The sequence below is a fragment of the Electrophorus electricus genome, chromosome 17, assembly GCF_013358815.1.
Source record: "Electrophorus electricus isolate fEleEle1 chromosome 17, fEleEle1.pri, whole genome shotgun sequence".
NCBI lineage: Eukaryota > Metazoa > Chordata > Actinopteri > Gymnotiformes > Gymnotidae > Electrophorus > Electrophorus electricus.
Window position 1 is genome coordinate 11310094 of NC_049551.1, and position 64749 is coordinate 11374842.

General features: G+C 41.6%; 6 protein-coding genes across 12 annotated transcripts in view; 2 read left to right on the forward strand and 4 right to left on the reverse strand.

Moving 5' to 3' along the window:
- Positions 1 to 7762: 7762 nt before the first annotated feature.
- On the reverse strand, positions 7763 to 9450 carry inip (ints3 and nabp interacting protein). Of its 2 annotated transcripts, none has more exons than XM_027007953.2 (4): positions 9311 to 9450; positions 8981 to 9077; positions 8381 to 8471; positions 7763 to 8060 (listed from the first exon to the last, which is right to left on the reverse strand). In XM_027007953.2, the coding sequence occupies exons 1-4, from the start codon at positions 9333 to 9335 to the stop codon at positions 7932 to 7934; spliced, it is 342 nt and encodes a 113-aa protein (XP_026863754.1). In that variant the 5' UTR covers positions 9336 to 9450; the 3' UTR covers positions 7763 to 7931. The 2 variants fall into 2 exon arrangements, with proteins under 2 accessions (XP_026863754.1, XP_026863763.1); XM_027007962.2 differs by having other exon boundaries at positions 7763 to 8082.
- A 999-nt stretch (positions 9451 to 10449) lies between these two features.
- On the reverse strand, positions 10450 to 24721 carry lin54 (lin-54 DREAM MuvB core complex component). 5 transcript variants are annotated; one of them, XM_027008049.2, is made up of 14 exons: positions 24574 to 24721; positions 21200 to 21943; positions 18557 to 18674; positions 17857 to 17996; positions 17170 to 17325; positions 16692 to 16902; positions 16460 to 16533; positions 16034 to 16231; positions 15772 to 15863; positions 15359 to 15430; positions 15147 to 15249; positions 14843 to 14980; positions 14395 to 14597; positions 10450 to 13974 (listed from the first exon to the last, which is right to left on the reverse strand). In XM_027008049.2, exons 2-14 carry the CDS (start codon positions 21920 to 21922, stop codon positions 13776 to 13778), a joined length of 2427 nt encoding a protein of 808 aa, XP_026863850.2. In that variant the 5' UTR covers positions 21923 to 21943; positions 24574 to 24721; the 3' UTR covers positions 10450 to 13775. The 5 variants fall into 5 exon arrangements, with proteins under 5 accessions (XP_026863850.2, XP_026863876.2, XP_026863868.2 ...); XM_027008075.2 differs by lacking the exon at positions 24574 to 24721 and adding an exon at positions 24542 to 24560; XM_027008067.2 differs by lacking the exon at positions 24574 to 24721 and adding an exon at positions 23448 to 23683.
- Positions 24722 to 32578: 7857 nt separating this feature from the next.
- Positions 32579 to 37829, forward strand: cops4 (COP9 constitutive photomorphogenic homolog subunit 4 (Arabidopsis)). 2 transcript variants are annotated; one of them, XM_027008578.2, is made up of 10 exons: positions 32579 to 32687; positions 33237 to 33316; positions 33420 to 33571; positions 33709 to 33812; positions 33926 to 34079; positions 34300 to 34450; positions 34566 to 34736; positions 34904 to 35019; positions 37173 to 37257; positions 37350 to 37829. In XM_027008578.2, the coding sequence occupies exons 1-10, from the start codon at positions 32614 to 32616 to the stop codon at positions 37481 to 37483; spliced, it is 1221 nt and encodes a 406-aa protein (XP_026864379.1). In that variant the 5' UTR covers positions 32579 to 32613; the 3' UTR covers positions 37484 to 37829. The 2 variants fall into 2 exon arrangements, with proteins under 2 accessions (XP_026864379.1, XP_026864386.1); XM_027008585.2 differs by having other exon boundaries at positions 32679 to 32768.
- Positions 37830 to 38697: 868 nt separating this feature from the next.
- On the reverse strand, positions 38698 to 39460 carry plac8.2 (placenta associated 8, tandem duplicate 2). Its single transcript, XM_027008640.2, has 3 exons — positions 39376 to 39460; positions 39032 to 39156; positions 38698 to 38802 (listed from the first exon to the last, which is right to left on the reverse strand). Exons 1-3 carry the CDS (start codon positions 39458 to 39460, stop codon positions 38698 to 38700), a joined length of 315 nt encoding a protein of 104 aa, XP_026864441.2.
- Positions 39461 to 43036: 3576 nt separating this feature from the next.
- On the reverse strand, positions 43037 to 46360 carry srek1ip1 (SREK1-interacting protein 1). The gene is made up of 5 exons (XM_027008155.2): positions 46250 to 46360; positions 45376 to 45423; positions 45123 to 45278; positions 44769 to 44844; positions 43037 to 43564 (listed from the first exon to the last, which is right to left on the reverse strand). The coding sequence occupies exons 1-5, from the start codon at positions 46260 to 46262 to the stop codon at positions 43366 to 43368; spliced, it is 492 nt and encodes a 163-aa protein (XP_026863956.2). The 5' UTR covers positions 46263 to 46360; the 3' UTR covers positions 43037 to 43365.
- Positions 46361 to 46449: 89 nt separating this feature from the next.
- The window catches only part of cwc27 (CWC27 spliceosome associated cyclophilin), a 36393-nt gene continuing 18093 nt past the window's right edge, over positions 46450 to 64749 (forward strand). Inside the window, exons 1-10 of the mRNA XM_035535828.1 lie at positions 46450 to 46852; positions 47142 to 47238; positions 47382 to 47494; positions 48978 to 49121; positions 49280 to 49378; positions 49469 to 49569; positions 49796 to 49865; positions 50101 to 50180; positions 50320 to 50347; positions 50819 to 50964. Of these exons, the coding sequence (XP_035391721.1) occupies positions 46811 to 46852; positions 47142 to 47238; positions 47382 to 47494; positions 48978 to 49121; positions 49280 to 49378; positions 49469 to 49569; positions 49796 to 49865; positions 50101 to 50180; positions 50320 to 50347; positions 50819 to 50964 (920 nt within the window). The 5' untranslated portion in view covers positions 46450 to 46810. The remainder of the gene's footprint in view (positions 46853 to 47141; positions 47239 to 47381; positions 47495 to 48977; positions 49122 to 49279; positions 49379 to 49468; positions 49570 to 49795; positions 49866 to 50100; positions 50181 to 50319; positions 50348 to 50818; positions 50965 to 64749) is intronic.

Here is a 64749-nt window from a genome sequence, read left to right on the forward strand (position 1 = left end):
TTGTTTTACTGTTTGTGATTTTACTATAACATTTCATTTATTTTAACGTGGGGGAAATTGAGACCAATCCCGGAAAGAGTTTTAAGTCACCAGTGTTGTATTTTTAGTCATTAAGGAACATGCATATTTTCTTCTAGACAATGAATGACAGGAGGAATAGAACTGACATGCATTTCCTTGACACCTCAGAATGCAGGTCCTTTTTCAAAAATAAACATCATTGATTACCCATTAAAGAACTACAGATAAATTGTCTTATCGAGAACGTCCCCGTTTCTAAAGAATCCTCATCTCAAAGCATCCCCAAGACCTGTCTTGCTTCAACACCACCTGAAAGTCAGTCAGTAGATGTCCGCTTGCTACCAGTTTTGGCCTGAGGTACCAACCTGGGGCCTGGGGTTGACAAACCAGAACTCCAAAGAGATAAAAAGCCAACTCAGAAGGATGTCAGCAGATGGACAGAGGTCCAGAAGTGCATAAAGACCAAAGAAGCAGCCTGCCCACAGACATACACTGAAGGCCCATAGTTGAGGCTCTAGAGTATACTAAACAAAGGTTAACAGCACTAGCCTCCAGACTGCAAACACGCACGAAAGAGTGACCAAAAGAGTAAAAGGTCTCGTCATCAATGAGCCAACCAAAGTATACCTTCAGTTACAATACAGAATCATGACTGTGGATCTGTGATGGAGCTACCCTTCACCACACTGTTCATATGGACTCTGATGCACATATGCTGTTTATGTATATATATTTATATATGTATGCATATAAATTAACACACAGGAATTGTTTCATCAAATTTTATCGATGTGAATAACATGCATGGAAAAAGTGCTATGTAGTGAGGACCTGCAGGGAAAAAGAAACTTATTGTAAGCATGTGAGATTAAATATTGTTCTTTAATATGTTACTAGAGTTTAAGTTTAATGTTTATCTGGCCAGAAAAGTTGGCATATTTTAACTTAGTAGGTAAAACAAGAGTAGGTTAAGAGAAAAGGGAATTTACAGGTGATTGCTTTTGTAGAAAGACTTCCATGTTGTTTTGCAGGTAAAAGAAACTGGACCCTGTGTTGATGGAGACTTTTATGGCAATTTTCCCCACTCAAAGACAGGAAGTAATGTCACCTAATTTCCTGTTGTTTTTTTCTATATAAGCTTCTGAGGGAACATTCAAGAGGAGGAAGGTTTTTGGAGTTGGTGGACTGTGGACATGTTGATTTCCAGTAAGGACATGTGCTGTTGCTTCTGTCTACTAGTGAGAGCAAGCTGCTAGCAAAATGGCATATGGGCCTTATGAAATCACCAGAAGGGTGGGGCCCATCACCTATGAGCTGGTGCTCCCTAGAGGCCAAACGGCATCGCTGTAAACTGGAACATGCCATATGGTGTTCTCAAAACAGTTTGTTTGATTCTCATGCTAAAGGAACCTGCCAGTAATCCTTGCTCAGATCAGTCGTGGTGATATACCTGGCCCTGCCCAGTGTTTCAATCATATCATCTGCTCTAAGCATTTGGTATGGGTCAAACTTGGACAGAGTCAGAACCGGGGACTGTGTGCGGTGGATGGAGGAGTGTGGTAGGTCATTTGAAGAACTGAAAGGGGCACTGTGTGAGGACACAGTGTTACGGAGTCCTGATTTTACAAAGCCTTTTATCCTGCAAACAGATGCCTCAGGTGTGGACTGGGGGTTGTGCTGTTCAGGAGGATGGGGACAGACGGAGACCGGTGGGATTAATCAGTCAGAAACTCTGCCCTCCAAAGACTCAGTACTCCACAATTGAGAAGGAGTGTTTGGCTGTGAAATGGGTTTTTGACTCTTTTAGATATTACCTGCTAGGCAGACTTTTAAACTGGAGGCAGCCCACTGGACTCTTGTGTGGGTAAACAAAATGAAACTTCAGCGCAAGGATCACAAGATGGTATCTGTCTCTACAAACTTTTAGATATTCCAAAACAGTAACAGACACACTGTCAAGAGCTGCTGAGGAAGTGTCTTCACAGCCCTTCCATCAGCTGGAGATGGGGGAGGATATGTGATGGAGCTCCACTACAGTGTGTTCATATGGACTCTGTGTTGGAGATGCACATATGTTGTTTATGGATATTTATTTATATATGTGTGCATATAAATTCACACAAATTGTTTGGTCAAAATGTATTGATGTGATTTAACATGCATGGAAAAAGTGTTATGTTAGTGAGGACCTGCAGGGGAAGAGAAATTAATTCTAAGTATGTGAGATTAAATATTGTACATATGTTACTAGAGTTTAAGTTTAATGTTTTTCTGGCCAGCAAAGTTTGTATATTTTAACTACATGGGTAAAACAAAAGTAGGTTAAGAGAAAAATTAACTATTTTTGTGGAGAGGCTTCCATGTTTTGAGTGAAAAACGAAACAAAACTGTAACCTGTGTTGAAGGGGACTTTTATGGTGAATTTTCCCACCCAAATATAGGAAGTGATGTTACCCAAGTTCCTATTTTTTCTATATAGGGTTCTGAGGAAAAATTCAAGAGGGGGAAGGTTTTGAAGTTGAATCATAGTGGAGAAGTTGTTTGCTGGACTTTTCCCTTGAACTTTTAAATACTAAATTTTCTCTTTTTTTTTAAATGTTTTTGTTTGTTTTTGATTGGATATGTCTTTTCTTTTGCACTGGAGCACTGGGAGCCAATAAACACCTTTTCTTTGTATCCCACTTGGAGTGTACCCATGTGGCTTTTCTGCTGGATCATTACAGGATCCAACCAGAGCTGAAGCAGAACAGTACTGGAAGGGTATATGGAAGAATGAATGATCACACAAAACCAGGGCTCCCAACCTCCCAGAGAAGGAACATGTCCAAGAGTGGGTAAGAAACATGAAGTACTGGGCGGTCCCTAGCCTTGACATGATCCATGCCTACTGGCTAAAGAGACTATCTTCATGGTTGACCATAAGAACAAATGAACAAGCTGATAAATACTAGTTAATAGACGGCAGGAGAGTACTTGTTATAAAGTACCCCAACAAAGGCCAAACACCATTCAACTACAGGCCAATAGCTTGCCTGTCCACAACATGGATGCTCCTGTCAGGAACAATAGCCCCCAAGCTGAATGAGCAAATTGTGCAAGTACATGAGTACTGCTCAGTAGAAGATTGGTAACACCAGAGGCTCAAAGCACTGCATACTTAATGGAAACTCAGACAACTGGTCAGGTCACTTAAAGTTTGGTACATACCAAGAAGATGCACTGTCTCAACTGCTATTCTATAGGCTTGAATCCTTACAGCCAGATATTAAGAGTAGGTACAGGTACAGATTCAGAAGCAGGAACTACCATCAGCCTCCGGTAAATGGATAACATCAGGTTGTACACCATGATGGAAAGTGACAGTGACTCACTGATCTACCTGACCAGGATCTATAGGACACTGAAATATCATTCTGACTGTAGAAGTGTTGTCTGCTAACAATAAAAATAGGAAAAGTGATCAGGACTGAAGGTACTTAACTTGCACAAGTTCATATTAGAGTCATACGGGACAGCTATGAATACCTGGGGATTCTATCTCCATGGGGTAAGGCAGGTCCTCAAGAGTGAACAGGAACAATAAGATCAAAGTAATAACCATGTGCCCTGCCAGTCATCTGATACCCAGCAGGCACAATAAGCTGGCTAGGAGAAGAACTGGAAGCTGCTGAGGTCAAGACCAGAACTACTCACAGTGCAAGAGGCACTGCACCCAAGATCCAAAATCCAAACATTGCATGTGAGCTGGAAAAGCGTCTACAAGACAGTAAAGGGTCTACAAAATGTAAGATCAACTGTCAAAGGTGAGACATGAGACATCCATTAATATATCCAAGCAATGGTCCTCAAGTATGAGCTCATGAGCCTGGAGGGATGTGGTCACCATGGAAGCAGAGGAAGTGGTATGGCAGGATAAGCCCCTCCATGGAATGTGCTGCCAACTGATAGCAGAGGTGCTTGACTTAAATCAATCCTACAAATGGCTGAAAAATGCAGGATGAAGGATAGCACAGAAGAACTACCCATGGCAGCACAAGATCACCTGGGTTTGGAGGCCAAGTCAACAACTTTAACTCTTTGTCATGTTTCTCAGACCATTCCTGAAGAATTTGTGCAGTGTGGCATGGTGCATTAACCTGCTGAAAGAGGCTACTGCTATTTTGAAATACCATTGACATGAAGGGATGTACTTGATATGTTTAAGTATGCGGTACCTACTTCAAGTAACATCCATGGTCAAGTAACATGAATACCCAGACCCAAGGTTTGGCAACAGAACATTGCCCAAAGCATCACACTTCCTCCACTAGCTTGCCTTCATCCCATAGTGCATCCTGGTGCCATCATTCCCCAGGTAAGCAATGCATGCACACACACACACACATTTGTCCACCTGCTGTACAAGACCACATGATTCATAAGTCCAGGCCACTTTCTTCCATTGCTCTCTGGTCCAGTTCATATGCTCACGTGCCCATTGTAGATACGTCAGTAGTGAACAGGGCTCAGCATGGGCACTCAACTGCAAGTGGCAACTGCTGTCACAACTTGAGATTGACCAGGTACAACATGGATGCTATGGCAAAGGGGAGCCAGGACAACAGGTCAGAAGGGGGATATCACCATCCCCACTGGGAACGAAGACCAAATGTACCCAGAGCTATTGACCTGATATTGAAGATCTTGGCTAAGCTGGGTACCAGTCCTAGAATACTACAGTTGTGGCCAAAAGGTTTGAGACCGACACAAATTTTGTTTTTGACAAAGTTTACTGCCTCAGTTTTTGGTTGTTTTTTTTTTTTGTTTTTTTTTGTTAAATGTTTATACGGTATAGTGAAGTGCAATTATAAGCATAAGTTTCATACGTTTTTTTTTGTTGTTGTTGTTTTTTTACTTTTTATTGACAAATACATCCAGTTTAAGCAAAGCCTTACAGTATTTACAGTGTTGACCCTTCTTTTTTAAGATTTCTGCAATTTGCCTTGGCATGCTGGATATCAGCTTCTGGGGAAAACTTTGACTGATGGTAACCCATTCGTGCCTGATCAGTGCTTAAAGTTGATCACAGTTTCTGTGTTTTTGTTTGTCCTCCCTCTTTTTGAGGATTGACTACGGGTTCTCAATGGGATTGAGATCTGGGAAGTTTCCTGGACATGGACCCAAAATTTCAATGTTTTGTTCACTGAGCTACTTGGTTATCACTTTTGCCTTGTCACATAGTGCTCTGTCATGCTGGAAAAAGCATTGTTCATCACCAAATTGCTCCTGGATCGTTGGGAGAAGTTGCCTTGGAGGATGTTTTGATACCATTCCTTATTCATGGCAGTGTTCTTAGGAAACATTTTGAGCAAACCCACTCAATTTTGAATATATAAATATCCAAAATTGTAGTAAAGTACACAGAGTTTCCAGAGAAACAGAACTCTTTAGACAGAGGTCCTTCATCAGCTGTGCAAACAAAGCGCTTCTGAATTAGAAGGAGCTAGTTTATATATGAAAAAGTAGATGTTTTAATCATAACATTCATTCCATGGGGTTCTCAAGTTCCAAGAGTGTAGATGAGTTATTTTTCTTTGAATTTCCTAATTTCATTGCTGCCATAGCAACAACTGGCATTGTAAACAGATATGTGATTAATGCATTAGTGTCCATTAGCATAAAACGCCTTGCCACTGGAAATTACAGATCTTTACTTCTGATGGTCCAAAGATGTTCAACAAATCGATCAGCAAGCCTTCTCTTGGTTTCTACAATATAAAGGTGATCACGTCTCTTACAGGTTATACAGTACGCAACTCCCACAGCGATGCATGCAGTGGAATGGGAGATGTGTCAGTTATTTTAGTGGCTTTGTAGATAAATGTACATGTGGCACATCTAGAGTGGTAGCAGGCCACAGTGCTACAGCCATTATCTGAACGCTTATTTATCTCACTCTTGACAAGCATGTTTTGTCTCTGTACGAAACATTGTTTCCCTGGAAACTCTGTGTAATTTACTACATTTTGACATTGCGGGTGTGTGTGTGTATACATATGTTGGAGGGTGGGTGAGAGTTGTCATACACAGAATAAACCTTCTGCTGGGACCTATAGCACCTTTCGGATGGTAGGAGGGTGAACAGTCCATGGACAGGTTGAGAAATGTTTTAGATATGTAGCACACTGACTTCAGGCTGTGCCCACACTGGAACTCCAGTGTTGAAGGAAAATGTGTAGCGATGATACATTGTCACTTTTCACCACCAGCTGCAGGGCCTTCTGATTGGACACTGAAGCAGCCACAATACCACATGATCACACAGTGGCCAGTGTGCCTCTGATGACTACAGTAGAGGATGCTCTGAATCTGCTTTTTTCAATCTCCTTAAGAAATAGATACTGTCGTGGCAAAGTGCGCTACATAGCATATGATGTGTATTGCTGTATTTAGTTTTATTGGGGGGGGGGGGGTTTCATAACATTTTGTATATTGTAACCTTATGAATATGTAAATGCTCTGTTTATCGTTCCCGTTTGCTTGATTAGGAAATACTGCAGTTATGGATGTAAGTGCCAGATCTAATAATAAACCAGACCATGTGACTGTGGTGGCTCACATGGTCTACCCAAACTGCCTGCCAGGATAGTCCAGCTTTGTCCTTTTGTCTTTCATTTCCCCAGCTGCCGTAAACCTTTATGCTGTCATGGCTTTTTTTTTTAGAAAAACAAAGATTCATTTGTCTTTATATAAACAGATTTCCATATAAATAATATAGTGAACACACAGACACAGAATAATTGGGAGTGTGAAATGAGGTAATATCATCTTGAGATGTAATCAACAAGATTAAGTAACAGTTCTGCAGAATGGAACAATGTGAATAAAGATTTTAAAAAAGTACAATCAGAAAATTCTTAAGGGTCAGAGTCCTTTGTCAAAGCATATCACTCCAGTCTTATTCAGTTTATAATGGTGGAATGTTAGGTTATATATTGACTGTATATTCCTGCCTTTGATATTTAAAGCCTTTACTATTCTGGCTCCATCGGGCTGCTGTTTTGAACTATTACAGCCCATCACAACCTTTTCAGATGATGCATTCCTACCGCCAATCCCCAGGGTCAGCTGTAAATCAGTGAAAGACACAAGCTCAATTCATATTTTAATGTAGATTAAAGCATATTTGTTTAGGGCAGTTTAGTTATCTTTACTGGTATTAACGAATAATTGTTATATTTTGCTTTTTCCTTATTTTAATAGAACAGAAATTAGGTAAAGCCATCATGGGTGTAAAAAACATTTTCAATTTCACCAAATGCTGAAATCAAGAGCTGTGTTACTATTGAAGACATCACTTAACATATTATGTGAAGCCCTCATATCACAGCAAAAACCAAAAAATTATTATAAAACTACCTAAAATAAATGACTGGACATGGATGAAATGTTACCTCTGTAAAACTTTTTGAAAAAGCATATTAGTATGAAATTTAATATTAGCACACCAAAGTCCCCAAAACAAATTGTATCTTAACATACGTTTCAGTTTATGATGAAAAAGTGGGGGAAAGGGCTTTATAAATTAGCAGTGGTATCTCAGTAGTTAAGGTATGCAAATTATAACCAGAAGGTTGCTGGTTCAAGCCCCACTGTAGGGCCCCTGAGCAAGGCCCTTACCTCTCAAGTGCTTGAGAGTCATAATTGTAAGTTGCTTTGGGGAAAAAAAAGTGTCAGGTAAATGAAATTAGCAAATCAGGAATGGTTTAGGAAATCATGTATTGTTGCAGCCTATGAAAATAATAATACACTACAGCAATTATAATCACTATTTTACAAGAAATACAAAAAAGTACAATTAGTATACACCATAATCTGTGGTCATTAATTTAGGTGAAATTATTTGCTCTTAAGAGTCTCAGGTGTGATGTTCAAAGGCCTGAGTTGAGCACACAGTGTCCTTTTAAGTTCTGTTTGCTTCCTTCATCACTCCGGCTCAAGCCGGGGCAGCACAGGGAGTATAAGGTTTCCGAAGGAGGAATCCTGAGTGATGAAAAAGCCTGAAGAATGCGCATGCGCATGCTGAAAGAACATTCATACCACACAATCTTTGTAAGACAGACCTGTATGCATATGAACCAAGAGTTCTCAGTACAGTTCTAAAATTTGATCAGCTTCTCTTATAACTGTCTACATACCATAGTTAAATAATCAGTAGAACTCTGCATTACCATAGACTAAAGCAAATTTTAGTACTGGAGTATGGGCATACCTGTAAGGCTGTTTCAGTACTGGAATGTGGGCATACCTGTAAGGCTGTTTCAGTACTGGAATGTGGGCATACCTGTAAGGCTGTTTCAGTACTGGAGTGTGGGCATACCTGTAAGGCTGCTTTTTGCTGAGCTGCAATGTGCTGCTGCTCTGCATGGTCCCGGAAATCCTTGTTTACAGCTGGTCTTGACAGTGGGATACTGAGTGACGGAAAGCGTAATTCTACACTTTAAAATCTGAGAATTATAAATGAATAGAAATAAAAGGGGGTGGGGAAGCTGAATTTATACTCTGATTACTAACTTCATGTATAAGTGCATTTCATTTAAACTGCACTGGATGATTTCAATTTCTCTGCTGTAACATTGTCTCTCAGGGCTGGATAATCACCTGAAAGTTCGAATTAGCTGTGTTAAGAGAAGTCCAACTGTGAAGCACTCATGTATGTTTTGGGCTACACTGTGCATACATTTGAATTAAGTATGATCCGAGAGGGCCACAGCACATCTGAAATCTGTCTGCTCAAATATACCAGCAACTCCTTGGATATTTATGAAGGTGATCATATATTAAATCACGTGTAAAGGTTTACGAGAATGCCTAAACACTCAACATTGAGCTGTGCTTCATTATGTCCACGTAGAAATAATGGTAGCTATGTATATACAGTCGCGCATACAAATAAGCAGAACGTGAGGTAATAATTTACCTTGCCCCAGGACTGTTCATGGACTGGCTTTGTATGAGGCGTCTCTTTTCCTTGTCTAGTTCAGCTAAAATAGCGACCCTGTTTTTATTCTGAAAACCTGTATGGGTAATAAGATACATTTCTTCTTATTAATTGTTCATAATATTATTCTGTAGCTTTGATGGTAAACTCCATTAGCCGTGGCTTTAAAACCGATAGCACAGCAACGTCCACCCATCATGCGATTTGCAGCTTAGTCTGATAGCTAGCTCCAAAAGCTAGTTAGATAGCCAAATGCTATTTATCCTTTACCAATTGCGTTTCAATGAAAAACTCAATATTCAGATTTACCTTGTCCAGACGTATTTGAAGCCATCTTATGAGTTTTAATTCTGAGTAATAACTAACCTATTTTCAGGTGAATTAATTAACTAGATATCAGCAACATGCTTTATCGCCAAGTCGATAGTTGGTTTTCATCTTCCTCGGTGGGTTTCTCTCGTGTGAAGGTAGCCTACTCTGCCACCTGCAGTACTGGAATAGTTGTGCACATCAAGATTTTTATTCGCACAAAGTGACACTTCTTGCGTTTCAAACTTGTTTTTGCGGTTTAAGCAGTAAATATATTTTAATGAGCTCAACAAATAAAATAGTAGCATATATCTGTGAAGTGGGCAACTACCACAATATTTCATACTACATGTACATTTATGGCATTTAGCAGATGCTCTAATCCAGAGCGATTTACAAACCTGTTGTCATTTACTCATAGAATGTATCCTAGCCCTTACAGTAGGTTAGAGTCAAAGATACTTTTGAAGGTTAGTGGTCTTTTAAGTACTCCAGAAATAGGTGAGTCTTCAGTCTGTGTTTGAAGACTGCAAGGGACTCTGCTGTTTGGACAGCCAGTGGAAGTTCATTTCACCATCTGGGAGGCGGGACAGCGAATCTCAGTGCTTATCCTCCATGAGACTTCAATCACGGTGTTTCAAACTGTACTTGACGTTCGAAGTACTTGATGTACGGATTGGGCTTTGGCCATTGACATCATGTAGGGAGGGGCTGGTCCATTTTTGCCTTTGAAGGCAAGCATCAGTTTAAAGCCAGTGAAAGGAACACAGCCTTGGCATGACATATGTTAACTTCAAAAGACTGAAGCTTTGTCACGCTGCTGCATTCTGGATGAGTAGTAGAAATTCAATGGCCTGAGGAAGTCCAGCAAGTAGCTGCAGTAGTCAAGCTTTGAGATGACAAGAGACTGCACAAGCACCTGGATAGCTTCCTGTGAAAGAAATGGCTGAATCCTTTGTGAGCTGTAAATGAGAAATCTGCATGATCGGGTCCGGTTTGAGACACGAGTAGAAATGATAACTGGTTGTCCAAAGTTATGCCAAAGCTATAAGCAACTGCAGACAATGAGACCAGGGAGTTGTGCTGCACTGATCTTGTAAGTTGTTTATATAAGGGTGCAGCCAGAATTCTCACTCCAAATGATTTATTTAATTTTTATTTTCATTCAGTGATAAAGTGGGTGGTGCTTCGACATAAAAAAGGTTTTGCATTTTGCAAAAGAAAACAGACACGACATACAAATTCACCTACGTTTATGAAATAAGTCTCTGCTTAAGATCTGCTCCACTCATTCATCACCTTAGCACACTCTGGCAAGCACTAAGGCAAGTCCACATAAAAGTTAATTCTGTTTTGTAGAGTGTATACAACAGACTGAATATAAACCTAACTTTCCAAAATATTTGAGCGGAATTTTAAGTGATGATATATTAAGCAGAATAAAATGAGAACTTAAATAATTAGACCGGAAATAAGGTTTATAATAATGGGGTGAAGGGGCAGGGGACTTGATTTGCGGTATACAGAAATACAGCCAACAGTCACACAAACATGTACAGTTAACAAAATCAAGACACTCAAAACACTAGAGCTGGTTAATAAACTTTTCTTCCTCACATATGCCCAAACGATATAACATTTATATATTAGCTAAGGGGTTTAATTTCTGGAAAAGTAGTTCTGTATTGCATTTTTTGAGATACAAAGGTACACTATTGTCTTCATTTACATTTCTACAAAATTAAATGGTCAGATCACTTGAAAGGAAGCAAGAATTCTCCTAAAAAATAGATTTGCCTTTCAAAAAGCCCAATTTATAATTATTTACTTAAAGGAGCATGTTTGTTGGTTAAAAAGAAACCCTGGATTGTTGCTTACTGTCTGCAGCTCTGAGAAAGACGTACATTTCCATATACTCACCAAAAGACAGAGAACCCATTATAAGCAAGTATAGGATGGCACAGGTGATGTACTTTCAAATTTAGCATGGTTATAAGAATATAAAATGAAAGCGTTCCACAAATCAGTGTATCTGGCAATGTGCTGTGAAATATCATCAAGGCAGTGATTACTATGCACTCATCTACAAAATGACATCTAAAAAGGAGAGCCAAAAGCATAATTTAAAAGACGAATTTGTCATGGGGCAATACACTTTTGCAATACAGACCACTGCTTGCATTCTAACGGACTGTTTCTTAAGCAGCAAACTGATCAACAGTATCAGGATTGTACAGACACTTATAAAATAGATGACAGAATCTAAGCAAACCCTGAGCATTGATGTGGCAATTAAGGCACACCAAGATCTATCAACCACTCTTTACATCTTGTTCTTGGTGACAATCCAAATAACTCCATGTGTTTATTTTGACTTTGTGTAATGATATTTTCTTAATCATCTGATGCAGGGAACATGATATAATGCTTGACTTATTTCTTCAAGGACCAGTCATGGAGCCAATACTGAATACTGATGACAATACAAAATGCTCCACAAGGAAGTCATGGTTCAGCACACAAGTATAAGCTTTCAATATACTCAACCTCCTTAGATGCTCCAAACTAGACCTGTAAATAACTCATATGATTTTAAAGTTAAATTCTGAATTGCCCAAAGTACATTAGATAAAATATAACTTGATTAAAAACCATATCTCTATTTCAAGAAACCACAGTGTAATAATTTGACCTGGGATGTGAAAAGGCACTCTGGAACAGAACATGCACTTTAAGGAAACAAATACTTTATGAGGAACATATATCTGGTTGTCCCACTGCTCAATTTACCACCTTTCCTAATTTGGTATATTTATTGAATGGTACAAGGTAAACTTAATGCAAAGTTTTATTTCTAAACTAATGTACTGACCACCTGTGCCAACCCAAACATGATTCCAAAACATTCACACCAACATTATGCCTAGATCAGCCAACTAATGTGAACTGTCTCAGCACATATAACTGTCTCCTCACCCATTTCCCCTGATGACACAATTTTTCTTCATTTTCAATCTGCAACCAATAATGACGTTTAAAAAACAGGACACCCCACAAGCAAACATACAACAAAAGAGACCCTGAAATCCCCATACTGACTCCTCCTAAGGTTTTTTTTGTTTGTTTGTTTGGTTTTTTTTGCATATTTCAACAGGGGGCATATATCATTACAGAAGTGGAAAACTGGGGATTTCATTAATTAAAAATTGTCTGTTTACAAAATGTGTTCTAAACAGGTTCTAAACAGTCAAATTTAGGGCACCTAATAGTACGTTCTGTGTGTAATGCATAGGGTATTTCTTCCTTATGAGTGCAGACTACCTGTAAAATGTCTGTGTGGGTATATATGAGTAAACAGTTCGGTTTGGCCCTGCATATGCATGCTTTTCCCAGCAGGGGCAGCATGAGCCTGCCCACAAGGACTCCTCCACTGACTCCACTAATTTACCCACCTCTATGTGCTGAAAAAGGTGTCAAAGAGGAGGTACATCCCCACCCCCCCCCCCGCCCCCCAAAAAAGTTCAGGGCTGGTTGGAGTAGAAATGAAGACCACTGCTTTCATAGCATCAAAGTACAGGACAAACAGAATAATGAGATTAAAATTAATTAACATGTGCAATAATGGTAAAGCCTTCCTTCACCTCAACTGGAACTCAGTGATGCAATCAAACCGGAAATCACTACCCAACTCTGGGACTCAACACTGTCAGCTTCTTTGGGGAGTTACAGCTGGTCAGGAAAGAGCATAAAAAAAATAAATATTGAAAATGCATTATAAAGAGGCTACAATATAGGCTACATATTGTACATATGATTACTGAGTTGAGGTTATTAGCGGTAAATAAAACAAACAAAGAAAATGGACTGGGGTGAGGGGCTAACAAACACTGAATTAGAAATGGCATGATTATGAATCTGAAATAAGAAGGAAAACATTTGCCTAGGGAGGAAAATGTAAAAAAACAACTATCTTAAAAACCACTCTAAAATCAAATCTCCTCCAAATAAGCAAACTGTGCAAGGCCACACGAGAAGGTCAGGGGGCTGTGTACCTGTCCGCTGTGCTGCACAGTGTCATTTTTCCCTGACCCAACCTCTCTTCCCTTGCTCACAACTCAGAAACCATGGGGAAGACTCTTTCTGCATTTCCACCAGTCTTCCATGCAGCTCACTGTAGGATCAATCCAGGGGGATGGGGCCTCCCTAGTTTCAGCAGACGTACAGCTTTTTATGTCAAGTGTAAAGCATGATATACGTCCAGGAAAAACCTACAGCTGGAGGAGGAGTGTGACAAGCTTGTTGAGCCCCCATCGGGGACCAATTACCCTAGGCCTAAGAAACAGCAAAAGTCTCAACTCAGCCAAAGCCTGGTGGGAGGCTTGAAGAACAGCCTAAACCAAAGCCCTGCAGTGCAGTTCAGCTTGGCCTGGCCTGGCCAGAAGCATGGGGTGGGGTGGAGACAGTCCTAGCAGTTGATGGGGCAGTCCGTCTTAGCTTTGGCGGCAGAGCTGATGATTCGACGCAGACAGCGGCCAAACTCCTCCAGGACCAGCCTCTCAGCCAACGCCTGTGGCTGACTGGTCAGCTCAGCCTGCTCGGCCTGCTCGAGCAGACAGTCGCACGTTGCCTCAGCGACCTCCTTCGTGACAAATGTGTATGGCAGCCTAAGAGAGAGAAGAGAGGAGCAGTGAGGAGTGGCAGTCAAGAGACATCAGACCATGCATTTTCAGGATCACAACAATGAAGAGAGGATGAGGTCAGTCTCAAACTGAGTCATCCAAAAACAACTAAACCACATTACCTTCTTAAAATGACAACCACATTTTAAGAAGCATTCAACCACAAGCATTCTCAGTCTCAAGAATGCTGGTAAAAGCAGCTCTAATGTGCTGGATCTCAAAACAGCACAAGTTCATTTGTGTAGTGATGACATCTACTGGCTATTTTCATTAAAAGTGTTAGGGTGAAGACATCCAGCAACGGCCAACAGCCAACGGCTCCTGCCTTGGACATTTATGCACTGAGCCGGCAGTCGTCACAGAAACCCAATGAAAAGACAATGATCTGGAAACAGCAGGACTTACTTTCCTCCTCCACTGGTGATGGCTGGGGTGGTCCTTGTCAGCAGGTCTGAGATCTGACAGGATAGCTTGGTCTTGGCCGCAGTCTGCTGCTGTACCCGTACCTCCGCTGCGTCAGCCAGGTGCATCAGTGTCTTGCGCTCTGGACTTTCCTCAAAGTTTTTACAGCCCACACACTTACAAATTGACGAACACATGATCTTTGCCTAAAAACAGGTGGGGAAAACGATTTGGGTTTACTCAAATAAATACATTAAAACACTCCTCATTAAAATACATTACCACATTACAATGCTACACATTTCAACTAGCAAACAACAGTTGAAAAACAGGACTCAGTGAGTTCATTAAGAACATCTTCAGTATTTTTGGCCCAAATCTAGGGAACATAATCCAGCTTGTCCGTGCTTGCAGACGGTATGAAAGCAGGGGTGCACCGGTGAACTCTCACCTCGTAACACTCGCAGTAGTTCTTTAAACAGCCAGACTTCTTGCAGTTGCAGCCTTTGCTGTGTCTCCTGTCAGATTCACCCTCCTTCCCTTTGCCAATCTTGGGCTTGAAGGCCACTGGGTTTCTGTCTAGACATGCCTGCCATGGTCGAACATTTTATATTAGGATAAACTTCGGTCTAAGAAGGCAAAAGCTGTTCAATTTTCCTGGTGTTACTTGATCAAAAGAGCTACAGAGATAAACACAGTATAGCAAACTAAAGCAAAATGTCTTTTAATGAACCAATTAATGTGAGCGTGAATACCTTAATGGCTTTGAGCCGTTCGCTCTCATGGTCAAGGTTGTTGAAGCAATTGACGCAGTTGCAATTGTTACAAAATTCTCCATTTGCAAAGCAGTCACAATACCTACAAGTAGAATGAACCTCTTTTACCGATGCATCATAAGTGCCAAGCAAGCCTTTCATGCTGTTGTGCAGGAGATGAAGGGCTATACTAGCAGGAAGAGCACACTTACAATTTCAGGCACTGTGACTTTGTGCAGTTGCAAGGCTTACGTGGTCGTGAGGTTGCATCTGATGTTGATAAACTGCAATAAGGCCAAATAAAATGCATTAGCTTTTCAACAGGCTCTCATTCCACTTAAATAAATGTAAGTGAAATAACACAGAATAACCTGAAAATAGGATTTCTGAATCAAGGCAGACAGATCCACAGAGGGCATACAGGCATACACTGAACACAGTTACAATGTGCAATATGCCTTTTGAAAAGCCACTTTCTAGAAACCACAAGAGGAATTATGGGACCATACTGTTTCAGATGGTAAAATCACATGACAATCGTGTGTGTAATCACAATAGCATGCGTGTAAGCTTGCATGGTTCGTCTTTTTTCTGCACATGCTGCAGTACTCGCCAGACTGCTTACCCATTGAGCGGAAGCCTGGCCTGCGTCTGAATGGCGGTGGGGTTGGAGAAGCCCGAGCTGCTGGCCAGAGTCACAAACGCAGACTGTGGCAGCTACAGGAACAAGCACAGTCAAATCATGCATTCAGGCTGAATCCCCATCTCCATACTAGCACAGTCAAGGGAGTCACAATGCTCAGAGTCACTATACACAGACAGACAGAGAGAGAGAGGCGAGAGAGAGAGAGAGAGAGAGAGAGACAGACAGACAGACAGACAGACACCTGTGTGACGTATTGGGCTGGCAGTACAGCGTAGCCCATGTTTCCTGAGCCGGGGGCAGGGGCGAGCACTGTGCCCGGGGGTAGATTGGTCAGGTTGGGCTGAATCTGAGGCAGCGGGGTGGCTGGCATTATGAGCCGCTGCTGCGTCTGGCTGGTTGTCACTACTTGGGCCGCAGACGCCATGGGCTTTGGCACCACCTGAGCAGGGAGAAGCAGCACAGCACTCAGGGACAATCGAAAAGCATATTTTGTTGAGAGAGATTATTAAACATACACAGTCAACACTAGGCCTGCACCAACACGCCCGAGAAGCTGATGCTACCTCCACCGCAAATGTCCAGTTGCATTAATTACAAGTAAAAAAGAAAATGAGAAAAACTCATGAAGATACTGGATTGTTAACTTGCTGGTCAAGTGCAATGTTACCTGTTTGACAGTCTGTGCAGGGACTATAGGAACAGACATTCTCACTGCTGCAGTGTTCATTACCATGGGCTTGGCTGTAAAAACAGCAAGACAATCAAAATGTACATCACAACCACTGAAAGTAAAGGAAGTCTCTTAAATGAGAATTTAAATCAAGCTGTGAACTTTCACTCTCACCCATTACAGCAATACTGTGTGTCTGTATGTGCACATGCACAGTGAACCAGCGCACCTGGCTGGATAGCAGGGTTGGTGTTCGTGCTGGGGCTGGCCGTCTGGGCTGTGCTGCCCCCAGTGGTGGTCGTGACCAGGCGCACATAGTGGAAGCGGCTGCCAGGCACTTGGATTTGCTGCACATTAGGGGGTGTGGCCAGGGGAATGATGGTCTTGAACTGAGGTGTGCTAACTCCGCCTACTGCCACCGTCTGAACCGGCTTCATTGCCTGTGAAGAGAGCAGAGGGAAGTCCATCAGTGGGGCCCCATCAATGCATATTCAGTTGTTATTTGAATATTGATCTTATATTTAAAACAACACAATAAGTACAAAACCCCCCTTCATTTAACTGGTCTATAGGCAAACAATGAAACCACTGTCATTTCCGCTATTTAGGCAAATGATTCAAAACTAAGATTATTATAGTTTTTCACTTCCAAAGGTACACAACACCTTTGTGAGGGGATAAAATGTTTAAGTGTACGGTTGGGGCACCTGTGTTGAGGATTGGCTGGTTCCTGCCTTGGCCGGAGAGGTGGTAGTGGTCTGCTGTACTGTGAGGATCTGCTGGCCCAGGGCCACGTTGAGAGAAAGAGGCATGGGCTTCTGCGGAGAGCTTGGGGCCGGGCTGGTCACTGACACCACAGTCAGCTACACGTGAGGGGTGCAGAGGGGCAACAAGAAGGGATGTCAAAATGAAGCCACCCCTAATGGGGAAGACTCCCCTAACAGGGATGACTAATGAGAATATGGATGTATCACTCAACAAAGAGTGGCTAGGGGTGCTAGCTAGCTCCAGGCTGGATCTCTGGAATAGTGTTCTAGGAATGTTTAGAAAGGCTGATCTGTACATACATTTTTAAGCTTTTCTATGTATGAAATTATGAATGTGAAATAATATATAAATGCTGATTACAATGGCTATGCATTACTAGTACTACTACTACTACTACTACTGTAATAACTCTAACCAGTAAGGTGATTTCAAAGAGCAAATAATTAAAAAAAAAAATGTTTACTGCTAAAGCAACTTCACAGGACCGTTAAAATGTACTACTCATTCGAATACATGCTCATCACACAGTATACTTTAACAATATCCAAGCATCTTATTCTCCCTTTGCTCTGTAATAAATGAGAGACCAAAAACAGTGAGTGATGGTTATGATTGGAGAGGCCCACCTTGCTGGGAGACTTGAGGGGAGAGATGGCCACCTTACTGCTGCAGCTGCTGGTCATGCTCTGGGCTGCTGTGGTTATGGCCTCCCCGACCGCAATGCTCCGGGGTGGGGTCACTGGTGCACTCTGGGTAAGAACCCTCCCTGAGTGAGAGGGGGACAGGAACAGGTCACCCTTAACAATCCTAACAGCAGGTGCTGAGGTCTGGGCAGTGATGCACAGGCAAGATGCTAAAGGATTCCGACTAGTTTCATTCTGTATCAGCCATGTTAGCTTTCCTGCTTCATATGTGACTGGGTGGGATCATAGCAAATTTGTAGCGCTGTGCTTAGATAAAGAGTTCTCAGGCAAAGCTTGGAGCGTACGCAGAACAGCATGACTAAGAACACAGTATGACCAACCGCGCTCAGCTCAGTATGACCAAGCGTGCAGTATGACCAAGTGCACAGAGCACAGTATGATCAAGAATGCAGAGCAGAGGTGGTGGGAGAGCAGTACACCCTATTTACACCCTCTACTCAAGTGCCATATTTCTGTAAAAAAATGTACATTTTTCATGTGTACGCGCGTGTGTTTTTATATATACACACATGGGAAAATTTTGAACAAATAGGAATTCAAATGCATATATATAGAGATGTGGCATGTATGTCACAGTAGCCTAGGAGGTCTGTGCTGCTGCTCAGCCTAAGAGAAGAGTCACCTGTTACCACAGGCGGTGCAGGTGCTTGGCTGGGCAGGCCCTTGTTGTTCAGGGCTTTGGTGATGATCAGCTTCGTTATCATGGGCCCTGCCGTGGAGACGGGCGGCTTTTTTGTAATCTGGTAGAAGGAAGCGTTTAACAGTAAAACATCTAATATCCAAATACATGACAGACATTCAGGAATATGAAAGAATCACAGTTAAGAAAATCTAAATATTCACAAAATACAAAAGACTGATTCAAAGCACTTAATGCGACAAAATTAACAATTCATTTCCAAATATGGGAGTGAACTATTTGTCATTGTGTTGTAGGAATACAAGCTAATGGGTCACTTTTTAGACTACTTTTCTGTGAAGTAAATACATTCCGATGAAAACTGATAAAGGAAACATTATTTCTAACTATACCAGTACAATAGTTGAATCAAAAATAGTCCATGAATATCTGAAAAAGTTGCAGTCTTGTTTGTGCATTAACAAACAGCCATACTTTAGTTAACATTTCATCAGTAATCTGTCATCTATAGATGCAATTAAAACCTTACATAGCACTACATTACTTCTCAACCTTAGATAGAATCTCAGATTAGTACTATTTAAATTCTTCTTTGCTTTAATAACATTTACTAATACAAGACAAAATCTAAAGCCCACATAGCACATTCTAGTGTAAAAATAGATTTTAAAAATTAAAAAGATTTTCCTAAAAAAAATTCTTGGTCATTCTCAAGCACACTAAACTTTTGGCTAACTGAACCTGGCCTTCTTAGTCATTCTCCTCCTAAGACACTTGTGCCGAATACTCGCGTCTGCACCCAGGAACGATTCAGGGCTCATTTGAAGGAGGGACTCATTATCGTTGGTTCGCTTTCACATACAAGAACTCAATGCAGTTCTATACGTTATTTTTTCTGCTTAGACTCGCAAAATGGTAGGAAGAAGCTTCATCCGTTTGCTGCTTGGATGCACTCATTCAAAGCTCAAACCTTTATCAATAATTTTTATACAGCAGGTAAAAAAGTATACAAGTATATTGGGACCATTGTTTACTCTTAGAAACAAAAGGCTGATAAAATGATAACTATCTGTAATTCTCTGAAAGTTATAAATGTAATAATACAACTTTGTCTTTTTTCACCCCTTTGATGTGATATCAGACATTTATCTTTTAGCCCCCTACACTGTATTGTTCTATGATGTAATGTTCTCTTGGTTCAATAAATGTTACAAAACAAAAAAGATGAAAAAACAAACCATAATTCAGCAAGGAACAATGCTTTTGGGATGCATTAAATTTCACCACGCAGGAGCACCTGCACACAAGGAGCCGTTCCCGAAGGACATTTGCTGCATTGTCAGTGTCAGCTCAAGGGGGTCTAGAACAGCCACTGTGCATTGTACGTTTATAGATATACGCTACAGTACTGTGCAAAAAAAAAAAAAATGTACAGTATGGATTTAAAAGGTTTATTTGGATAGTTAGTGTTTATTTACTCAGAAAATACACAAAACTTGTAAAGAGAAGTAATGCGATAGGTAGAACCAATCACACAGCCCCACACATGGCTGTGTAATTGGCTGCGAAGTGCACCAGAGCTCACTAGAACCACAGGCCACCAATTTCAGAAGGACCAGAGATCTGTGCTCTGGACCGCTCCTGGTCTTGAAAATAGCTTTCACACTTGACCAAATGTATCAAACTCATGGTACAAGAGGACCGGGTCTGAAAAAACCCTAAGACGACGTGTCTGGAGTCGAAGACCATTTTCACACAACAGGTTTTTTCTAGACCCAGAACCACATGCTCTGTGAGCTCAGTAGGTTTGGTCTAGTGTAAAAGCAGTTTTCGAGCCCAGGAGCAGTACAGAGAGCTGATCTCTGGTGCTCCTGAAATCAGTGGTCTGGAGCTCACTACAAGCGAACTCCAATGCTCTCCGCTCTTGGTGCTGTGTGTGGGATTGTGTGATTGGTTCACTTCACTTTGACTTTGCTTGAAAATGTTTTGTTATGGCAGGGAAAGGATTGCAGTGTATTTTATGGAGGTTCTCAATTATGTAACAGTATGTCTAATGACACCAGTCTTATAGGACTGGAGCCAAATTACTGTAATAAGCTCACCTTTGCAGAGTGAGTGTACTGAGATGATCATGTGAAAAACATGTCTCCTGATGGTCTGCATGGCCAAACATTCTTTCATACAAGAATGGCTCATTTGCATGTGCTCCTAAATGGTGAAATGGATGGATGTAAGGAATTGTGCAATCAATCAATGGTAAGGATGGAACTGTTTTATGTGAAAGCAAACCAGCAAAAATGAGCCCACCCCTCAGATAAGCCCAGAATCAATCCTGGATGCAGAGTCAAGTTTTGAGGACAAGTGTGAAAACACCCTAAGGCAGAAAAGGCCTGGTTAGACTTGTAACAGTGGAACATATGGACTATGACACTATCAAACTCTCTGATGCTATTTAAGCTTATACAGTGGAGTCAATTTATCAGAACAAATCTAAAATTGACATTACTTCTACAATATAAGCTCTGCTTACTCAGAAAAGTTGGCTAGTTCTACTTGTAACCATGTAGTTGCGTGGACACCCACCCACACACCCACGCACACAAGACACCCACGCACACAAGACACCTGTACAGTCTTGACTTGCTGGGCCTGTAGGGGTGAAGAGGTCCCCAGCAGTTGGCTGGCTGAGCTGACAGCTTGCACACCAATCACAGGCTTTAACTCTGTCCTTGCCGTGGTCGTCACCACCTTGAATTGCTGTGGCTGAGCTTTGGCATCCCCTGTGCCCTGAGAGGTGGCGGGCTTGCTCCAATTGTGAGGCAATGCCAGCACAACCGGCTGGCCTGTTTTACTAAGACCAGTGACTAAGAGTTTCTGGCCTTCCTGCTTGAGGACAGTAGCACCCGGAGACTTGCTCTCTGAGGCTGGGGAGGCGGCCACTTTGTTGAGGATTAGCTGGTGGTTGGCTGGAAGCGTGAGCGGGACGGAGAGCTTTGGGAGGCTCTGGCTCACCACAGGACTGCTGGGTTTGGTGGCAGTGGTGACAGGCTTAATGCCAGGGGAGGAAGACGAGGTCACAAGAAGCTGTGCCCCAGAGCTGATTCTGCACAGAGTTGAGTCTGTGGTGGTGGAGGTGGTCAGAGCTTGCGTCTTCTGCGTTGGTGTAGCAGCGGAACACAAGCTGACAATTTCAGGCACCTCTGTTTCCATAGGAACCTGAGCAGGCTCTGGCTCGCACTGGGTGGATGGTGTGGGGAGCTCAGTTGGCTCCTCCTCCATGGCGATGGCCTCTGTGTCCATGATCTCATCAGGGAGGATACTGTTCAGATCAGGCGACACCACGTCCATGCTCTCACATGCACTCCCTCACTGAAACAAGGACACAGATGACCAAATGTTTGTGGAGAGACTGCCAGGCATGAAATTATTTAAAAAATAAGTTACAGCTAAAAATGCTAACAAAGCTTGCTAGAAGCAGTCAGCCCAAATCTTTGATAATGCTACCTGGTCTGCATTACTAGCTTTCATTCATAAATAGAATTCATAGTTAGACCTAATGTAATCTGAGTAGTACAAATGATCATTAATATTATAAGACACAAATGTGGAGAGAACTGCAAAACAATTGGAAGGCTAGTTATCAGTACTGATAACCAAGATACAAAAAATGTAACAAGGGAAGCAGTAAGAACACAGAAACAGATACTCCTCTGACAGTTCTTTATTTCCACTTTGTAACGGGATTATACTCCATCTTCTGTAAATAATATCTAGTATTTCTATATAGTTATATGGGACATATCTCGTTTTCACTCCATCTACATAGGTTGCTTGCTTACGTTGTATATTTTGAATCAATCAGTGCCTTAATCACAAGTAACGCAAAGTGAACACAAACATAAAAATTGCACTTGAATTCAGTTATGTATTCAGGGTAATAATTTGGCTAGCGTGTATGTCAGCAAGGAAGTATGCATTATACGACTCGGGGACTGGAATATGACACACAAGTATTTTAAGTACAATATTGAAACTCTTATTGATAAAGCTTCATTTTCACTTAAACAGTTTAAGAGTCCCACAAGGCGGGTTATTCGAAAACGCAGGATAACGCCTGTATGCACCGCAGTGCAAAGTAGTGCTTTGTAATACCCAAGTTAGTATTTTGGTAACTAGCAGAGAAACTAGATTAATAGCAATATGGATGTAACTGAGAACTGAACGAGCTTTCATGGCTATAACTGTTTAGCTAGCTAGCCAAGTTATAGTTAATAAACCTGCGTAAGCAACACAGCTAACACTGACAAGTGTTGTCAAGCTCTGAAATCTGGCATCATAAATAATACGCAAAGATGGTTCTCTCATATGTAAACCAAGTCTCACGACTCATCGTAGTGAGACTGTATATCCTTAAAAATACACTACCAGCACACGCTTAAACTGTAAATGCGACATTAAGAAACGATGGAATGCACTCTAGGCCTCTTAACATCCAAGAAAAATAATCATTGTCCTACCTCAGCAGTATGCTATGGCTACCAAATAGGTCAGGCAGTCAGATTCCGAATTTACCAGTGATGATCGATCTTATAAACTGCAACAATACGCTGCAATTTACAAAATAAAACTAATGTAAAACACATGTACATACGGGATGAAAACCGGTAGCTGTGATAACAGTCCTAGCTACAAAAGTGACGAGCGCGTTGCGTTTCTATTTCAGGCCGGGGTTGGATTTCGAAAGATCCGCCATTTTCAACTCGTCATCAGTTCATTTTGAGACATGAGAAGCAACAGCGAAGTGGGGGTTTGTGGCTTTGTCAAAAAAAACGCCACACGGCAGAAAAATAACAGCAACACATTGATCGTTTACTTGCATGCTCACGACTGCTCCCCTTCCAGAAAAACCATACACTGCATGGTTGAGTTAACAGAAGACTCCCACTATCGACCCGGGCGCAAAACAGGAACTTCTAAATTAGCTCTACTATTGAATCCCCCCCGCCCCACAAAGTTATTTTCTAATTAATTATCTTTTATAACTTAGTAGTAATGCTTCTAAAAATAACCATAGTTAAATAACACAGTTGGTTTCGCCATAAAGAGCATGCAAATATGGCTAGAAATGTCAAGGTTTAACCAATTTAGCTAGTTATTATGATTAGCTTAGTATGATGCAACAATTGTTTATGTAGGTTAGCGTAGCTAATAAACATAAAATACGAATAAACGTAATCATTATAAGGCAAATAACTAGTGTTCACAAGATGCAGTGTTTTAAATATTAAATACTCAATTACAAATAATGGTTGCTTAAATAATAACGCAAAATAGGTACCCATGCTAAAATATTTAGCCGAGAATAAACTGAAATACGCCAAATTTCAATTCACTTAAACAGAACTGGGTACCTCACCAATACAACAATCTGCGACAAAAACAAAAATATCACTTGCCAAAAAGCAATCACCTTAGAGACACCATTACAATCAGTGGATTAATATTCAACATATGGCGCAACAAAATATAGCTAATTAGCTACTTTGAAAAGATAGGATACCTTGGTAACTATGTCTAAGTTCTTTATCCAGCCTGTTAGCTACACTGTCAAGTTAGCCACCTTGACCGTCAACGCCAACTTCACGACAGCTGCACGAGCCAACTAGCTTGCTAAGCAGCTAGTTTAGCAGTCAATTAATTACGGACCATATTGACCTAAATAATATTATTTACATTCATTATTCGCAATAATTGTGGGTGTCACTAAACTTTAGAAAAAAAAAAAAAAAAAAACCACAAAAAAACCACACTATCACGGGCCAGTGTAGCTAGGATACATGTCCACCCTCCAATGCAATTGCCAGCCCTGCGAGAGCGCCTAGTGAATCCGAGTAGCCGACATCAGCTGTTAGCTCAGCGGCTATATTAGCATCGGCCAGCTAGCTAGCTAATATCATATTGCCTCACTTAACAACCGACGAAGACAGCGGAATTCTTACACTTTGCCGAAATTTCTGTCTCAGTGGTTTACTACAAATGGGACACGTCTTGCTTCAATCACGTATGGACAAGTCCAACACGATACTGCACCATTTCGATCATACGATTGTTTAAAATACCGCGCCTAGCGCCATTTCACCTCTAACATCCCATAATATGGCCACGCCTTCAAAGGAAACAACATATTACGTCTTTATACCACTTCCGCGGGCCGCTTCTTCCGTTTTTGCAATAAATGTTTAACTGAAGTAAAAGGATAAAAATAAGCAATATACATAAACTTTAATGGCGAGGTATAAAAATAGTTAATCGATTGATTTATGATATTATGATAGATTTTTCCCCTCACACAACGCTCACTAACTGGCCTGTTTTAAGGGGCAGGCCTTGCATTCTTTTCAATGAGCTCCAATGCTTGAATCTGTATTAATGTCATTGCGAAGACAAATAAGAACTTTACACTCTGGAGGTTTAAGTATTTTTATGTATTATGTTTTGTCTTAAATAATTCTGAAACAGCGTAAATTAAGCATATTTTTTGGTACATCCAGTTTTTGACCTTTAGTGCTAATCCGTTCTTTTTACTAACAGGATTTGCAGCGACAGTTTTCAGTAACCCTACAGGCTACAGATTATGTATATCTCAGAGACACAGAATATACCAGATTTACTATTGAATCCAAAATTGGAAAAAATGGTCTGTCATTGGGGGTAGTTATACAGTAGCACAGTTATTATCTGAATGGTCATTTATCTCACTCTTGACAAGCGTGTTTGATGTTTTTGTCTCATATGTAGGAGATCAGTGGAGGATTCTTAAAAAGAGACGCAGTCTCTGCATCATCCTGGAGGATTCTGAAGTGTTTTAGTATATTAGTCACCGTATTTTTTAAAGGATGATAAATCAGCAACAAAGTCATTCTTGTTAACTGGTCAAGAGTGAGATAAATGACCATTCTGATAATAACTCTGGTACTTTAGCCTGTAGCATGTATCTGCTCTATATGTGTTACATGTACATTTATTAATAGCCACTATAATTGGCATAAAAGATCTATTGTTATCACCCATTTCTGCTCATAACTGCAGGAGATGTCTACTGTATTACAAGAGATTTAATCATCTTTACATTAGAGAAACCAACAGAAAGCTTGTGATTGTTTTGTTGAACATATTTGGACCATCAGAATGAATGATTTGTCACTTCTAGTGGCAAGGCATTTTAATGCTAATGGACACTGCATTAATGACATACACTATATTGCCAAAAGTATTTGCTCATCTGTCTTCACATGCATATGAACTTGAGTTACATCCCAATCTTAATCCATAGGGTTTAATATGATGTCAGCCCAGCCTTTGCAGCTATAACAGCTTCAACTCTTCTGTGAAGGCTTTCTACAAGGTTTAGGAATGTGTTTATTGGAATTTCTGACCATTCTTCCAGAAGCGCATTTGTAAGGTCAGACAATACTGGACGTGAAGCCTGGCTCGCAGTCTCCACTCTAAATCATCCCAAAGGTGTTCTATCAGGTTGAGGTCAGGACTCTGTGCAGGCCAATCAAGTTCTTACACACCAAACTCATTCATCCATGTCTTTATGGACCTTGCTTTGTGCACTGGTGTGTAGTCATGTTGGAACAGGAAGGGGCCATCCTCAAACTGTTCCCACAAAGTTAGGAGCATGAAATTGTTCAAAATCTCTTGGTATGCAGAAGCATTAACAGTTCCTTTCACTGGAACTAAGGGGCTGAGCTCAACTCCTGAAAAACAACCCCAAATTATAATCCCATTATAATTTGCTGTCATTACCAATTGCTTCCACTTTGTTATAATACCACTGACAGTTGACTGGAATATTTAGTAGCAAGGAAATTTCATGACTGGACTTGTTACACAGGTGGCATCCTATCACGGTACTATGCTGGAATTCACTGTGCACCTGAGAGTGACCCATTCTTTCACAAATGTTTGTAGAAGCAGTCTGCATACCTAGGTGCTTGGTTTTATACACCTGTGGCAATGGAAGTGATTGGAACACCTGAATTCAATGATTTGGATGGGTGAGTGAATACTTCTGACAATATATTGTATCTTAGCATTGCCCATTGTTCCTATGGCAGCAACGAAAGTAGGAAACTCAAAGGAAAAGAACTACATTCATACATGATCTACATTCTTGAAACTTTATAACTCCATGGAATTAATGTTATGAATTAAACATCTACGTTTTCTACCATTGTAACGTGGTGGCCTTAATGCCGAAGGGCATGGAGCAGGACTCTCCATGACTCTCGACATGAATGAACATTTAATTACATAAAACATAACGGCACTCACAACACAAGCAATAAATGTAAACACTTAACGGTTAACACTGAACAGAACAATTAACACGACTACCATTAACAATGACGAAAGTACAAATTGACAGTGACGACGTTAACATTTACATCAATAATGACCAACACCCTGCAAACAAGGACAAAGTGGGGGGGTTGTATACACACACACACACACACACACACACACAAATAAAGACAAGACAAGGTGCAGGTGTGTGTAGGTATAGCCACAAACATATCCTCCCACTTCACGAGCGTTCCGTGACAGAACCCCCTCCCAATGGGCGTGGCTCCCAATGCGTCCGTCCAATGAACGCGAACCTCCGGGTGCCGTGTCCACATTAACATGCACACAGCACGCAGTACCAGGTGGGCCAGGTGCTGCCAGCAAGGGAGACCTTACGGCGAGAGGGAGAAAGGTAGCTTCCCTGCCTCTCAGGGTAGTCCGGAATGCTCCCAATGGCATTACGCCTGTGGACATACGAAAGGCACATAGACAAACAAACAATAGTGCCCCACACACAAACATATACAGCGCAGTGACGTGGTGCCCGCAGTCCGCGCAGGTGCCTTGACGTGTCCGTGGCCTCAACGGACATGTGGGGGTGCATGTCCGCCCCGGTTCCAGACGTGCCACCCTCCCCAACAGTCCTCCTTTTCCCTGCCGCCCTAGGAGCGTCCCAGAGCCGGTTTGCCTCCGGGGCTTTGGGCAGAGCCTCCAGTCTCGCTGGCGAGTCCACTGATGGAAAGGAACTCGGGCTTCAGCCCTGCCCTCCGGAGATCCTGATTGCATCACCCAACCACCCTCTTTCTGGTTGGTGTGGTGCCCCTCCGTCCTCCTCGGCCCAGGCTCAACATCCCTAGGCCCCCCCACCCCCCAAGAAATTCCTGGGGATGTTCCTCTCCACTTCTGGAGACGACACAGACAGCGGTCGTGGTCCTCTCCCCAATGCCCTGGGATCCAGGCAGCAGTGCGGGGGGTGCCTACGCACCTCCCGCTAGGAAGTCTGTTTTTTGCCGTGGGAGCTGGCATCCTGTGGTGGTTGTTCATTCTGTAACGTGGTGGCCCGAGTTCAGAAGGGCGTGGACTCTCTCGACATGGACATTTTTTATTTATTTTTATTTAACATTTATTACATATGATATACCGGCACTCACATATAACACGAACGATGAAGATGAACACGAACACTTTTAACAATAATAAGACTAACCTTACCATTAGCATACTACATCAACAATGACCAGCACGCTACATATAATAACAAGGGTTTATATACACAGACAAGATGAGGTGCAGGTGTGGCCACAAACAATTATCCTCCCACGTCACATGTTGGGTCAAACCCTGTGACTCCCGGGAGGCGATCATTCCGTGACAACTATACTCTGGTTATTTAGAAATTCAGAAGCACTTTGCTTGCACAGTGGTTGAAGGACCTCTGCCAAAACATCCAATTTATCTGAAAACCTTGCGATATCATTCAAAGGTGCTTTATTGGCATGAATATAATAAGATACACTGTTCCAAAGCAATTAACAAGAAACACATAAATAGAAACATAATATAGATAATATAGATTGGAACAGAGTACTAGAAATTGTTATTTACAAGATTATTAGTAATCAATAAAGGAAAAGGAAAATAAATATGTAATAATCAATAATAATTTGTTTTTAATGTTCAGAACAGGCAAGACGCGCGCAGATAAAGGGAAGAAGTTTATTTACACCGAGATTGTAGTTAGAGGGAGAATCCAAAAGAAAGGCAGTCCAAAATTCCAATATCCAGAGAGATAAATACAACCAGGCAAACAAATCCAAAGGGAGAGACAAGAGGCAAAAATCAACAGGGTCAAAAACATAACACAAGCAAAGCCAAAGGATGAGGATGAACAAGTAAGTGATCCGTGATGGGTGTAATTTTGCTCCTTGCTGTAAACAGGCTTCTGAGAAATGTAATGATATTGATTGTTGGCTGAGCTGGGAGAAAATGGTTGCACTGGCATGGCATTGTTGATTGTCCTCAATGGTTGTCCCTCAGGTTGTGACAGGCTGCGTACCAAGTCAAAGTCAAATTTATTTCTATAGTCCTTTTCACAACAGTCATTGTCACATAGCAGCTTTACACATATCCAAATCCAAGGCCCCAGTGAGCAATCCAAGAGCGACAGTGGTGAGGAAAAACTCCCTAGAGCCTCAGGAAGAAAACTTGTGAGGGACCAAGACTCAAAGCGGGAGGGGCATCCTCCTCTAGCTCACAATGGACACTACAATAGTAACAACAATAAAGAGTAGAGTAAGTAGACACAGAGAAAAAAAGATAAAAGATATAAGCAATGGATGTCTATTCTGCTTTTCTTGAAGTCTTAGTCTGGTTTGTGCATGTGTCCATCTTATATAAGAACGTCGGTCAAGGGCAAGAAGTAGTTAGCTGGCGTGGAGGTGTGGTGGGTGGTGGAAGGAGCCTTGCCAGCTGAGATGAGCTGAGGCTCAGTAACAACATGACAACAGGAGTAGGTGTACCTCAGCAGAAAGAATAGATTATTAGACATGTCCAGGTACGAAGGTGTGTAAATTAAGGAACCATAATGCAAAGATGGACTCCGGCGGATCTAGCTATGGCAGCACAGCTAAAGGAACAGAGCCAGAAGGAAACGCAAGCATGACAGCACCTTGGAACATCAGCTCTCCACTGCTCTCTGCAAACTTAAGTGGCAAAAGAGAGGTGAAGTGACATCATCATAACATCCCAGTTTCCCAGAACTCTCAATGCCCCTAGACCCCCCCCCCCCAAGATCTGCACCTTGACCTAAGATAGGAAGTATTTAAGAAAATGCCTGACTGTATAGATAGATTTTCAGCCTAGCCTTAAATATTGAGACTGTGTCTGGGTCTTAAACATTTACAGGAAGCTTATTTCACAGTGTGGGAGCTTTATAAGAAAAGTCTCTGCCCCCTGCAGTAGATTTTCTTAATCTTGGTACTAGTAACCTTTTGATCCAAGCAGACATGGTCGTCCGTAATGCACTAGGAGTTAACTAAGGTACTGTGGGGCAAGACCATTCAGTGTTTTGTAGGTCATTAGAAGTATTTTATAATCAATACAAATTGTACTTGGAGCCAATGCAATGTAGCTAATGTAGCATTAATATGATCATACTCTCTAGCTTCTAGTAAGAACTCTGGTTGCTGTATTTTGAAATAACTGGAGCTTGTTTAAGCTCTTAGTGTTACTGTCAGATAAGGCCAAGTAGTCCAATCTGCAATTGATAAATTAATGGACTATCTTTTCTGCATCATGTAAATTATGTTCCTAATCTTTGCAATGTTTCTGAGGTGGGAAAAGGTTGTCCTAGAAATATTAGTGACATGAGTTTTGAACGAGATACTGGGATCCAGAATTACACCGACACCACTTACTGTTAAAGAATGAACGATTAGGAGACCATCGGGTTTTATTACATAATGAAAGAGCGTACTCCTGGCGTACTTCATCAGCACATGGATAATTTCACCTAGAGGTAGCATATATAAAGTAAAAAGCAGGGGCCCTAGAACAGATCCTTGTGCCACACCTAAACTAACCTTGGTTTGTACTGAAAAGTACAAAAGTACACTGGTAACAATTGGCTAAACAAGATTTAAAACAGGAAAGAGCCATTCCTGTAATGCCAATGTTTTCAAATCTATCTAGTAAAATGTGATCTATGGTGTCAAATGCTGCACTGAGACCAATCAAAATAAGCAGAGAGACCCTAATTGGATGCCAACAACAGGTTACTGACTACTTTAATCATTACAGCCTCTGTACTATGATGAGGCCTAAACCCTAACTGAAAGACTTCAAGTACCTGATATATACATGTATCCAAAGCAACTTACAATTGAATACAAGTTGAGCAACTGAGGGTGAAGGGCCTTGCACAGGGGCCCAACAGTGGAAATTTGATGGTGAGGCTTGAACTAGCAACCTTCTGACTACTAGTCAAGTACCTTAACCTTATGGGTGGTTTAATGACTGCTAATTTGAATGATTTAGGAACATAGCCAATGTTCAGGGAGGAGTTTATTAGATTTCATAGAGGTTTGATTACTTCAGCTAGTATTTTTTAGGAAAGGGTGTGGGCAATTTCAAGGACTTTCTTGGTTGCTCCTTTTATACCCAAATATGATTGCATCACAATTTTTAACATTTCACAATTTTTATTTTTATTTTTTTGTATTAAATTGCCCCATAAACACTTTTTGGAATATGCTACTGTCATCAATTTCACAGCAAGTATATACCAATAAAAGGTAAAAGAACAAAACCATGTTTTTGTACTAGGTTCTATTAAACACAGGTCAAACAAAATGTACAAATCACTGCTTTGTGTTTTATTAGCATTTTACCCATAGCGGCAACTTTTTGAATTGCAATTGTAATAAATATGTGTGAGTTACTTTACTGAGTGACAGGCTTCAGTGCATGTTATAGATTACTTTAATGAACATTTAAATGTCGCAATTTTCCCGAAAGAACACAATTTTTCACAGCTTTGCAAACATCAGGGCTCATTCACTGAAGCAAAGAATTTAATTAGATAAATAACTAACGTTAAGGTTTTTTCACTTACATGAAACATGAGATATACTAAATCTGAACAATAATCCTGTGTTTGTAAAGATCACTTTTAAGAAGCTGATAATGCAATCCAAAGTACTTGCTTTCGTTCCACTTTAAGTGTATTTTAAGGCGCCTGTAAATGGCGCTTTTTATCTCGCTGAGAATCACTTCTCTGTACGTAATGCTGTAAAGCTTCCAAATACATGGACTGTACTTTATAACTCAAGATTATCTAAAAGGCCGTAACTAAATAGAATAACAGTAAAGGGGGGGTTTGTGGTTAATCCTGTGAACTACTACTGAAAACATGTTTGGTGTAGGAAACAAATGTGTTTTTTTTGTTTTTGTTATTCTTTATTGTAATTCATACTTCTGCTTTCAAAATTAAAGAAGGATGCTGGTCAAATTTGGAAAACTATTTTAATTTTTCGTTTTTAGCCGTTTAGTTCTATTCACACACATTTGTTGTCATACATAAAGGAATATGAAGTGGCCGGGCTCCTCATAGACCGGCACGGTTATTACTCATTAAAGGGAGAATGGAAATCCGAATATGAAGCTGACGAATAAGTAGCCTATTTCAGTCTCGCTGAAATACTTACCATTTATGAATTCGACATTTACATTTATGAATTCGAATTCTCGATATTTACTTACCATTTATGAATTTTCCCCCACCATCAATTGATATTAAAATATTATTGCCTTCAAGAGGAAAAACAGAACATTTTCTTCAGTTATCAAAGCGCCAATGTCACAAGTAGCTGAGGCATTAATTTGTTATGGAGAATAACCTTTTTTCCGTGTAAGTGATGAAGTCTGCCTGTATTTTTTTCCGAGCCCTTCTACAAGTAGGCCCCAATGACCAAAGTGCCAGGTCTGGCATCTTGAAACATTTGTTAAAATAAGCAAACGTTTAGAAGAAGCGAAAGGAGAAACTAGTCCTCCATACATGCAACCATCCTTATGTTTTCACAGATCAGCGGGAGTTGGAGGACTGAACCGGGATCCTCTCGAGCGCGAACGGTACCCTCTTGGTTTAATAGTAAAGTCGTCGACGTTTATGGGGTTTTTTTTAAACGAAAATGGCGTCCGGCGTAAGACAGGAGCTCGCCCAGCTCATGAACTCTAGCGGCTCTCACAAAGACCTCGCTGGGAAGTGCGTATTGCTGTATTAATATTCGCTACATTGTCGGTTTTGTTGATGAGAGGTTCAGTCACTAACGACGTGGAGCGGAAAGTAAGGCTACGTTAATGTTAGATGACGTTAGTTAGCTGGCAGGCTACATAGCCGAACCAAGGTTTTATGCACGGCAGCTAACATTACGCTATAGCTAGGTTACTATGCTTACAGATAATCAGTTGATCACCGATCAGACTAGGAAGTGTTTAATAAGTTGCTTGAATTTTTGCCTCACGACACTCACAAAATATCTGCATTTTACAGAGAGATGGATTTATCTGATGGGCCCAGATGCAGCTCGGTGGCTAGCTAGCTGACTAGATAACTACATTATCTTAATGTACGCAGCGAGGATAACTAGCGATCTATCACGTTCCTTAGCGGTTACCCGTCACACTCGTGATTAAATGTTTTTTAATGCAATGAATAATGCATTGGTGGCTACGTCGATATAAAGTTCTGTTATAAACAGACTCGTTTCTGAGCAATGAATGTCTTCTCAAATGGAATATTGAATTATTTTAGATATCGTCAGATACTGGAAAAGGCTCTACAGTTTACGGATGCAGAACAACTTGAGGCCCTGAAAGCATTTGTTGAAGCGAGTAAATACTTCAACACACCTTACATTCAAGTGAATATCATGATGCATTAAAATGTTTAGTTTTCGTATCTCTTTAAGAGACTATATTTATTTTCTTCTGGCAGTGGTCAACGAGAATGTCAGTCTGGTGATATCCAGGCAGTTGCTGACTGACTTTTGCACACACCTTCCAAGTTTACCCGATAGTACAGCTAAAGCAGTTTATCACTTTACTCTTGAGAAAATTCAACCCAGAGTGATCTCCTTTGAAGAGCAGGTGAGTCTGACAGTTATTTATATCACATAATGCTTTCCTCTGGTTGCCTGTCCATGTAATTTGCCTTGTTTGGTCAGAATGAGCTAGTGAATGTGTTTGATTTAACCATATTCAATATAAAACAAACACTTTCACAGGTGGCTTCCATTAGACAGCATCTAGCCACTATTTATGAAAAGGAAGAGGACTGGAGAAATGCTGCCCAAGTTTTAGTGGGTATACCACTGGAGACAGGCCAAAAGTGAGTCACTTTATAAAGCAAAGCCTTTGAACCAGATTAAAATGTTAAAATATTTTTTTGTCAGTCTAATATGGTATAACATATAACATACTCTCCTGTGACTATGCTTTTAGACAATACAATGTTGACTACAAGTTGGATACGTACCTAAAGATTGCCCGCCTTTATCTGGAGGATGATGATCCTGTTCAGGCTGAGGCCTATATTAATCGTGCCTCTTTACTGCAGAATGAGTCCACCAATGAACAACTACAGATCCATTACAAGGTGCAGCATGTGCACTTCATAAATAGAATGTAGTGTGTGTCATTCTGAAAATTGGAAGATATCTGCATTCACTGTAAGACAGGAGGCCTTGTCGTTTGAAAATTCATAACAAATACAAACATGGAGGGTTGGGTGAAGTGTTTGAACACGTTTGATCATGGACAGTAAAAAGTGTCTTTGATATAAAGAGGCACCTGATACAAGTACTGAACATTTTCAGGTATGCTACGCCAGAGTGCTGGACTACCGACGAAAATTCATCGAAGCAGCTCAGCGCTACAATGAGCTTTCCTACAAATCCATTGTCCATGAAAGCGAGCGGCTGGAGGCCTTAAAACATGCCCTTCACTGCACTATTCTGGCCTCTGCAGGTATTCCAGTTCTGGTCCATGTTATTAGAAACATTGAGTCATTATTTAGAATTTTAAATCAATTAGAATAATGCAGTTGAACCGCTAGGCTCACAGGGCTCTGATTGGTCTGTAGGGCAACAGCGCTCGCGTATGTTGGCTACACTGTTCAAAGATGAGCGATGTCAGCAGCTGGCGGCTTATGGCATTCTGGAAAAGATGTACTTGGATCGCATCATTCGGGGGAACCAGCTGCAGGAGTTTGCTGCTATGCTGATGCCCCATCAAAAAGCCACCACTGCAGATGGTAAATTAAACAATACCACTGTTACCATGATATGAGCAGTAGCCATCTCAATTTGTGCAAGGACAAGGGGACACTTTAGCTGGAGTGGTATATGATTTGTTTATTCTGAATCTTAACGAAAGCTCTACAAGGGAAATTGTTTAAGCTGTTTTGAATCTTCTTTTCAGGCTCAAGCATCTTAGATCGAGCAGTCATTGAGCACAACCTTCTCTCTGCTAGCAAGCTGTACAACAACATTACTTTTGAAGAGTTAGGAGCACTTTTAGAGATTCCACCTGCAAAGGTAAGACTGCTTTTTGACCAGTATCACTATGCAATGTATTGTAGGTAATTGATAATGCAGAACATTGAAAGCTTTTTAGAGTAGTGGTCATCAGTTATCATCTCTTGGTGCTTGAATTTGAGTTTTGAAGTAATCCATTCTTTGTGGTGTTTACATTACACAATCTTGATGTAGCCTGAATATATATCTTACGCTGAGTTCATTGTAGGGCATTGCCATAACAAATTACCTGTTGAAACCCTGAATGTTGTTTTGCTGGAGTTCTTGGGCAACTCTCCACACTTAGGAGGTCAGTGCAGAAGGCCATAAAGACAAGCTCAAATCAAAATAAAAGGTATTTACCCTGTTAGTTTGACAGCCATCATCATTAGCCTTGAAGCTGAAAGGCTTCGCATAGTGGAGGAGAAGGGCATCTAGATCTGCTGTGTAAAGTACTATGGGGCTGAGAAAATCAGGTAGATATGGTCAAAGGTCTATGCACTGAAGCAGCAGTTCAAGGAGGTTGGCTAGGATGAGTAGCAATCTCTGGTTGAAGTCTGCAGGCTCCTCAGGATGAAGCTCATGTCCTTCCACAGGGCTGAAGGGCGAGAGAGCAGGTCAGGAGATGTGCAGCCTCCCATTTCAAACCCATTTGGGTTCACATGGCAGCTGCTAGGACAGAAGCGCAATGGCCACCTCACCTGTTCCAAGGTGGAGTCTGTCATCTCCGTAACATCTGCAGTGATGCAGTAAGGTGTTCGCAGGTGGAGACAGACCATCATCTACAAATACCTACAGTGATAAAGTAAGGGAGGAGATCCTAGGGGAGTGTGGTGCCTTGATTAATCCACATTAGCCCACCTTTTAATAATAAGGAGCCCAGGTGAGGAAGGTAGATTTACTGCATTTGGCATACGCTCTTATCCAGAGCAACTTACAAGAGTGCTATGTCATTTTCTCATAGAATGTATCCTAACCAGTACAGTAGATTAGAGTCCATTGAACTAGAATGCTGTTGAAGGACATGAGGTTGTCAAGGCAGTTAGAGCCAGTTCAGCCCCAGGACCCAGTAGAATGCCCTACAAAGTGTATAAGAGGTGTCCCAAGCTTCTGGTCCAAGTGTGAAAGAGCCTAAGATCCTGAGGGCTTACCTGGAGGAGGGGGAAGGTAGCCTAAAAGTGAAGATGTGCAGAAAGTGTGTGGATTCCCAAGGAATGAACTGAAGCAAGAGGGGAAGATATTTTTCAGGGTCATGGCCTAACACCTAACTGGTCACCTCCTGAGGAACACACATTGACACATCTGTTCAGAAGGGTGAGATCCTGAATGTCTCAGGGTGCCTTGAGCGTACAGAAGTTGTAACACAACTTATCAGAGAGGAATGAGAAGGATCTTTACCACACCAGTTGGTGGAGACAGCAATGGAAAGGCACCATGTCCCAAGTAAGGTCATGGATCTAATTTTGGACTACAATCATGGCTTCAATCTGAGAGACACTTTGGGGGCAGTCACTTCAGGTTGGCACAGGCTGGATCATCACAGGATGAACTATTTCAGTGCTGCAGTTAGCCTTGAACATGCTGGTCATGTCAGCTGAGCTGGAATGCAGAGGCCCTCTATCAAAGTCTAGAGATTGACAGCCCCCCATCAGAGCCTTTATGGATGATCTGACAGTCACACAAACCACAGTGCCAGTATGCAGGTGGATTATCTGAGGCTCAGAGCAGCTCATCACATGGGCATGGATGTGTTTCAAGCCAGATAAGTCCAGGTACTTGGTGCTGAAGAGAGGAAAGGTGACTGGCAGGTACCAGGTACAAAAATGCCATCAGTAATGGGAAGATCTGGTTAAGAACTTCATTAAGGCCACAGGAGTTGGAGTCATGGCTGGTGGCAGTTGACATGACAGGGCTACCAGGAAATTCACAGCCTGTATCTATCAGCACAGAATCCTTCCCAGAGTTTTGTTGCCACTGCTGATCTATGAATTCCTGGGTCAGTGGTTGTGGGCTTTGGGAGGAGGATCAGTCAGCACCTGCACATGTGATGAAGGGCTGATTGATCTTGAAACATCACGTCACATGTTTTCCTGGTATTTACACTAAATCTATGAAGAATCAAATCACATCAGTGTGGTAATCCTGTTTCCATTATCCTGTCCATTTCTTTGCAGGCAGAAAAGATCGCTTCCCAGATGATTACAGAGGGTCGTATGAACGGCTTTATTGACCAGATAGATGGCATTGTCCACTTCGAGAGTAAGTTGGGTCTTTGAACAGCATGACTTCTGTCAGTGTCTGTGAAAGTTCAGATGTTAACATGGTTCCATCACGTTGTGTTTGTTTATTAGCACGAGAGGCGCTACCCACCTGGGACAAGCAGATCCAGTCACTCTGCTTCCAGGTCAATAACCTTCTGGAGAAGATCAGTCAGGCAGCCCCAGAGTGGACAGCGCAAGCTATGGAAGCCCAGATGTCCCAATAAACCTCACACTCTTAATTCAGTCCCATTCTGACATCTCACCACTTTTAGGTCAAAAACAGGCACTTTTAAAGGACATATCAACAAGAGAACAGAGAACAGGCCATCTGATTAATCTGTTTTTTGCTTGATGGGCAGTTAGATATTTACAGCACACCTGATGATGGCATATTCACAGCGACTGTCTCAGGCTTTGAGGCTCATGTCATAATAACCTGGACATATGTGAAAATGGTTTCATTTAATGTCTTAATAAATCTTTGTGTAAGCCTACACTCCTCAGGTGTTAGGGTATCTTGGTTGTAGTGGTGTGACCAACCTCTGTTATATAAACGTTTGTGAAAGTTGATGTGTGCTGCAGTTTCACTGTTTTTCAGTTAATTTACAAAACTAATGAACTGTTTCTGAGGACTACTGAAACTAATAACTAGAACAGTAAAGAAAAATTTATCCTCGAGGATTTACACACTAAAATATAACGGTATGCAGTTGTTATTGCTACTGTTAAGATTAATAACTTACTGTGGAATAAGCAAGTGTTTGATGGGTGCTGGGTGTAAAGTTCCCATTACACAAGCTTGTTTAGTCTGTAGTTCAGACCTACTTGCATTTAAACTGAATTTAATAGGATATAGCAGGATAATGCAGTGTGTGTGTGTATGTGTGTGAGAGAGAGACAACAAATGGATATACATATCAAGCTCTGAAAGATTCCATTTAAGCAACTAAATCAAAATCTGAAACACATGTAGAACATAAATGGCATTTCACAGACATCACAATTCATTAAAAGGAGCTGGTGGTGGGGTGTTCTTATTTGTATAGGTATTATATGTACCAAGTGTTTTGTTGTATCAGTAAGAAGCCATTTAAAACCGTATATCCAAAGTGACGTAGATAATTTTATTATCTGAGCTTTCATGTTGACAAGGATTTCACACATACACAGTAAACTTCCTGGTGTTCTCAACTTGTTAAACAAGAAGAAAACAGCTCAGCCTGGTTAGATCCTCAGTGTCTGTACAAAGCAGAGGGAACGTCAGGGTTTGTGTAAATGTTCCTGGTGAGCGAGGTAACAGTGGTTGTGTGTGTGTGTGTGTGTGTGTGTAAGGGGAGTGTGTATCGGTGGTGGGTGTGTGTCAGTGGTGAGTGTGTATGGGGTGATTTATGATGTGATGCATGTCTCAGTGGTGGGTGGTTTGTGTACACATTGCACCTCAGAAGATTCCTTGCTCCTTCCTCCTATCAATGTCTCGCTTCAACTGGCACGCTGAGCAAGGCAGACAGAAATAGGAGACCATGCAGTCTTTACACAGAGATCCCTAGAGACAAAACCATACACAAATCAGGTCCCTATGTGTACAAAACTGCTAACAAATTAGCATGAATTAAATGTATGTAACATCAATTTCATTTAGGTAAAATCTGACAGAGCTGAATTAATTTTCTTACAACATCAATTAAGAACCCCCAAAAGAACTTAAGGAGAGCAACATGGGGAATGATGTCATGCCATGTGTTTGAATGGTGCTGTCTGGTCCTCTTGCTCACCTTGATGTTGTATTTTGTTCTGTAGACACTTCGCATTGGCATACCCAAACCACACAAGCAGCATTCTCCCATGCGACTGGCAATGGTACAGCCCAAACAAGGCAGGCAGAAGAATCCATACACACCTTGTAGGTGAGACAGTCACTCACATTAAAACAATGCTTGCTCTTTATAGATAGCACTTGAATGTCTAAATGGCTACCTGTTCAAACATATCTGACTCTAAAAGACTCAATGGCTCAAGAAAGAATCAATAAATAGAGATGGTCAGATGGGCTAGAGCCCAACGTGTCTCTAACACCAGCGCACTGAACGAAGGACCGATTGCCTTGGCTTAGGCTTACATGTGCTACAGTCCTCACAGCAGTCTAACAGTCCTGTCTGGAAGTTTGAGGGTGCATACGGTCCAGGCTGGGTTGTTACCTCCATGGTCTTCCAGACCTCAAACATAGAAATAATGCGATTTTAAGCAGAGATTGATTTTGTTTCACCAAAATAAAAAAGTAGTATTGTTAAAATATAAATATGTTTATAATAAGTTAAGCAGCTTGTGAAACATTGCTGTAAAACACAATTACAAATATTTCAACTTGCTATCATATATTTACATATAAATCTATATCACTGTATAGTTTATAAAAATAATATAAATACAGTATTTTCTCATTTGAGAACAAGCTGTACCTGATGATGGTGTCTCGTTAAAGATACTATGTTCTTCAAGCAAATGATCCAGTTTGTGCAGTCAGAATGGAGGATACTTTATAGTGGATCTGAACAAAGGTCCAATGACACAAGAATGAATCATGTGAAGTGGGTTTAAAGTCTTGCAGTGTTTGTACGTTGTGCCTATAATTCACAATTTCCCAATTTTACAGCCTTCCCACCCAAGTCAAATAAAGGACCCCTTTATATGGTGGGTTATATAGCACCATATAATATATTCCTACTTGCACTGCACTGTATTGTGCATTTAATGCAATAACCGACAAAATATCTCTAGCTCTGCAGATAACCATTATCACGAACCATTATCACGTCTTGAACGTGATTTTAGTGTTTTCTCTGACTCAATTTTGTGGATCTTCACATATAACTCTTCATATAATTACTAATTTCCTAACATAATGAACTTTTAATTTATTTATTCATGCCCTACATTAATGCCAAATGTGCTGGAGCAGGAAAGCCCTGAACTGTGTAACGCTCTGGCTGTCCGGGTCCAAAGAGTCCTGAAATATGAGGGGTGTTATGGAATGTGTGGTGCTGAAGCAGCCCTAAGCCTCACCTGCATGTACTGCCCTGCTCCCTTTTATTGGTATGATCTAACGGTTGTACATGTGCCCAGACATGGCACCCTGCAGCAAGGACCTCCTTGTGGCCATACAAACACATAGCCCACTCAGACAGCACATTTAGAGCTATGCAAAATGAGAAGGGGAAAATGGCAGCCTGGCTGTGTCAAAGAAAAGAAGCGTTTTTGCTCCATGACCTGATTTTACTTCACAAAGACAGCTAGACACATACCAGGAGAATGGCTGATGTACACATATGCCAGGGGTATTTCAGAGATGGGGTGAGTTTTGCCGGTCACATTTACCTGTCCCAAAGATCCAGTAAGACCAGGATTTGAGGATATAAAGTACTGCAAATCTGGTAACTGCTATACTTACAAACATGCCTACATGTGGAGTCTCAGGTAAGCAGGTCTCCAGAGAGGCGTGTAGCCTTTTCTGTTGAGACCTGCATTTGTGTGACTGCTGTATTAGCACATTTCCAATGTATTGAGAAAATACGAAAAAGAATAAAAGATCCATAATATGTAGCTATCAGAAGGAGGCCTTGCGGTTTCAGATACAGGTAATGATCTCAAATTTTACTCTGGAAGTATGATTAGCCTACTCTTTTCGAAAGACTATTCAGTGAATAAATGTATCGCATTATTCTATACTAATTATCATAAAATAATATACAATTCCTTTACTAACCCTAACCCTAATTTACATGGATGCGTTTTGTAGGACTATATTTTGTATATTGAAATATGCCATGACAGTAGAAACAGATAATTCACGGTGTTTTAAGATTTTTGTAAAAACATGTTTATCGAATGTTCGATACAAAAAGTAAGATAAAAGCAATTTCCGCTACATCTACTAACTGTGTAATTCTGTTATTATGTAAGTGGTAGCTTTAGGCCAAGGCGTAAAAGGTTTAGGTTTATTCAAAAACTGTACACCGTTTATCCAACCGTTTATGTCGCCCACTCTCTCTCTATTCCTGCGTTCAGACCTCTGTATATTACCAGTGTAACACAACAACCTCCGTCTTCGTCCAGAGTTCTGAGGCGCAATCTCTGACTTGCGACCGTTGGTTCTGTTCTCTCCCTGACAGGACCGAGTACCGCAGCACGCGGACCCGGTACCGGAGCTGTTCAAACCGAGCGAGACGCGAGGCATAACCTTCAATTAACTGTCAAACGCGTAAATACGGTACTAAACCGCCCTAGCACCGAATGTGCGAGAACAGCTTCATTCAGACAATTTGGCATCTGAAATATGTAAATGTAAAAAATACAATACATACATGTTAACAGAAATGGATTTATCAGTCCTTCATTATAACGGAGAGTGCTTATTTGCAAGTTTTTCACTGGCCTAACTGTCCAAACGCAGTCTAAAATATTTTTGGCGGCTTTATTTCAAGGACTGTACAAATGACTATGGGAAAAAAAAACACCTATGGAAAAAAAACCACGTTTGTGTCATATACTCAATTAGCGACTCTACGACTCGGGGGCGTTTATAGAATTTGAAAACCAACCAAACAAACAAAACAAACAAAAAACTGGGATGTAATACAAAATACCCCGAGCTAGTAATTAGGTTCAAATGCATCTTCCCGGAGACACTATTATTATTATTATTTTTACTATTTTGATATTTCCCTTATGTATATTTTTGGTAATTTCTTCCTTACAAAATTTGTAGTTCAAATAAATGATTACGCCAAATGGTTTTACAGTTATGAAGATCAGTAACACCCCTAGAATACTTTACAAATATGTTCATGGAGCAAACCTGAAACCTCTATGAATGGGTGTCCAAAGGCAAAGTTATTGCAGGATGTGACTCTCCACACAAGTTTTGTTATGGGAAATCAAGTATTGTTATGGGAAATCATATAAAATATGGCTACTGAAAAAAAATCAGATGTGCACTGTTTCTTAACTCCAAGTACCTTATGAGTGGGATTGTGATATAATTTGTTAGTCTGATAAGGATAACACATTTATGGGATCTTTCCTGGGCACCACCCGTCCCTGAGCTTGAAAACATCACTAATGTACCATAACTTGTCAGATGATAAATGTTATCACTTTTTTCAGACTTTGTTCCTGGACTAGTTGTAATCTGTGGCTTCAGAGCTAAACTATGTGAAATGAAGCTGCTGTTAAAATGTGCGGTGATAATGATTTTTTTTCCCTACTTAAACCATCAGATCCCAGAGTTATGCTGCAGGAGGGATGGAAGGGCGATTCTAAATTCAATAACGTTCATAATCCTGTGGAGTTAACCAGCGCTGGAAGGGACCGTTTCCTTGTAGTAATGGTGATAAATATACCTTCTCAATAATTTTATGAAGGCCATAGCAGTGAAGGTACTTGACTAGTATTGGAAGGTTGTCAGTTCAAGCCCCACCACCAAATAGTCACTGTTGGTTTCCTTGCACAGAAACGTCCTGTTTCTCTGGAAACGCTGCATTTCATTACAATAAAAAAACCCACACAAATATATTTATAATTGTGCTGAAGTACAGCGTTTCCAGAGAAACAGGAGGCTCTTCATTGACTGTTCAAGCAAAAAATAATAATACTGTTTTAATACTTGATATTTGTTGCAATACTTGTTTCAAATGATAAAAGTATGTAAAATTAATCTATATAAGTTGCAAGTTAACTAAATTGTTCTTATGAATAAATGAGTCAACATGCACTGTATAAAATAAATTCAGTAATAGCTATGTAAAGGGTTTATTTTACCTTGTGTACAAAATCATACAGTATGCACTATGAAAAACACTCCAAAAAGATTATTTTTCAGCCACCAAATACAAAACAAATACTAAAAAGTTCATTTTCTAGAACATTTCTCATCATTCTAGGGAAGAAAAAAACAAAAACAAAAAAACAAAAAACAGTACACCCCAGTAACTTCTATTTACAGATGGCTCTGAAATTTTACAGATACCGATTCAAAAGCTGCATTGCATACTTCCATTGTGTACTGAACAAAAGAGATACTTTCCTGAACGTGCACTCAATATTTCATTTTTTAGTCTGTGTCTGAGGATCCGCTGGAGCTGTCCGACGAGGACGACTGGGGGTGTTTCTTCTTGCGTTTCTTCATATGCTGTTCATGTTTCTCCCTCTTTTCCTTTTTGCCTTTTTTCTTATGGCGCTTGTGCTTCTTCTTTTTCCTGCTCCTTTCCTCCTCCTGCTCCTCCTCCTCCTCCTCACTGGATGAGTAAGACCTAAATAAACATGAAGGAAACACAAATATACCATGAAAGGAGAAAAAAAAGCAAACAAACAAAAAATGGCATACAGCTTATATTCTTAAACTGCACATGTGAAATAACTGGATTCAGTATTCAATGTGATTGATTGTGAACACATTACCATATTTATACAGTTTTCTGTTTAAAAATATCAACTTTAATATGAAGCAATTCAGCAATGTAAAATAAATCGACTGCAGACACAACTACTTTAAAAGGTCCTACATGGTGCCTAGAAGATTCAAGGACAGTTGGGACCGGAGAGTGACTCAAGCAGACCACCTGAGATCAAAGCTTTGCCATTTTGACCAGTAACAGCGCCATTCTGTCTTATGGGCTGCTTTCGACATCAACACCAGCTCAGAGGGTACACACACACACACACAAAATATCTACAAATGTACAGAGGTCACAAAAACAATCCATGTGCTATTTACCATAGTTCTGCAAAATCTTCAGCATGCTCTATGATGTCTGTTGTAGGCAGAATCAAAGTCTACAATATAAACGGTACCAGACCAGGGTTTCTAATGCAAATCAAACCTCAGCTTTGGCTTGATGAATTAGGAATCGTGAGTAGCTCATAATGATTTGATGAATTAGGAATCCTGAGTAGCTCATAATGATTTGATGAATTAGGAATCTTGAGTAGTTCATAAGTTGTGCACCATTATAAATGGGGAGAAAGCCACCAAAAAAAAAAAAAAAAAAAGCCAGCCACTACCTGAAATTGTATTTTGATCATGTTGTCCTATTATTACTATATTTGCTTTTTTGTGGTAGTCAATGTCCCAAATGTATATAATACGTTTAATGTACCGTACTGCTGTTCAGATTCATACCATATATGAACAATGCATTAATGCTGGTCATCTGAAAAAGACAGGCCTCTAATATTTGTCTGAAATATGGAATTATCTTCATTGAATATGGACAAGCTCATAATATTTGTTTGAAATATGTGATTGTCTTCACTGCTGGGGATCGTAGGTAGTAGACTTTGCCGTAAGCAGAACAGAAAGTTGAACATTAGAAGAAAACTCTTCACTCCTATTCATAAAGTTGACACTCCCCTTTACAAAGTCTAACTATAATTTTCATTGACTTTTGACTTTTAGTGGCTTGAAACAACAATATGTAATGATACTCATATTAGTAAACTTTATTAAATGTATACCTCTTTTTTGCCTTTCGGTGGGATCTATCTTTACTTCTTTTCCTATGTTTCCCTCTTCTTGAATCGTCATCGGAACCTGCAGGCGAAGAGCACACATCATATTGTCTATTAATCTCAGTATTTGGACTATGCAACTGTATTTACTGTGGAAAACCTTAATTTAAGGCAGTTCAGTTCACATTCAGTTTTACAGTAAATCCAAAACAATATGAATTATGTTACTGCCTAGTTACTTACAGACTGCCCTTTGTACACTTATTCCAGGTATTGAAAATTTCAGTGCAACCCAATAAAGTTAACTGAACATACATTTTGTTATCAGTACAATAAGCAAGAGAGCTAATGGGACTCTACCTTTGGAGTGACTGCTCCCGAAAACCTTCCCCTTACTGGAGGCTTCCTGTTGCTCTTCTTCACTCTCTTCACTGCTTGTGCTGCTCACGTCTAACACAATGTCCTTCCTTGGATCCACCCGCACAAAATTACGACATTCAAATGTCAGGTGGCCCGCTAATGAAGACAAGAAAAAACAAGTTTGAAAGCTTGAAAGCTTGGTTCACTTAGCTGTAAACACACTTGATAAACATATACCAGTTCCAATACTTACGATAACCACATCTTTTGCATCCAGCTCGAATGTTATCCTTATTTACACCTGTTCGAGGACAGTTATTAAGTTATCAACACATGGACAAGAAGTTCTAATTTATAACTAAAGAATTGTTATTTCTACATGAATTATTATATATTCCAAAGATGAGCCAAGATATATCCTTGTAATTTCTATATCATCTTATTAGTTTTCTCCCTTCTTGTATTTGGTGTGCCAGTACTAAAGTCCCCCTACCTTATTTGTAATTTATGCATCCCAAACAATTACAATGTTGCCAGATAAATCCATTCAAATTTATTCGCGCTTTGGTGTAGCCACAAAGTTGATTTATAGAGAATCTGGTTCCAGTCCCATAATAAGCAAGCCAAAAGCGATATAAACAAAGAAAAACTCTTAAGAGCTAGTGGAAAAAACCTGTGAGCGGCACCAAGGCCCAGGAAGGGAACCCGTCATCCTCTGGCCCTCCACAAACGCGCTAACTACTGTAGTGTTGCGTGTATACGGAGTCATAACAGGACCTTATTAGAAATGCATAACCTAATACCCCGCGTCACAACTTATTCCCAACTAGCTAGATTAGTTGATATAAATTGCAATAGCTAGCTACATTTAGCACTTCCATGGTCGACTTTGCAAAACAATAGCAAGGCCTGCATAGTATCCGACAAAATATAACGCCATTACTTCTAATATAGAACATATCGTAGAACATATTAGGTAGCTACCAACTACTCTTTCAGGTTAATAGCTAGTTAGCAACATGGCTACCTAATTAGCAGCCTTAACATACGTTCACAGACCATTAGACTAACAAGCTCCTCAAATAAGTGAGGAGCTAATTTATGTAAGTTATACAATTAGTGTATACCTGGAAGAGCCATTGTGCCAGTTTAACGAGATTTTGCAAAGAAACAGCTGGACTCTTCGTAAATACCCACAGACACTTCCCTTTGCTTCGTATATTTAGTCCGTCTCACACATGAATCCGGTGGGAAACGTTCACGTTAGCTTTCATAGAAAGCCCACAATCGATAGCATGTCAGAAAAATCAGAGATTATTACAACTACGTGGCTCTTCCTACATGTTCACCAATATCTATTCTACAACATGCAAAAATATTTAAAATATTTATAATTTAAAATATTTTAACTACAAACATTGTGGTTCTGGTTCTATACATCCGAGACACCAGGAGGCAATCGTCGATATCGATAAGAGACTTATTTTTATACACGCTGCGGCACAGAAGTCGAATAGCTATAGTGGCGAAGAAGAACCTGTACTGTAGTCATAGATAAATAAACATCGTTGCTGTTTATTTTTGGAAAGGAATTTCGAGTTTCGCATCATATGTTTTTGTACTTCTGCTGTTTCTGTTTTTCACAGCATTTGTTTTTGAGGGAAATTTCGCAGTAATACTCTTCCAACATGAGCAATATATACATCCAAGAGCCACCAACAAATGGGAAGGTGCGTAGCCTCAGACGTGCATTAGCCAACTTAATTGTATAGCTAACGTACATTTTAAACGTCGCTTCAGTGACAGCTATGTAATGGCACTGCGGCCAGCTGACAGAGATAGCTATGTAAACTAACTGTTCATTCTGTAGCTAGCTATAATATTTAGCTAAGTTAGTACAATGTAAACACTAAGCTAACCATTAAAATATTTTATGACGGGTAATTGTACTGGGTATCATGTAAAATAAATTTATTCATAGTCTCCCAAATATTTACTGTGATTTTCTTCTTCATAAAGGTGTTAATTAAGACTTCAGCAGGTGATATTGATATAGAACTGTGGTCTAAAGAAGCACCCAAAGCATGCAGAAACTTCACTCAGTTATGCATGGAAGGTAAACTGCAAAAAAGCGTTAAAAAAAAAGAATTAGACTACTGTAATATATTAATCAGACATTTGATGTAATAAAAAATAAAACAACATGAGAATGTTATTATTATTTATCTAAGATGAAGTTGACACTTGCTTTTGTGTCAGGTTACTACGATGGGACAATATTCCACCGTGTGGTGCCAGATTTTATTGTTCAAGGGGGTGATCCTACTGGCACTGGAACTGGAGGACAATCTATCTATGGTCGGTCTTTTAAGGTACAAACAAACAAAAACAAAACATTTTGCTTTTCACAGTGCATACAGGAATTCTTTTGGCTTTTAATGTACCACATTGTGGTATGTTTCGAACTCATCTTAAAATGGATTATGTTCATGTACTTTCTCATCAATTTACATGCAATGCTCCACAATGACCAAGCATAAATTGTCTTTGGAATGTCTTGTAAACTTATTAAAAACAAAAGACTGAAATTGCATTTTATGTATTCAGACCCTTTGTTATGACACTTGCAGTTGGGTTCTAATGCTTTTTATATCAGTGGTCCATAAAATGCTTCTACAACTCTGCTGAAGTCCACCTGTGCCTAACTGAACTGATCGGACCCACCTGTCTGAATGAGGTCTCTTAGTTGATGGTGTATGTCAGAGGGAAAACCAAGGCACGTGTCAAAAGAACTGTCTGTGGTGTCAGTATTCTGTCAAGGCTTATATCTGGGGAAGGATACAAGAATGTTTCTGCAGCATTGGAAGTACCCAAGACCACAGTAGCCTCCACCATTCTCAAATGGAAGAAGTTTGGAATCAGAAGTCTTCCTAAATCAGGCGGATTAATCCTAGTAATCGGTGATGAAGGGTTTTGGTCAGACATGAAACTATGAACCCAATGACCCTTATGAATGAGATCCAGAATTCCTGTGGGAAGACGGAAGATCCTTATGGAAGCATAACTATCATTCTAGCACTCCACCAATCAAGACTTTATTGACCTTATTGTACAGTGGCCAGACAGAAGCCATTCTTCACTAAAAAGCATATTAAAGCCTTCTTGGAGTTTGTCAAAATCCACCTTCACAATTCACATACCATGAGAATCAAGATCCTCTGGTCTTATGCAATGAAAATGTAATTTAGCCACAGTTCCCAGTGGTCTGTATGGAGGAAGCCAGGCACTGAATATCACCCCACCCAAATCCCATCCCAACATTCAAACACAATGGTGGCAACATCATCCTGTAGGGATATTCTTCTGTCAGGATAGAGGGAAAGATGGATGCAGAAAAATATAGAGCAGTCCTGGGTGAAAACCTTTTTTTTCTCAGGATTTGGTGAAGGTTTACATTTTAACAAGACAATGAGCCAGAAACACTGCCAAGCAAACAGAGTAGTGGCCTCTGAAAAACTCTGTGGAAATCCTGGAGTTGCCCAGCAGGAGGCTGGACCTAAACCCAGTAGAGCAGCTCTGGAGTGGCTCAGTAGGAGTCTGGCCCTGAACCCAATATATCAGGAATGCAGAGAAAATGCCTGAAACTGCCTGAAAGTAGCCAAAAATGGCTGTGCACCGACAGTCCCCATCCAAGCTGGCTGAGCTTTAGTGATTTTACCTAGAGGAATGAAAGAAGAATCCTGCAGAAAGGTGTACCAGTAGGATCATCCCCAAGAAGACTTAAGTCTGTCACTAGTCTTGGAGGATTTATTTACTTGTTTCTTTGTTCTCATGCTTTCTTTGTTCTGCCTGCAGGATGAGTTTCACTCCAGATTGCGCTTCAACCGAAGGGGTTTGGTTGCCTTGGCAAATGCTGGAACAAATGATAACGGAAGCCAGTTTTTCTTCACTCTGGGAAGGGCTGATGAACTCAACAACAAGCACACCATTTTTGGAAAGGTTTTATTTGTTTTTAGATTGTACCTGCTCTTGTGTTACAATTAGGTTACATCAACCATTTTACTGTGATGAGACAGTATGTGGTATGTTAATGTGGCCTTTGCAAATGGGTCTTTCTAATGCGAAAACGGTGAGATTTACCATGTTCGTGGTTTCAGGTCACAGGTGACACGGTGTATAACATGCTGCGGTTAGCAGAGGTGGAGTGTGACAGTGATGAGCGGCCGTTGAACCCACACAAAATCCGATCTACAGAGGTAGCACCCAGCTCTTCAAAGAGATCAACTGCTGAGCCTCCTTTCCTTTGGTGTGCTGCAGCAGCAAAATGTCCAACTTCTCCTCCACAGGTCCTTCATTGTCCCTTTGATGACATCATTCCTCGTGAAATAAAAGTCAGAAAGGAGAAAGTCAAAGAGGAGGGAAAAAAGTCTCAGTCCAAAGCAACAAAGTAAGAAGGGGCGTGTCTCCGAGTGTACCGTAGCGTAGTGGGTACCATGGTGGTGGGGGGAAAACTGCTCTTGTTACATCTCATTCAATTTCCCAGGTACCTGGTTCATTGTCCTACATTTGCAACTAGTGCTATTACTAGTGGCGTTGTTAGGTCTCTACTGTGTCTGATGATGCTTATCACAGCGTTTATCTAACCGGAATGGTACTTCTCTCTTTATTGTCAGGAATTTTAGCCTGCTATCATTTGGTGAGGAGGCAGAAGAGGAAGAGGAAATGGTCAATCAAGTTAGCCAGGTGGGTGATCTTTAAAATTTAATTGCCAATATATCCAAAATGCTTGATATCAAAAGCTGTTTAACTGTGATTCACAAAAAAAGTATGTTTAAAATAAAGCACAGATATAACTATATAGGCAGATACTTTCAATAAAAACAAATGCAATTCACCTGGTTTCTGTCAAATAATATGCGTTTAGAGTGATGCCTCAAATTCTGGGTAACAGATGAATAGTACTCTTTTTCTATTTCAGACCATGAAAGGAAAAAGCAAAAGTAGTCATGACCTCCTGAAAGACGATCCCAAGCTGAGCTCTGTGCCTGCTGTGGAGAGGTAGCCAAACTTGGGTCACCTTAATCAGAGTAACTGCTTGCTGGTGTTTTGCTAACTTTACATGGATGTGGTAGAGTTAGAAATAATGTATGGACAAACTAGAAATAGAATTATTCTGCTTTTCTTTTCTTTTGCACAGCAAAACAAGCCAAGGAGACTTGTTAGAGGTGTGTGTTCTTAATTACCTTTGGTTTGTTTCAGTTTTTAAGTTCAGACTGGGAAAGATGGTAAAAATGGAAATATGAACAAACACCGCAAGAATGATCGTCTTTGGAGATTTTTCTATGAATATTGTCATTTGCACAGAGGGTTAATAGAATTTGGCACACAATGATTTTACAGGATTCTACAATTGTTTTGCTAGTTAGCAAAACTATTTTAAACATTAGCCTTCTTCCCTCAGAGATCTGGGCTTGTTTTCTGGCATTTAAAATTCTTGATTATCTATTTTGCACCAAACGTAATTCAGAGCCCTAGTTCAGTACCCTTCATTGGTGATTTGTTTTAATGGAGACTTTCTTCCCAGACTACACCAGATATAAGAACCTATTTTGATATGACAACTTTGATACCGCACCACATTATTGCACACGTTTTATCTTCAGCACATGGTGTGTCTGACTACACGTTTTGTCTAGGGACCCGATGAACCAGAGGATAACAGTCATGGTGGCTTAGAGAAGGCCAAAATGCGAGAGCTTGTTGCCCAGAAGTTGAAGACAGCAGCACCGGCTGGGGAGAAGGATGCAGCAGGAGAGCAAGGAGGGAATCGGAGCAGTCGCAGGTAGGACGCTCACTCCACCACTGAGCGGGCAGGTAGGACGCTCACTCCACCACTGAGCGGGCAGGTAGGACGCTCACTCCACCACTGAGCGGGCAGGTAGGACGCTCACTCCACCACTGAGCGGGCAGGTAGGACGCTCACTCCACCACTGAGCAGGCAGTTCGACCCACTGCTGCTCTACTACTGCTCAGACAGCTCGACCCACTGCTGCTCAGACAGTTCGTTTCCAGAACTGCAAGTGGAGCGGCCAGTGTTTCCTCTCTGATGGCCCCAGATGTATAAGCAACCATAAGATGAAAACAATGGCCCAGTTCTTGGGTTTGTGGTGCCTTATGTGGGTGTGTGTGTGTGTGTGTGGGTGTGGGTGTGGGTGTGGGTGGGTGGGTGTTGACTTTCAGGAGCAATACTGGAATTTCTCACTTGTTGCTTGAGCACTGTTTAAATATAAATGTTTTAGTACCAAAATGTTATGTCTGAAAAACTTTTAACATTTTTCACTGTAACTTGCTGAAAAATGTATTCCACCAATATCCTGGAGGTGGCAGCATTGCAGTGAACAGTAAACAAGGCATTTGTATGGTTCTCTTCATTTTCTTTAGGAGGAAAATAATTTAAGTTATAGAATAGTAATACACTGTCAGGTAAGGGATAGCGGTCTGTGTTAACGTGAATACACTAGAAGAAGGCAGTGTTGCAGTTTTCTAACATATCTTTAATAAATCATAAATGTTTGTAATGGTGGTTATGATCAAATTATAATTGTGACCGTTCAGGATTTAAGATGTCAGAAATGGTAGGGCCGGCTCAAATTGTGAAAATGGCTAAGAGGGTTGTATCTTATCACTGGGAATCGAGTCTGAATCCTCTCAGTGCTGGAGCCATCCATGGCAAGGATTCTAAGAGAGTACACTTGGCTCAGCTCTCTGGGTAAGATTAATGGACAAGTTCCTCTTTCCTGTTGCCCATGGTGATGCTGGCCAAGCCTGGGCGTCTAGGCTTGCATGCACTAAACTGGGCAGCCAGTTCTCTCCTCCAGACGCTTTCCACTGCCATCCGACGTTGCGTGAACAGCGATGACAAGCTTCATGAGTCCCAAAGGATGCATGCCTCTGCCATCACTCTCCCGGACTGGGTGCATATGTCTCCTTCATTCTCTCTGACTGGTTGGTTCCATATGACGGGGGATTCAGACAGTGAACAGGAATTGACAACTTACACTAGGGAAGAAGGCAAGAGTAAAAAAAATATATATATATTAACAAAATTATATTAACTGTCATTGCAGTTTGTTGTCACCCTGCTCATATTTTCAATGTGTGGAGATGGTGTTGAGGTTAGGGGAACCATAGACGTAAACAGAAGGCTAAGCAGTGAGAGTAAATCAGTAGGGTGCAGTAATGTCACTGCCAGGCATTTTGTCCAGTATGTTTGGGTTGATATCGTGTGAGGTCTGTCTCTTCTTTTTTCCCTTCTAAGTAATATTTGGCCATATGTACAAGACAACATCAGTGTATGAGAACCTTTTAAAACCTAAAGCGCACACTTAACCCTCAGGAACAATACATGTAAGAATTCCAAACCTATTTCATCCTCAGCGACATGTTCAGCAAAGTAAAGTACATGGAGCTGAATCGTGCGTCTGGTCAGTGCGTGCGCTCTATGGGGAGGTGGGGAGGGAGGGGCTTCTGATACCTTACTGTTGCCTAAATGGGTTGGCTTTAAAAAAAACAAAAAACTGTATTTGGACATTGCAACCAGTTTTGACTCATCATTTATTCTATCTAAATATCTAAATTCTTTGAGGGATGATGTGTGGGGTTTTTTGGCTTCCAGAAAAAGCATTTGCTGACCAGAGACAAGTGTAAGATGATCACACACAATCAGCATGCAGACACGCACACTCAGTGGCCACTTTATTGAGACACCTGCCCTTGGAGCTTCCCTTTATGGAAATTAGACATGACCTCAGAGTACAGGAATGCAGCATAAAATCAGGTGTACAGGTTTTCTTTGGTTCAATTTCAGTCTCAATTTTAGAATGGGGCCCAAAATTTCAAAAACGTGCAGTTTTCTCATCAACAGTATTGAGAGTATGGTATGATTGTATGGTATGGTTGAGCGTATGCAGAGAATGGTATGATTGAGGAAAACGAGTTGTCGGCATAAACAACTCCGATGAAAGAGGTCAAAGAATTATTCTGATGATCAGGCGGTGCACAGTCAAGCATATTGCAGCCGAACACAACGCTGGTGTAGAAGAACACTTTCAGCAAGACAATGCACCATACCAGAAGAGTCATATGGTTATAGATTGGTCCCAGGAACGTAACAGTTTTTTTGCTTCCTTTGCCTTCACAAACCCCAGATCTTAATCCTATAGAGCATCTCTGGGTCAAGGTAGAACAGACTCTTCAGAGCATACCAGTACCTCCATCTATCCTGTTTGCATGGGCCAAGATCTCTGCAGAACAATTTTAACACCTAGTGGAATCTATGCCATGATGTACTGCTGCAGTTCTGAATGCCAAAGGAGGTTCAGCACGCACTAGTTGGGTATCTAATAAAGTGGACATTAAATGTAGATCATACATGCGTACACGATCACAGAGATTCTACTCATATCTGCCCACCCTCAGATTAAGACATTACTTGGTAATCACTTGGTAAATCCAGATTAAGACATTACTTGGTAATCACTTGGTAAATCCAGATTAAGACATCACTTGGTAATCACTTGGTAAATCCAGATTAAGACATTACTTGGTAATCACTTGGTAAATCCAGATTAAGGCATTACTTGATAATCACTTGGTAAATCCAGATTAAGACATCACTTGGTAAATCCAGATTAAGACATTACTTGGTAATCACTTGGTAAATCCAGATTAAGACATCACTTGGTAATCACTTGGTAAATCCAGATTAAGACATTACTTGGTAATCACTTGGTAAATCCAGATTAAGACATCACTTGGTAATCACTTGGTAAATCCAGATTAAGACATTACTTGGTAATCACTTGGTAAATCCAGATTAAGACATATTACTTGGTAATCACTTGGTAAATCCATATTAAGACATTACTTGGTAATCACTTGGTAAATCCAACCAGCCTTTAAAATGACTGCAGTGACGGAAGCTTTCAAACAACAGGTTCTCCTACAGCCTACAGTAGGCATGTCTTCTATGCTAAAGTTCATCATTAGCTGTTAGCAGGCGGCGCTCAGCAGTTGTCCTAATGTAGATGGGGCGGCAGCATCTCTTTCTTGGTGTTTGTATTCTTCTGCTACTTCATTGGTCTCCCTTTTACATTCGTTTGAACACGAAAGTGCAGCAATAAAAGATAAACCTTCAAGCATTAGTTTAGAGTATAACTTTGTCATGCTTCTGTGTCTCTTGTCTATAAACATATTTTGAGGTGAAAAGTTTTTCTTTATTGTTTCATACCAATTGTGGCTCAATGTGTGAACCTGGTGATCCTTTGTTTATAAACAGTGATGGCAGGAACAGATCTGATAGAGGTCCAGAACATGTGATTGTCCCCCTGGTTTGCTCTCTGCTTTAGACCTCTCTCTGTGACCTCTGTCCGTGAATCTGAGTAAACGCGCATCCAGTTTTGGTCACAATAGCATATTCATAACTGTGCGCACTTTTGATGGTCTGAAATCCTGAGTGACGGGACAATCCCCTCATGGACACGCCCAAGGCTTGTCTGCCGATTGGCGGCTGCCTGCCTAGATAAATTTCCAAGCATAATAAACTTGCTCTTTGACTTGTTGTGCATAATGAAGTAATGGCTGGACCCTCAGTGCACCGCTGTTTTTGACTGACAGCAGGCAAAATGCAGACAGACCATAGTATATTAAACACGAGCGTAGTGTTTGGCTACAAGGTCTGTAACCCAACACAGTGGTTTGTCTTGGCAGGGCATCAAAGGCTTGGCTGGTGCGTGACAAAGGGCTTCATTCTTCCAGCCATAAGCTGCTTCCCAGGGAGGCTCTCAGGGGCTTGAACGTGCAGCAAGCGCTTTGGGGGCTGCTCGGCTCCTGGGGAGGAAGCCTGGTCTGCAGAGTGGCGGAGGTGGAGGGAAAGGTGATGGCGTATGGGTCTTGGAATTAGTGAGACAGAGTTGCTGCTCCTAGGCCAGTTGGGCCCTGTTGGACTCTGGTGTTCCCAGGCTGTGTCTGCCCTGTTGGACTGGTTGCTCTGGTGTTGAACTGGGCGCTCTGGTGTTCCCAGGCTGTGCCTGCCTTGTTGAAGTGGGCGCTCTGGTGTTTCCAGACTGTGACTGTCCCGTTGGACTGGGTGCTCTGGCTGCCAGTGAGGTAGAAGCAGGCATCTGAGTGTTCACATGGAAGTTTCCTTCAGTGATTTTTGAAAACAAGATAGCAAAGCTAAGATACAGACAGATCATACTGTTTAAAAATAAATAAATGGATTACACACTTGCATAGAAACACACAAAATGTATATTGTGAGTGTATGTGTAAAAATAAAGTGAAAAGCTTATTTAGGACTGTTCTAAATGTGTTATCATTGAAGGTTTCTTCTCATATTTACTGGTAAATGGTTGCAAAGTGTGTCTGTACCTGTCTTAGAAGTCTCGAAACATGGGAACTTGAGAAGTATATATAAAACTTTTATATGGGATTCCTCACACCCATTGATCACATTTAACTGATCGGCTGTTACAGAAAAAAGGTAAACACTTAATGTTTTTGTCAGTCACTGTGTTGAGGTGGTTTGGGACCTGATTTCTAATGAAAAACTATTATATTAGAGGGAATCCCACATGCGATGGTTGCCAATTTGGCTTGAGCGGGTGTGGCATGATGACAGTTTGACTGGTGAAAGTAGGGCATGACTGAGGAAGCAGAGTGCTTCTGTATGGCTCTCTGATTCGGTGTTTACTGAAGAAGCCGAGTGCTTCTGTATGGCTCTCTGATTCGGTGTTTACTGAAGAAGCCGAGTGCTTCTGCATGGCTCTGTGATTCGGTGTTTACTGAAGAAGCCGAGTGCTTCTGCATGGCTCGGTGATTCGGTGTTTACTGAAGAAGCCGAGTGCTTCTACATGGCTCTGTGATTTGGTGTTTACTGAAGAAGCGGAGTGCTTCTATATGGCTGTGTGATGTGGTGTTTACTGAAGAAGCAGAGTGCTTCGGTGTGGGTCTGTGATGTGTTTATTGCTATTCCCAGCAGGCCATTCACTCATCTTAAAGTCTTATGTTTTACATGTGCCGTGATTATAGATTAGATTATAGATTAGCTGGGTTGGTGTGTTTACATCATGTATGCATGTGCCACAGGTACCGTAGACTCCTACTGTTCTCATTTATAGCATATCTGGCATTCTGATACTTGGTGTTTTGCTCTACAACCACTATTTTTGATAATGTAGACTGTAATTTTGCTTCATGAAGGTTTTAGCTGGCTTGTTCATCCTTTACCACAAGAATTCCCACATCTGCTACTCAAGATATAATCTGTTGCAGAGTTTCATTACATACTCTTGTGGTAATCTAGCACGCCTAATCCCTCTAATTGTTCTGTTCTTGGGCATCTGACTGTTAGGGCCAGATGTCTTGGATTAAGGCTGGAACTCTGCAGAAAGATCTCCCAGACCACCTTTGGCCTCAGTCACTTTGCCTCTTTGCTGTGATACTACATGACTGTGTCTATGTATAGCTGTTTAGAGGAGTCCTTTCAGGAACACTCAAAGAGTCTTTGCTCCATAGTGGAGGCCCACATCTAATGCTGTAATTCTTTCAGGAGCAGTCAGAGAGTCCTCGCTCAATGGTGGAGGCCCATATCTAATGCTGTAATTATTTCTCTGTCACCTGATGGCCTCACACAGCTTTGCATTAACCTGCTCAGTGTCAGTCATCTCTACAGCTCTTCTGTCACAGTGACCATCAAGGAAAGCCCAAGACAGCTTGCACAAAAGTTTGGGATTAAGGGGCCAACTGAGTTTAATAAACCCGCGTTAATCTTAAGTAGAATTCTGTCTTTGAACACCTCCCTGTGGGGCATAAAGCCGATGAAATTCCTGCAACTTCTCGACATCTCCCTAGTGGCAGCCCAGACACCCAATTAAGATACCCAGTTAGTTTGGACCTGGTGACACAGCCTCTAATTGGCTACACCTGTCACTTGGCATCTGTCATAATCCAGTGCTTCCCTGACCTCTCAAGGAAAGATGGATCATGAAAGCACCCCCAACCTGGCTGCCTTTATTTATCGTTCATATGGAAGCTCATGGGAGACTCATAATCCAGTTCTTGGCAGCTCTGTTGTGTGTGGTTAGGACCTGCTAGGTTTATGGCTCTCACATTCGTGTTAAAATAAATAAAAACTTAATTGGCAGGCTTTTTTTTTTTTTTTTTTTTTTTTTTTTTTTTTTTTTTTTAATAACTAGACTTGCCACTAAATAAAAAAATATATATATATTAACACATTTCAGGGACTATTTGTATGCAAGCACTGGTTCATAATGATCACAATCACTTTTTACTTTATTTTAAATGGCTTCATTTTAAGATTTAAAAAAATGTCTTCATTTTACACTGGAAAGAATTTGGTGCCTTAAGAATTGGTTTGGCAGGAAAGCTTTTTTTTTTGTTTAAGATATAATGGCTCTGAAGTATATTTTTTAGTCTGGAGTCGCTGATAATTATTGGGTTATAGTGTTCTCTGCAAATATTCTGCACATTTTTAAGAGGAAAGAGATCACAGTGATGAATTTCCAATCAAACCCCTCATATGTTTAGTGCTTGTAAGGGTGAAGACTGGTCTGGTTTGAACCTGCCTTTAAACCACAGTTCCTATGCATTGAACCGCTCCTGAGCTCAGTTATGAGCTGATGGATGTGGAAAGTGTGTAGCGTGGACAAAGCAAGACTCAGAAGCTGTGCCGGGGCCGGCCTGTCGGCAGCGCCTTGTCTAGCTCCCCTAGATTCCCAGGTGTTGTTCCCAAGAGAGCATTTTGGATTTTGATATTTTAACATTTTCACACCATTCCGAGGTCGCTGTTTGGAACCTTAATCAGCTGGTATCAAGTTTTTATTTTATCAATATATTGTATTACCTAATAAAATGGACAGATTATGTACTTTACTATATTTTCAAATTTTCTGTATCGTTGTACGTATGTTTGGTAATTGCTCATTACATTCATATAATAGTCTTCATTCTGTTATTAGGCTTTGGTTTTACAAATGTGAATTGCACAAATTCAAAATTTATTCTCCCCACAGAAACGTACAGAGTATGAAAGTCTCCAATGGACTGAAGCACTTGTGTTATAGCAGGTCATTCCATCGGTTTAATCACAGTCCTTATTATCTGCATTTCTAGATAACCAATGAATAGCAACAACAAACAATGTTAGTTTTTGTTTATTATTTATAATATGAAGAAAAGCAGAAGTCCTCGCTGCCATATTCTGAAACTGTATTTAACAGCCTGCTAACCTCTTCTGCCAGTCATTTATTGGCAACTCTGCGGTTTAAAAAAAAACAGCATTGAGTTTAAGTGCTGCCAGTAAAAACGTTCCACTCAGCTAACGTTCCGCTCCAGTAACTAACGTTCTCCTCATCTAACGTTCTCCTCATCTAACGTTCTGCTCAGCTCTAGGCTAGACATTGTATACAGCTGGAATGACGATGCAAGGCCTCACGTCTCTCTTGACATGACTCCTGAGTCGCACCATGCTGGCTAATTTGCTCTGTAGGTCTGTGTGCTGTTTGTGGCAGCGTGTTGAGTGCTGCTCAGGCATCCTAGTCCTGGTCTCCAAGCCAGTTACAAATTGTCTAATGAATTCATGTTGTTTATGGTAAAGAAGCAGCTTGGTTTTCCTGAATGATACAGTACCAGTGCTCCGTTTATTTTTCAGTGATAAAAGATATCCCCTAACCTCCTCGGTTTTCCAGGATAGTTATCCCAGTGGACCTAGAAGATAGGTATTTGTTGAGTCCACAGATTTTTATCCTGGAATTTGGTATTATTCAGTTATTGGGTTCCCTCTCTGCCAGTGGTGGAAGACTACATGTTGGGGGGGCTGGAAAACTAATATTCTTAACTATCCTCCTTGAAACGTGATATCATGTTATTACATACACACTCTGCTTTTGCAATCCATTTCGGGACCTTGCCGAAGTGTGCCCTCTGTCTGTTCTACTGTAATTATATTACGACAATAAAACGGCAGTCCGTGGTGACAGGAAGGAGCAGAGGGAAATGGAAAGGACAGACTCAAAATGACCTTCCCTAACAGAGAGAGAGAGAGAGAGGTGTGTGTGTGTGATGGAGAGAGAAGGAGAGAGAGTGTGTGTGTGTGGGGGGGGTCGGAGAGAGGAAGGAGTGTGTTTGTGTGTGAATGAGAGAGAGAGAGAGAGAGAAGGAGTGTGTGTGTGAGAGAGAGAGAAGGAGAGTGTGTGTGTGTGTGTGTGTGTGATGGAGAGAGGAGAGAGAGTGTGTGGGAGAGAGAGAGGAAGGAGAGTCTGTGTGTGTGTGATGGAGAGAGGAGAGAGAGTGTGTGTGGGAGAGTGTGTGTGTGTATGTGATGGAGAGAGAGTGTGGGAGAGAGAGGAAGAATGTGTGTGTGTGTGTGTGTGTGTGTAAGAGAGATTGTGTGTGACTCAGTGAGTAAGAGTGTCTTTGTGTGTGCATGTGTGTGTGTGCGTGTGTGTGTGTGCGTGTGTGTGTGTGCGTGTGTGTGTGTGCGTGTGTGTGTGTGTGCGTGTGTGTGCGTGCGTGTGTGCGTGTGCGTGTGCGCGCGTGTGCGTGTGTGCGCGTGTGCGTGTGTGCGCGTGTGCGTGTGTGCATGTGTGTGTGTGTGTGTGTGTGTGTGCATGTGTGTGTGAGAGATCTTTTGCCCGCTGCACCATTCTGCTCCAGCTGGGCAAGAGTTCGTCCTCTGGCGTGCTGATTAATGGGTGAGGTTGGGCAGTGGCCAGTCACTTTGTATGCTTTCTTTATGAAAAGTAAGTCATCCACAGCTCCTCGGGTCTCGCTTATTTGAATTGTCTGAATGGGCGACAATTGCTGGCAGGCCTCGAGAGCTGTGAGTGATGAAAAGCGTTTCCTCCACTAGAAGGATTCTAAACGTATCCGCTGGGCCCCTTCCAGCACCTCACGTTCTGTCCACGCCCCTCCCGCACCCATGCCTCCAGCAGACAGACTGGTGAAATGGCAGAAACGGCAGGCATATCCCTGCTGGTGGATAACCCTGTTGAACGGCTAGTGTTGTAGCCCCTGTAGTGGGCGTGAGCTGGAGGGTACTAGCGCCTCCTCAGAGCTCTGTTCATGTTAAAGACCTCTACGAGGCACTGTCCTTGTACCTCAGGAGCCTCTGTTCACACTGCCTCGTGCCTCAGCATGTGGAGCTTCTGTTCATACTGTTGCTCTTCTGACTGTCTGTGCTCTGTTTGTGCTCAAGGTCAGCACTGTCCTTTCTCATTCATCGACAGTAGTTTTTAGTGAATGTTCTTGGGCTTCCGCTTTGCCACCCACATCATGGACCTTTGTTTGATACTTATGCTTCCATTGTGTGTCACCATCGCACTCGCACACGCTGCAGGCCTCTGGGTGCTTTCCCCTCTGATTATAGAATTTAACCACACTCTTGAATGCACACCCAACTATTTTAGCATATCCGATTGTTTGTGGAAAAACTGAAACTCCGAGATCAGCTGGGGCTGATAAGTACGCATTTTGATGATTGCTACAGTTTCTTTTCCAAAACCAGCCCCCTTTTTCCCTTCCCGTGGTTCCGCTCCATCCTCCATTCCTGCCTCCATCCCTCCCTTTACCCCTCCCTCCACTCCTCCACTCCAGCCTCCACTGCTACTTACAATGTTGCCCCAAGCTCCGAAGCACTGAGGTCAGGCTGTTGGCAGGTTGGGGTGGAGTGGAGGACTTCACCTAAGGAACAAAAGGTTATTTCATCTTGGAATGAGCCTGCTCAGGGAAGAATTTTTCTAGCCCAAAGGAGAGAATTAGCAGGTGTTACACTCTTGTGCTTGTCTGTCTCTCTTTGACTCCCCCCCCCCCCATATTTCTGCTTTTTTTGGCACAGAGGTTTGGGGCCCATTGTGTTGCTGTTACCTAGGATACACTCATCTTGTTTTGCAAATGGTAACCTGTCAAGACAAGCAAAATTATCACTTACATTAATGTGCTTCCCCACCAAGAACATTGAGTTGCGTGCCCCTGAAAAGCTAACGATGACTGCTTTCTCTCAGGTACTCTTTGACCTTGCCTGATGGAGAAGCTTTAATTCTCATGTTGAATTAGTAGTCTTTTTTCAACTGCATGCCAAATATGTGTTGAATGATCGGATGCTGTAAGGGTTATCTGGAAGTGTATTGGAGATGTTACTTTAACAGGTTGCTTGTGCAGGTGCAGAGAGCCCTTGTGAGACATGAGACATGATGTGTAAATAAACAGCTGCTCAGCTCTCATGCATGCAATATGTTTGAAAGGATTGTTCAGAATGGGCTTAAAATGAGATATAACAGATTTTGAAAAAGGCATGATTGCAGATTACAGTAGCCAGGATCTGAGCATTGTCAAGGGCATAGACTGGAGCGCTGTGTTGCTTTTTGACACTCACAGAGGTGAAGACAAAAGGCCTCATCCCAGCCTTTTCTCTGGGGTAAGCAGACCTCGGTGCATAACATTGGGTGGTTCGGGCCATAACAGTAAATCTCCAGTTAGGGTTGGGCTGCAAATAGAAGAGATGTTGAAGGGAAATTCCCAAACTTTTGCACGTTTGAGGTTTTGCTCTCAGTAAAGAGTTTATGCTTGAGTTCTGAATGAAAAACTGCCATGTGTATTATTTGATGAATTTGGCCACAATTCTGGACTGAATGAAAACATGTGAAAATGGAGCATCAGAAGCTTTGAAATGTCCTCAGCTCCCCTACAGGTAAAGAGACCTGTCAGTGTAGAGGCTCCGCTACAGGTAAAGAGACCTGTCAGTGTAGAGGCTCCACTACAGGTAAAGAGACCTGTCAGTGTAGAGGCTCCGCTACAGGTAAAGAGACCTGTCAGTGTAGAGGCTCCACTACAGGTAAAGAGACCTGTCAGTGTAGAGGCTCCGCTACAGGTAAAGAGACCTGTCAATGTGGAGGGTCTACTACAGGTAAAGAGACCTGTCAGTGTAGAGGTTCCCCTACAGGTAAAGAGACCTGTCAGTGTGGAGGGTCTACTACAGGTAAAGAGATCTGTCAGTGTGGATGGTCCGCTATGGGTAAAGAGACCTGTCAGTGTGGAGGGTTCCCTACAGGTAAAGAGACCTGTCAGTGTAGAGGTTCTACTACATGTAAAGAGACCTATCAGTGTGTAGGGTCCCCTAGAGGTAACGAGACCTGTCAGTGTATAGGGTCCCCTACAGGTAACGAGACCTGTCAGTGTAGAGGCTCCCCTACAGGTAACGAGACCTGTCAGTGTGAGTGTGTTCCCTAGAGGTAACGAGACCTGTCAGTGTATAGGGTCCCCTACAGGTAACGAGACCTGTCAGTGTGGAGGCTCCCCTACAGGTAACGAGACCTGTCAGTGTGGAGGCTCCCTTACAGGTAAAGAGACCTGTCAGTGTGGAGGCTCCCCTACAGGTAACGAGACCTGTCAGTGTGGAGGCTCCCTTACAGGTAAAGAGACCTGTCAGTGTGGAGGCTCCCCTACAGGTAAAGAGACCTGTCAGTGTGGAGGGTCTACTACAGGTAAAGAGACCTGTCAGTGTGTAGGGTCCCCTAGAGGTAACGAGACCTGTCAGTGTATAGGGTCCCCTACAGGTAACGAGACCTGTCAGTGTGAAGGCTCCCCTACAGGTAACGAGACCTGTCAGTGTGGAGGCTCCCTTACAGGTAAAGAGACCTGTCAGTGTGGAGGCTCCCCTACAGGTAAAGAGACCTGTCAGTGTGGAGGCTCCCCTACAGGTAAAGAGACCTGTCAGTGTGGAGGGTCTACTACAGATAAAGAGACCTGTCAGTGTGGAGGGTCTACTACAGGTAAAGAGACCTGTCAGTGTGGAGGGTCCCCTACAGGTAACGAGACCTGTCAGTGTGGAGGGTCTACTACAGGTAAAGAGACTTGTCAGTGTGGAGGCTCCCCTACAGGTAACGAGACCTGTAAGTGTGGAGGCTCCCCTACACGTAACGAGACCTGTCAGTGTGGAGGGTCTACTACAGGTAAAGAGACCTGTCAGTGTGGAGGGTCTACTACAGGTAAAAAAATCTGTCAGTGTGGAGGCTCCCCTACAGGTAATGAGACCTGTCAGTGTGGAGGCTCCCCTACAGGTAAGGAGACCTGTCAGTGTGGAGGCTCCCCTACAGGTAAGGAGACCTGTCAGTGTGGAGGCTCCCCTACAGGTAACGAGACCTCTCAGTATGGAGGCTCCCCTACAGGTAACGAGACCTCTCAGTGTGGAGGCTCCCCTACAGGTAACGAGACATGTCAGTGTCGAGGGTCCCTTACAGGTAAAGAGACCTGTCAGTGTGGAGGGTCCCCTACAGGTAACGAGACCTGTCAGTGTGGAGGCTCCCCTATAGGTAATGAGACCTGTCAGTGTGGTCTACTACAGATGTCTCTGCATGCAGCTGGAGTTGTGTGGGAGGACTCTCAGCTCTGGCTGAGGCTGTTTAATGCCTTCATCGCTACTCAGCTCCAGAGCCTTGGTGGCAGGTGTGAATTTTCACCTCCGGCCCGTGCAGGGTCAGCCTATCAGATGTCTGTTGCTGCGATGCCTCGTCAGAGCTTGGTCCTTCCGAGGCTGCCGGAAGCTAGGGACGGATGGTCCGGCAAGCTTCAGTAGGAGGAACATCAAAGTACTGCAAGAGTCGGGGGGCGTTTGTGTGTCTGTGATATGATGAACAAAGACAGCCCTTGTTGTGGTGCTTGTCTGCGCCCCCAGTTTTGGGCTAGGGGGTCTGCTCTTGCAGCCAGCCTGTGCTCTGTGGCCATGTTTCAGCCTGGCGCCAAAGCTGAGCTGTCCGTTCCTATGAAAATATTATTATTTCTCAATACAGGATACCTGCTCTGATCCTGGCAATACCCACAATCCTATTAACCCTTCCTAGAGCCAGTGCGAGCACTTCTAGAACTCTGGGTTAAGGTCTGGAATGCCATCAATAATTATTAACAGAGATGATTGGAGGCCAATGTTGCATCAGTACTGGAACTCTGAATTGTACGACATTCCAGTCACTTCCTTTCCACCACCCTTTAGGTTAAAGGGAGCCAGAGCAGGCAGTCCTTGACTGCTTCCTCTCTCGCCTTCACAGCCTGGGGCTTGGTGCCATGCCAACGAGAAACCTCACACTCAGAAAGTGTATCTGTGCCCCTGCCTGCCCTTGTCAGCTGTTCAGTGGTTTCATCTACTGCCAGTCACGTCTACTCGAGACCTTTCATCTACGGTCATGCAAAGACAGGCAGTGAACTGTCATATTTTTCTGGGGTTTTATTACAGGCGAAAACCACTTTGATTAGATGATTTTTGTTATTATACTTCATATATCACCATTGTAACAATATTGGTATTGTGTGAGAAGGCATGTTGCTTCTCACAGCTGTTCTTCTGCTGACTGCGTCTCCAAGTAGGTTGTACAGTGGTTAGGGTTAGAGGATAGGTTATGGTTAAGAGGTTACGGATACAGGATAGGGTTAAGTATGTATGTTGTTTATATTTACAGAATTATGCAGTGAATACTATTATGTGTTCAAACTATTATGTGAACAAAAAAAATCCTCTCTTCTAATCTCTCTTCCTCTCGCTCGCTTTCTCTCTCCC

Bases quoted from the DNA above. Each gene is read 5' to 3' on its own strand.
- inip (XM_027007953.2), bottom strand. From the start codon at position 9,335: ATGGCTTCAAATACGTCTGGACAAG. The intron at 8,472-8,980 runs GTAAATTATTAC...TCCGTCACTCAG, and splicing joins ATGAACAGTCCTGGGGCAAG to TATCCCACTGTCAAGACCAG. The intron at 8,061-8,380 runs GTATGCCCACAC...CGCATTCTTCAG, and splicing joins AGCAAAAAGCAGCCTTACAG to GCTTTTTCATCACTCAGGAT.
- lin54 (XM_027008049.2), bottom strand. From the start codon at position 21,922: ATGGACGTGGTGTCGCCTGATCTGAACAGTATCCTCCCTGATGAGATC. The intron at 18,675-21,199 runs GTGTCTTGTGTG...TCCTTCTACCAG, and splicing joins AGCAAGTCAAGACTGTACAG to ATTACAAAAAAGCCGCCCGT. The intron at 13,975-14,394 runs GTAAGTCCTGCT...TCTCTCTCTTAG, and splicing joins ATCACCAGTGGAGGAGGAAA to GCTGCCATACACATTTGTCA.
- cops4 (XM_027008578.2), top strand. From the start codon at position 32,614: ATGGCGTCCGGCGTAAGACAGGAGCTCGCCCAGCTCATGAACTCTAGC. The intron at 34,737-34,903 runs GTAAATTAAACA...TCTTCTTTTCAG, and splicing joins AAAAGCCACCACTGCAGATG to GCTCAAGCATCTTAGATCGA. The intron at 37,258-37,349 runs GTAAGTTGGGTC...TTTGTTTATTAG, and splicing joins TGGCATTGTCCACTTCGAGA to CACGAGAGGCGCTACCCACC.
- plac8.2 (XM_027008640.2), bottom strand. From the start codon at position 39,460: ATGGAGGTAACAACCCAGCCTGGACCGTATGCACCCTCAAACTTCCAG. The intron at 39,157-39,375 runs GTAAGCCTAAGC...CTCACCTACAAG, and splicing joins CTGTGAGGACTGTAGCACAT to GTGTGTATGGATTCTTCTGC. The intron at 38,803-39,031 runs GTGAGCAAGAGG...TTTTGTCTCTAG, and splicing joins GAACAAAATACAACATCAAG to GGATCTCTGTGTAAAGACTG.
- srek1ip1 (XM_027008155.2), bottom strand. The intron at 45,279-45,375 runs GTAAGTATTGGA...TGTCTTCATTAG, and splicing joins ATGCAAAAGATGTGGTTATC to CGGGCCACCTGACATTTGAA. The intron at 44,845-45,122 runs GTAGAGTCCCAT...CTTCGCCTGCAG, and splicing joins CGGGAGCAGTCACTCCAAAG to GTTCCGATGACGATTCAAGA.